Source organism: Nicotiana sylvestris, chromosome 12 (assembly GCF_000393655.2).
Source record: "Nicotiana sylvestris chromosome 12, ASM39365v2, whole genome shotgun sequence".
NCBI lineage: Eukaryota > Viridiplantae > Streptophyta > Magnoliopsida > Solanales > Solanaceae > Nicotiana > Nicotiana sylvestris.
In genome coordinates this window covers 41,629,815-41,701,903 of record NC_091068.1, presented here as the reverse complement: position 1 = coordinate 41,701,903, position 72,089 = coordinate 41,629,815, and the positions used below count along the sequence as shown (strand labels likewise).

General features: G+C 40.6%; 3 protein-coding genes across 3 annotated transcripts in view; 1 reads left to right on the top strand and 2 right to left on the bottom strand.

Annotated features, from left to right (window-relative positions):
* The window catches only part of LOC138868171 (uncharacterized), a 1,557-nt gene extending 75 nt beyond the window's left edge, over positions 1-1,482 (top strand). The window contains exons 1-2 of the mRNA XM_070163597.1: positions 1-1,137; positions 1,180-1,482. The exon at positions 1-1,137 is cut by the window's left edge and continues 75 nt beyond it. Coding sequence (XP_070019698.1) covers positions 1-1,137; positions 1,180-1,482 — 1,440 coding nt within the window. The remainder of the gene's footprint in view (positions 1,138-1,179) is intronic.
* A 20,042-nt stretch (positions 1,483-21,524) lies between these two features.
* Positions 21,525-22,034, bottom strand: LOC138882949 (uncharacterized). The gene has a single exon (XM_070163596.1). It carries the CDS (start codon positions 22,032-22,034, stop codon positions 21,525-21,527), a length of 510 nt encoding a protein of 169 aa, XP_070019697.1.
* Positions 22,035-43,060: 21,026 nt separating this feature from the next.
* LOC138882948 (uncharacterized) lies at positions 43,061-45,234 on the bottom strand. Its single transcript, XM_070163595.1, has 3 exons — positions 44,520-45,234; positions 43,574-44,163; positions 43,061-43,480 (listed from the first exon to the last, which is right to left on the bottom strand). Exons 1-3 carry the CDS (start codon positions 45,232-45,234, stop codon positions 43,061-43,063), a joined length of 1,725 nt encoding a protein of 574 aa, XP_070019696.1.
* Positions 45,235-72,089: the final 26,855 nt, after the last annotated feature.

The following is a 72,089-nucleotide window of genomic DNA, read 5'->3' as shown; positions in this document are numbered from 1 at the left end:
GTCCCACAGAATACTTACCCAGCTCCACAAAATGCCTATCCACCTCCACAACCTTACCAAAACCCCAATGGTTCAAATTTTCGATCAAGGCCAGAGTATAGAAGAGAGAGGCAGCAGCGAAAACAAACTTTTACTCCGCTTGGAGAGTCCTATGCTAGTCTATTTCAAAGGTTAAGGCAGTTGGATGTATTGAGGCCGATTGAGTCAAAGATACCAAATCCTCCTCCAAAGAACCTCGATTATTCCCTGAGATGTGCCTATTGTTCTGATGCTCCAGGGCATGACATAGAGAAGTGCTGGAATTTGAAAAGGGCAATCTATGAGCTCATTGATACAAACCAAATTGTAGTCCAAAGCCCAGACGCATCAAGCATCAACCAAAACCCTTTGCTAGCCCATGAAGAGACACATATGATTGAAATAGTTCACAAGGATGGGGAGACCAGGAAGTCTTCTAAGTCCATCATGATGATTCAGGCTAGTGAAAGTAATTTGGTTAAAGCTCCAGACTCTACCAAAGCAAAGCCCTTGACAGTTGAAGGGGCTATAGAAAAGCCGAGCTCACTCAATCTAAAGCCACCGGTGTTGGTCGTGAAAGGGCCTTCAAAAGATATTGGGGCAAATCCGGAAAGTTCAAAGGTGGTAGTGCCAGGGATTCCAAGTAAGCCTATCATAGTTGTGAAAGGGGCTCCTATCACCCCTATCATCACTAAACCAGTGACCCAGCTACCAGTGGTTGATTCCAAGGCTGTTTCGTGGAATTACAAACAAGTGATAGTGATATACAAAGGAAAAGAAATAGAGGAAGAAGTTAATGAAACTGGAGGATTGACTTGTTCTAGGAGATGTTTCACCCCAGAAGAATTAAGGAAAGCCAAGCCATTCAATGATAGCCAAATGCCAGTAAAGAAATCGGTCACCGATAAAGAGGTTGAGGAGTTCCTGAAAAAGATGAAAGTGCAGGATTTTTCCATTGTGGAGCAGTTAAGGAAAACACCAGCTCAGATTTCCCTTTTGTCTTTGATGATACATTCAGACGAACATCGTACGGTCCTGATGAAGATTTTGAATGAGGCACATGTTCCTGGTAAGATCATAGTGAATCACTTAAAAAAGATAGCTAGTAAGATCTTCGAAGTAAACAGGATCACTTTCTCTAATGATGAACTTCCTGTGTAGGGTACAGAACAAAATCGAGCTCTTTATCTCACGGTGAAGTGCGAAGATTCTGTTGTCTCGAGGGTTTTGGTTGACAATGGCTCTAGTGCGAATATTTGTCCCTTGTCTACTCTGCAAAAATTGAAGATTGGCACCGAACGAATCCACTTTAACATCGTGTGTGTTCGAGGCTTTGATGGGGGAGGTAAAGATTCTGTTGGAGATATAATGCTTGAATTGTCGATAGGGCCAGTTGAGTTCACCATGGAATTCCAAGTGTTAGATGTGGATGTTTCCTACAATCAGTTATTGGGCAGGGCCTAGATACATGTTGCTAAGGCAGTCCCATCTTCTCTACACCAAGTGGTGAAGTTCGAATGGGACATGCAGGAAATAGTTGTGCACGGTGATAATGACCTGTCAGCTTGTAATGACACAATTGTTCCTTTTATCGAAGCTGAAGATGATAAGGGACCTTGGGTCTATCAGACTTTTGAAACAGTGTCTATTGAGAAAATTCCTGAAGGAAAATGCATTCAGGGTCCTAAGCTATCCTCCGCGTCCGTCATTGTTGCGAATGAAATGTTGAAGAATGGTTTTATGCCGGGCAAGGGTCTGGGCTCATCTCTGTAGGGTATTGTGCATCAAGTGCGCCCCAGTGGGAATCCTGGTACATTTGGTTTGGGATTTATGCCCATAGAGAAGGACATGAAAAGGGTTAAAAATCTGAAACAGAAGGTATGGTCGCTCTCCAAGCCCGTCCCACACATCTCTAAGTCTTTTGTCGAACCAGGGGCCGAAAAACCTCCAACCTCCTCAATCCCAAAACCTGTGGTCGATGTTGATGAAGAGATAATCAAGAGGTTCCAAAGTCTGTTCAAAGAGGTCAATATGGTAGAAGTTGGTGAAGGCTCTAGTAAAGCAGATGTGCAGCTTATTGGCCCAAACATGAAGCTTAGCAATTGGGAAACTACTCCTCTCCCCACTAGGAAGGAGTTTTGGTGGTTTGCTTTGTTTTCCTTTTTGTTATTTGGGGTATTCCATGGTTGTAATCCAAATTTTTAGCTTTTGCTTGTTTTGATGTTCAAACCCTTTTATCCTTTTATTTTCAATGAAATGCAATTTACCTTTTTCTGTTATTCTTAATAGTGTTTTATTTTGTTCTTTTTTCTTTTGTATAGTTCTTTTTATGCTGGTTGCAGTGACATGACATATATGAAGAATTTTCAGCCGAGTCCTAAAAGCCTATCTAATTCTGAAATACTAATACAAGAAGTATAATATGATGATGAAATAGAATATGATGAAGAAACAGCATTTGAGGAAATCAGTAAAGAGCTAAAACAATTTGAAGAAAAACCAAAGCCTAATTTGAGTGAAACTGAAGCAATCAATTTAGAGGACCACGATAATGTTAGGGAAAACAAGATAAGTGTGCATTTAGAGCCGCAACTTAAGGAGGAAATAATAAAGACATTGTTTGAGTACAAATATGTCTTTACATGGTCGTATGACGATATGCCGGGCCTGAGCACTGATCTAGTAGTTCATAAATTGCCAACTGATCCAGCATTCCTTCCTATCAAGCAAAAGTTGTGAAAGTTCAAGACCGATATGAGCGTTAAGATCAAAGAAGAAATCACAAAGCAACTTACTGCAAAGGTCATTCGGGTCACTCGATATCCCACTTGGTTAGCCAATGTTGTGCCAGTACCAAAGAAGGATGGTAAGACCAAGGTCTGTGTTGATTACCGTGATCTTAATAAAGCAAGCCTAAAGGATGATTTTCTATTGTCAAACATTCACATTCTGATCGATAATTGTGCCAAGCATGAGATTGGGTCTTTTGTGGACTGTTACGTGGGACATCACCAGATCTTGATGGATGAGGAAGATGCAGAAAAGATAGCATTCATCATGTCATAGGGAACATACTGTTATCAGGTAATGCCATTTGGTTTGAAAAATGCTGGGGCAACTTACATGAGGGAGATGACCACCATATTTCATGACATGATACATAGGGAGATCGAGGTTTATGTAGATGATGTGATCATAAAGTCAAAGAAGCAGTCTGACCATGTCAAGGATCTGAGGAAGTTTTTCCAAAGGCTCCGCAGGTACAACCTCAAGCTAAATCCAGCGAAATGTGCATTTGGTGTCCCGTTTGGGAAACTGTTGGGATTCGTGGTCAGTCGACGCGGTATTGAGTTGGAACCGTCGAAGATGAAAGCCATTCAAGAGTTACCTCATCCAAAGAACAAAATAGCGGTGATGAGCCTACTTGGAAGGTTAATTTACATCAGCAGGTTTATTGCCCAACTCACGACAACATGTGAACCCATCTTTAAGCTACTGAATGCTGCAGTCAATTGGACTGACAAGTGTCAAGAAACATTTAATAAGATTAAGAGGTACCTGTCGAATCCACCTATGCTGGTCTCACCAGAGCCTGGAAGACTTTAATTCTCTATTTGATAGTCTTGGATAATTCTTTTGGCTGTGTATTGGGTCAACATGACATCACGAGAAAGAAGGAGAAATATCTATTATCTTAGTAAGAAGTTCACTCCTTTTGAAGTTAAGTACACTCTGCTTGAGAGGACATGTTGCGCCCTGACTTGGGTGGCACAAAAGTTGAAGCATTATTTGTCGTCTTACACTACTTACCTCATTTCGCACATGGATCCTCTAAAGTATATCTTTCAGAAGCCTATGCCTACGGGAAGACTGGCAAAGTGGCAGATTTTACATACAGAGTTTGACATCATCTATGTGACTCGAACCGCGATGAAAGCCCAAGCCTTGGCTGACCACTTGGCCGAGAATTCGGTGGATGATGAATATGAGCCACTGAAGACTTATTTTCCTGATGAAGAGGTCATGTGTGTTGACGAGGTTGACCACGATGAAAAGCCAGATTGAAAACTCTTCTTTGATGGAGCTGCTAACATGAAAGGTGTCGGAATAGGGGCTGTACTTATCTTTGAAATTGGGAAACACTACCCTGTAACAACCCAACTTCGATTTTATTGCATCAATAATATGGCTGAGTACGAAGCATGCATTCTAGGTTTGAGGTTAGCTATAGACATGGGAGTCCAGGAAATACTTGTTCTGGGAGATTCAGATTTGTTGGTTCACCAGATTCAAAGAGAATGGGAGACTCGAGAATTGAAGCTCATACCATACCGATAGTGCCTGCATGATCTTTGTCAACCATTCAAGTCAATTAAATTTAGACATATTCCCAGGATTCATAATGAGATTGCTGATGCCTTGGCTACTCTGGCGTCAATGTTACATCATTCGGACAAGGCTTATATCGACCCCGTACATATCCAAGTTCGTGATCAACATGCTTATTGTAATGTGGTGGAAGAGGAAATCGATAGCGAACCTTGGTTCCATGATATCAAGGAATACATTAGGTCAGGGGTATATCCAGTACATGCCACAGGTGACCAAAAGAGAACCATTCGACGTCTGGCTAGTGGATGTTTCTTAAGTGGGGGAATCTTGTTCAAGAGGACTCCAGATTTGGGACTGTTGAGGTGCATAGATGCTAAAGACGCTTCAACTATCATGGCCGAAGTACATTCTGGAGTTTGCAGGCCGCATATGAATGGGTATGTGTTGGCAAAGAAGATACTTCGAGCAGGTTATTATTGGATCACCATGGAATGGGATTGTATCAGTTTTGTTCGCAAGTGTCATCAATGCCAGGTACATGGTGATTTGATTCATTCTCCCTCATCTGAGTTACACACAATGTCTGCACCTTGGCCTTTTGTTGCTTGGGGCATGGATGTCATTGGACCAATTGAGTCGGCAGCGTCAAACGAGCATAGGTTTATTCTGGTGGCCATTGATTACTTTACCAAGTGGGTCGAATTTGTAACTTTCAAGTCCGTGACCAAGAAGGTAGTGGTGGATTTTGTTCATTCAAATATCATTAGCCGGTTTGGAATTCCCAAGGTGATCATCACAAACAATGCTGCTAATCTCAACAGTCAATTGATGAAAGAGGTATGCCAATAGTTCAATATCATGCATCAGAACTCCACTCCGTATTGCCCCAAGTCAAATGGAGCTATTGAGGCTGCTAACAAGAACATAAATAAGATACTTTGTAAGATGGTGCGAGGTTCTAGGCAATGGCATGAAAAGTTGCCTTTTGCCTTACTGGGTTATCACACTATTGTTCGCACTTCAGTAGGTGCAACTCCTTATTTGCTGGTATATGGAACTGAGGCAGTTATACCTGCAAAAGTTGAGATTCCACCCCTTCGGATCGTTGCAGAACAGTTGAGTTTTATTGATGAGAAAAGATTGGTTGCAGTATATCATGGTCAATTGTATCAGAAGAGAATGGCAAGAGCATACAACAAAAAAGTGCGTCCTCAGAAATTTGAAGTGGGCCAGATGGTATTGAAACGCATCCTCCCTCATCAGGTTGAAGCTAAAGGCAAGTTCGCCCCAAACTGGCAGGGGCCGTTCATAGTGACCAGAGTGTTGCCCAATGGTGCTTTGTATTTAACAGACATAGAAGGCAAATGTGTAGATATGACTATCAATTCTGATGCAGTTAAGAGGTACTATGTATGATTTCTTTGCTTACCTTTAGTTGTATTTTGTACTTGGTATGGTCAAAGTTGAAATGACGAAGGCATTTTATTCTACTACCCAAACACTTTCATCCTTTGCTACCCCTTTTGAGCCTTGTTTATTTTCTTTTATACCCCTCTTTTGGAATCAGTAGCAGAAGTAGAGAATGAAAAATGATGATGAATGAGTGAAAATAAGAAAAATGGAAAAAGAAGGAAAAATAAAAGGAAAAAAAGAAGAAAAAGAAAAAGAAAAAAAAAGAAAAGAAAAGAGACAAAAACAAACAACTTTCTTTTGAACTACGTTCGATCTGATTCCTTTTAAGGATACGTAGGCAGCCTTACGGTCAGGTCCCATCAAAATAAAAATAAAAAATTCCCCAGACCTAAAGAAACTGGGGCAGAAGTTTTGGTTTCGAAAAGATCTGATTCCAAAAGTTGTAATTTTAGCCCTTTTTCATCTTAAATTATTTCGAGCCTTCATGCCACCCTTTTCTTTCTAACCCTGTCCAAAAGCCTACATTGCGGTCCAAAGAAAGACCTTCCGATCAATCTTTGAGGATGCCACGTCAAGCGTGATAGAGGTATGATTTACATCATGGGTAAAACTTTGTTCATGGGCACAAGGGAAAAATGAATAAAATGAGAGAGTCTTATTGGTGAAAACCCTCATGGGCACTGTAAGCGACGGTGAGTTGAGAGAAAATTTAAAATGAGAGAGTCTTATTGGTGAAAACACTCGCGGGCATTGCAAGGCGATGGTGAGTTGAGAGATAAACAAATGAGAGAGGCTTGTCGGTGAAAACCCTTCGGTGCACTACAAGTCGAATGAGGTTCATGTCTTTACAGAGGAATTGGATCAGTGAAAGCCCGGTTTGAAGTATGAAGACATGACATGAACTGAAAATATGATTGGTTGGACGGATTAGGCTGATCAGTCCAAAATGCATGTCATGATCATTGGAGCTGGCTGCTTCCCTCAGATAAGTCTTCTTTTTCTCATTCTTCTTCACATAGTCATATGTGTTCAAAATTTTCATTTGTTCCTTTTGTCAAAAATTATTTCACTTTGCTCCTTGAGTCTATCTTTATGAGTCTCTTTCGAATCAACCCTTGTTGAACAAGCAAGAAAGGATTTCAAAGCCTACTACCAGCTTCTAAATTGCACAAAGCGGAGTTCGGCCAGATACAACACAATTGACTTGATTTAGAATAAGCAGTATGGTGATAATTGAGGTTCAGGCAATCAAGTGAATCTTGAATTTTGAGAAAATACAAGGATTCAACAACTTTCAAAATGAAAATACAATGCAACAATTGAGTGTGAGAGATTCAGGTCATGCAAAGGTTTTGTGGTCTAGTTCCAATCAAAAGGTCAAAAAAATCCTTGCTAGCCCGAACCAGCTCATAAGAATGAAGCACGGCAGTGGCGGAAGCAGACACTCAGCAATGATGCCACAAATTAACCACCACATTTTCAAACTAACAAAATTTCATTTGAATGAAACAGGGGCAAGAAAATTTGTCAATCCACAGGGACCCTCCCACGAAGAAGACATGGCTTAGGGGCAAGAAATTCTGTTCAGAATCCTCTAAGACGAGAGCATGGCTCGGGTAAGTTCATTCTAAGTTTTCAGGACCCTCATGGATAATGGGATTTAGTTTTAAATTTTCAAGACCCACCTGGATAATGAGATTTAATTTTAAATGTTTCAGGACCCTTCTGGATAATGGAATTTAATTTTAAAAGTTTGTAGGATCCTCCTGGATAATGGGATTTAATTTTAAAAGTTCTCAGGACCCTCCTGGATAATGAGACTTAATTTAAAATTTTCAGGACCCTCCTGGATAATGGGATTTAATTTTAAAAGTTTTCAGGACCCTCTTGGATAATGGGATTTAATTTTAAAAGATCTCAGGACCCTCCTGGATAATGTGACTTAATTTAAAATTTTCAGGACCCTCCTAGATAATGTGATTTAATTTTAGAAGTTCTGAAGACCCTCCAAGATAATGGGACTTAATTTAAAATTCTCAAGACCCTCCTGGATAAAGAAATTTAATTTTAAAAGTTCTCAGGACCCTCCTGGATAATGGGAGTTAATTTAAAATTTTCAGGACCCTCCTGGATAATGAGATTTAATTTTAAAAGTTCTCAAGACCCTCCTGGATAATGGGACATAATTTAAAATTTTTAGGACCCTCCTGGATAATGGGATTTAATTTTAAAAGTTCTCATGACCCTCCTGGATAATGGAATTTAATTTTATAAGTTTTCAGGACCCTCCTGAATAATGTGATTCAATTTTAAAAGTTCTCAGGACCCTCCTGGATAATGAGACTTAATTTAAAATTTTTATGACCCTCCTGGATAATGAGACATAATTTAAAATTTCCAGGACCCTCCTAGATAATGGGATTTAATTTTAAAAGTTTTCAGAACCCTCTTGGATAATGGAATTTAATTTTAAATGTTTTCAAGACCCTCCTGGATAATGGGTTTTAATTTTAAAAGTTCTCAGGACCCTCCTGGATAATGGGATTTAATTTTAAAGTTCTCAGGACCCTCCTGGATAATGAGATTTAATTTAAAAGTTCTCAGGACCCGCCTGGATAGTGGGATTTAATTTTAAAATTGTCAGAGCCCTCTTGTATAATGGGATTTGGTTTAAAATTTTCAGGATCCTCCTGGATAATGGGATTTAATTTTAATTTTTCTGGACCCTCCTGGATAATGGAATTTAATTTTAAAAGTTCCCAGGACCCTCTTGGATAATGAGATTTAATTTTAAAAGAGTTTTCAGGACCCTCCCGGATAATGGGATTTGATTAAAATTCTCAGGACCCTCCTAGATAATGGGACCTAGTTAAATTTCAAGACCTTCCTAGATAACAAGATTTAGCATAAGTTTTACCTTTAGGAAATATTATTTAGCTTTAAAGTTGTCACTCTTAAGATGAGATTTAATTTGAAGTTTTCAGGGCCCTCCTGGATAATGGGATTTAACTTTTAAATCCTTAGAGCTCTTTAGGTAACATGATTCGACTAACACTCACAGATGTGCCTAGATTCCAAATTGGGGCAAAAAAATTTTTTTGTTTTGTTTGTTTTATTGTAATGTAAGGCGCCCACCTGGATAACGAGGGAATACAGTTCAAGTTTTAGCAATCAGGCACCCACATATATAACGAGGGAATACAGTTCAAGTTTTTAGCAATCAGGCGACCACCTGGATAACAAGGGAATACAGTTCAAGTTGTTGGCAATCAGGCGCCCACCTGGATAACGAGGAGGCGCCCGCCTGGATAACAAGGGAATACAATTTAAGTTTAGCAATCAGGCACCCACCTGGATAATGATGGAATACAGTTCAAGTTTTAGCAATCAGGTGCCCACCTGGATAACGAGGGAATACAATTCAAGTTTTAGCAATCAGGCACCCACCTGGATAACGAGGGAATACAATTCAAGTTTTTAGCAATCAGGCGCCCACGTGGATAACAAGGGAATATAGTTCAAGTTTAGCTATCAGGTGCTCACCTCGATAACGAGGTAATACAATTCAAGTTTAGCAATCAGGCGCCCACCTGGATAACGAGGGAATATAGTTCAAGTTTTAGCAATCAGACGCCCACCTGGATAACGAAGGAATACAGTTCAAGTTTTTGGTAATCAGGCGCCTACCTGGATAACGAGGGAATGCAATTCAAGTTGTTGGCAATCAGGCAGCCACCTGGATAACGAGGGAATACAATTCAAGTGTTGGCGATCAGGCACCCACCTGGATAACGAGGTAATACAATTCAAGTTTTGGTAATCAAGTGCCCACCTGGATAACGAGGGAATACAATTAAAATTGTTGGTAATCAGGCGCCCACTTGGATAACGAGGGAATACAATTCAAGTTTTGGAAATCAGGCACCCACCTAGAGAACGAGGGAACTCATTTTATACCAAAGTCAAGCTATTGGCAGGTGCCCACCTGGAGAATGAGGGAAGTCATTTCAAGTTAAGTCATTGGCAGGCGCCCACCTGGAGAATGAGGGAATGCATTTCAAGTTTCAAGTTGGTCGCAGGCGCCCACCTAGAGAACGAGGGAATTCATTTCAGAGTTACTTCAATTCGCAAATTTAAGAAGCATCAGGAGCCCGCCTGAAGAACAAGGTCCTTTTTTTTCAGTTTCATATTGAAGATCAAGTAGAGATTCAAGGAAGATTCAAGACAAGAAGTAGATAGGATCTTGTATTTTTCTTTTACTTCTGCTGTAATTTTTCCTTTTATTTTTGATGTAATAGCCGGAACCTCGACGACACTTCAATCGGCTCTCCACTTCGGTATCCTCCATCGCTCTTCTCACTCCGAACTACACGTGGCCTGATTCCTTTATAGCCAAGGATATGTAGGAAACTCAGATATCAAGGCTCGGTCACATTCCCTTTTCTTTAGTTTTGTCTCTCTAAATAAGGGTCGGGTCAAAAAACATGTCTTGTTGTTCTTTGTCTGAAAATACTTCGTGTTTCCCGTCAAAGAGAGGCAGCTGTAGACATGTAATTTTGACCCGCACATTAGAATTACCCTTAAAAGTCCTAGTATTTTTTAGGATATTTATCTGAGTTATTTCTATAGGATTTTACTTTATTACTAATTTTAATTCCATTTTTAAGGCACAAAAATAGTTTCATGTTCTATCTTATCCTATTTAGTTTAGGTTATTAATATTTTTATGGAAATATATTTTGTTTTTACCATGATTTTCACTTTTATTTTAAAATTAATAATTTATATAAAAAATGATATATAAAAATATAGTTTCATAGTATGATATATCATACTGTAATTAATCATAATTAATTTTAAATCATTTTTGTAAAGAAAAGGTTTATGTTTTCTTAATTGGTAAATTTAAAAGGGTTAAATCCCAAATTACAGGCCCAATATCGGGACAAGAAGAAGCCCAAATCGGACAACCCAAACAAACCCTAATATCCCTGACCCGTTTTCAACCCACGACCCGCCCCGATTCTATCTTAATCTTGGCCGTCCATCACCTCAGATCCTAGGGCCAGGATTATTCCCCCACACCCAAATATAAGCCTAATGAACCAAACCCTAAACCTATCTAACAAACAGCCGCACGCAGCCCCATCTCCGCTTTTGCCCGCGAATCAACTCGCCAAGCTCGCCGGAAAACTCAAAAAACCAGCAAGTTCACTCAGCCGAGTGCCATGGCCCCCCTTTTCATCTTCGTCTCTCTCCATGTCATCAACACCATAACGACTTCTGACACACAATATTCTCATCTTCACTCTCCTCACACGCTTTTGATTTCTTGAACGGATCTCGGATAAATGGGAGTGGTTGGATGTGAGTGAAATCATATCCGCGTCTTCCATTTTTCCGATTTTTGTCTTATGGAAATTTTAGGAGGATTTTCGAATTTTTGGGAATATTTTTGGATTTTTCTTGGATAAGAAGAATAGAAGTTTCTAGGGTTCCTATAAATAGGGGGTTCTGGAGATGGAAAAGGGAGGAGAAAAATTTCAGAGACAGGGGAAAGCTATGGTTTTAGTTTTAATTTTCCAACTTTTCTTCTAATTTTTCATTTTACATAATCAAAGAAAATTGGGAAAAAGAAGAGGGCTAGGGTTTTCTGATTTTCATGTTCTTCTTTCCGATTTTCAGTTTATTGGCATACAAAAATCTTACAGTTCTCTATTAGTTTTTCTTTTGATTTTCGAAACAGAAAATACCAAAAAAATATATATAGCTTCTAATTTGTTTAACAAAAAATGGACTTTAGCTGAGGTCCATCGATTGCTCGAGTGGTTTTGCTCGTGGTTCCTGCCGCTGTTGTGTCACTTGTTCGTTTCAAAACTTCACTGGAAAGTCAGCTTATAATTGTTTACCAACAGAACCCATCAAAAGCTTTCGTTATTCAGATTCATCTTCTTACACTCTCTTTCATTTTGGTGTCGATTCAAAGTATGATAAGAGTTGGGGTAGGGTTAGATTAGAAAGGTGATTAAAAGTTGGTTCAGATTGGGCTAATTTGGAGTTGAATTGGTTTGAACATTTGTTAGTCGAATTTAGATTTCTATATTGTGTTGAATGTCGCTTTTGCTTTGTTCTATCTTGTTCTAACATGAGCGATCGTGATTTTGTGATTCTGTTTGCCGAGTAGTGTTTGTTACCAGGATTATGAATTAGTGATGCCTTCATTTTGCAGTTTCGTCTAGTATCTCGTAAGTTGGATTGAAATAGAGATTGGAATGAAAGGTATATGTGAGTCTTCTTTGTTGAAATCTGTTATAATTCTATGTTTAAACTTAACTACTCTTCTTCAATACAGTTTGATCTTTATCACATCCTATGTGATTTTGTTGACCATGAAACTGATTTCTTATGATGCTACTTTCATGTCTGTGTGATGCATTGGGAGTTGAATATGATTTATATTAAGACACGACTGATTGATCAAATATTAGTTAAAATCACTCTTGTTTAGAGGCTGCATCAATTTCGACCCTTCAACTAAAGCAGATTCACATAGGTTCATACCATTCTGTTTGGTCATTTAGATTGGCATTGCATCTTGTTTCATTTTCAATTTGGTCTCCAACCTTGAGAGCTGCGCACTTAGCATACATTCAGTCCTTCTTATCGGTCTATTTGCGTTTGGGGTGTTAAGTGATTCTTGGGGTTGTCTTCCGATGATTTCTATTTGTCGTTGCTTCTGTTGGTCTCTTCTAATGTGAAGAAACATACTGTGAATTCCTGCTAATCTTAGTCGAGTTTCCTGGTGAGTTATTTATTACTATCCTATGTCGAGATATGCGCTAATTTGGTCTCTCTTTGGTCATATGTTGGGTGCGACAAATGAAAGTTTAATTAGTTGTAATTCCAATTGTCTTCTCGTGATCATTAGTCGTTTATCTGGTTGAAGCATCTCATGGTTTGTGGTTAAAATTGGCATGATCAATATCCGTTTCAACATAAAAATTAGTAAGAGCATTGAGTGATTTGAAAATGATTTGTAAATGCTGAAATTTCCCATGTCTTTGTGTTCAATTAAACTATCATTCCCTGAGGCAAATTTGACTAGTTTCGTGTTCAAATAAGTGTGGATCATGGTGCCTTGCTTCGGAATTTTAGGAAATGTGACTGTTGGTCTGTTAGCTACGTAGATTATAGTTTCATACGCACCGCTTTTTGAGCTATAAATGGAAGTTCTCTTATGTTAGTTTCCTGTTAAGTGAATTTGCACCCATGTTGTTGAAGTGATGGTAATGTCAAATTGCATTTGTTTTGATTTGGGACATTATCACATTAATTGTTGGCTTTGATTGGCTCACTGGTTCTTAGAATTTGGTAGTGTCATTAGAGATGAAACATATTTGCGTATGAGCCATAGTTTAAGGTTCTGTTAGTTATTTGTTCTTGGATATTGCCAGGGTTGAAGGGAGTTTTAGGAGGCTCTTATCATATTCGAATCCATCATTTATTTCTTTTATTTGTTATTCGTGTTTTTTCTAGATTCTATGTTCTGGATGCTTATTTATTTTGATTGGTTCATATCTGTTCGAATGATTGGTCTGCCATGGGAGGGGAAAGGCCGAATCCCATTAGTAATTAACTTGTTCCATGCTTTAGGTATCGGGCTCGGCCTAGTAAAAATGAAAAGTTAAAAAATAAAACATGAACATGAATTGAATTGTTCTTCTACTTAGTTCTTTTATTTAATTCCTTTTATTTTCTTTATTGATGATATTGTTCGTTAGGAGCATGTTTAGGCTGACCACACCTGAGTAGGCATTCTTTAGGATTTGTTCGTTCAAGGTGAGAGATCGTCCCTTCTAGTTAGTCAATTCATCAGGGGAATGCCCCGTAGAGTTTGTATATATATTTTGTCTTCTTTTATCAAGGGTATGCCCCTAAGTGAATGTAATTGAAGGCCGTGACAGACATGGTAGAGTGAGCGTAGTATAGGTTTTTATTATTTTCTTATTTTATTTATTTATTTATTTATTTTCCTTTTATTAGGAGGGCGACGACCTCGAGCCCTTTTGTGTGTTTATTTTTCTGTGTTTGTTTTTACCTCAATTTGAATATTCTAAGAGCCAGCTAGATCAAGTACGCAACCGTGACATTCACGGGACTTGGGGAATGCCTAGCACCTTCTCCCCGAGTCAAATGAACCACCTTACTCGAATCTCTGGTGTAGACTTAGTTTTAGAGTTCAAAGTGTTTTGAAAGGAAAATTATTATTTTTGGAAAAAACAGTGACCTGACACACCGAAATCAAATGTCAGGTGGCGACTCTGAGTAATTTCCTTTTGAACACAATTCTTTATTACTTTTTAATTAAAAACCCTTTTCAAGCTTTACTAAATCTTTTTTATTTATTTAAGAGGGCTTAGTGAAGTTTGATAAAAAAAAAAGGGGTGTGACACACGTCATATTACATGTGGCACCAAACTGGGCCTCTAGAAAGATGACATCTTGGGCTTAATGAAGTGGGCTCATCACTTTAGCCCAATTAAATGGGCTAACCCAATGAATTAAGACTTATTTATTTAGTTTATATATATTTATATAATTAATTCAATTATATTAGCCCATAATATTTATTAGGACCAATATGTCTTGAATTTTAAAATATAATCTAAATTATTTTATTTTTAATAAAATTTATATGCCTGCAAATGCTCCCTACTTCAAAACTTGTCGGGATGTCTAAACTTTTGAAGACTAGGCTTGAAGTATTCATATTAGTGTACTTGAACTGGCTTGAATTAATCATTTGAAATGTTAAAGTATTTGAACTTTATATTTTAAATATCACTGTTACATGCCTCAAACACATGGAATGTAAAAGCTATTAAATTTAAATTCCAAGATCATTGTTGCACTCGGTCACTTGGCTTTGTAATCCTTATTGAACTTGGTTTGCCATCTTTTCTTGGCAAAGCACTCCATTTTTGTCTCTAATAAGAGCACTGCCATGACTATTAGAATTTTAAAAGGCAACTACAAACAATTTATTCCCTTTTCATGTTGGGAACGAAATCTCGTCCCACATCGCCCAAATAGAATTTTAATGTCAAATTTTGACAGTTATATAAACCTTACACCCATACGCTTATTGAGCATCAAATTGCAATGCTAGCAAGTCACCCCCGCTTCGTGTTTTGAAAATCAGGAAGCACTAGTGCGAAGGTAATTTTCTCCTTCTATTATTTTGCACTTTTTTTTTTTTTTTAGATCAAGCAAAAATGATATGTTCTTGTTTAATAAGATAGTTCATGCATGAAGAAGACAATCTTAGGGTACTCTCAGTCCCGAATATTGGAGAGATTACTCTCATGGCCCAATTGTCGGAGAGGTTACTCTCAATGTGGCTCAACTATCGGAGAGATTACTCTCAATGTGGCTCGACTATCAGAGAGATTAATCTCAAAATGACCCGACTATCGGAGAGATTACTCTCAATATATCTAGACTATCAGAGACACTACTCTCAAAATGACCCGACTATTGGAGAGATTACTCTCAAGGTGGCCCGACTATCAGAGAGATCATTCTCAATGTGTCCTGACTATCAGAGAGATTACTCTCAATTTGGCTCGACTATCGGAGAGATTACTCTCAAAATGATCCGACTATCGAGAGATTACTCTCAATGTGGTCCGATTATCGGAGGCCATTTCATCCAGTTAGACCTTTGTGCCCATTCTAATATTCTTGATTTGGACTTTGATGACTTTTTTTTTCCTTTTTCATTTGCAGCCCGAAGAGATGGTAAATTTTAGATACTATACCTCACCTTCCTCCAAACATAGATATCTCGCGAGACTGAAGATGGCATAGAACAAACCAAGCTTTTGGTTCACACCTCACAAGCTGGCCGGTATGCAGCATCATGGCCTTCTTTGAAGGAACTCCCTTAATGTAGAAAACTGGACCTTGGAGCACAAGGATACTTCTAATCCATTGTCCAAGATGTGGTCTCTCCAAGTGCCAATCCATCGCCACATAAACATTGCTAGCACCCTTCCAAATTTAGGGCATCACATAATTCAAGGCGATTTACGTTGGGGAAACACAACAACAATCGAGGGAGAGTCTCGTCATATTCCAGGATATTGGGAATGGGATGAAGATGTACTTGGCGGAAGCCAATAAACACTGGGTATAACAAAGATTTATGATGCTGTTTATGCCTCACTTTTCACTTATGATCGAAAATCAAACATTTTGCAAGCATTTTGTGAGGCTTGGTGCCCCAAGACGAACATGCTTCTCACATGAGCTAGGGAACTATCTATCTCTCTTTGGTGACATACATATCCTTGGAGGTCTGCCCATTGCGGGTTCTCCGTACAAAGAAATGGTACCATAGACAAGAGAACTCATCGGTTTGGACGAAAAACAGGTGAGATTTATTCCTCGATCTTGCGAGTATTTATTTGCTGCCTTCCATCACCTTAAGGAAGGTACATGTGTTAACCAAAAGGTCTCCTTGAACATGTGGACAAATTTTTGGTATAAAAAAGCTTTAATATATAAACCTGCCCCACTGCGAAAGGAAAAGAACTCTGCGCGCCTAAAGTCGACACATAATCCTAACGGAGTTATTCCTGAGACAACTAGGTGGTCGAGTGATCAAAAAGCTATATTCTCCAAGCTTAGGGTAAGGTCTGACAAGAAAGATGAAACATATATATCACCCTTCTTATCAATTTGGTTATGTGCTTTTGTGTTTTCCTATAAGGCATAGAACTTCATTCGTCCCAAGACTATTAAGATGGCAAGCGGGCAAAAGATTAGCATTGCATTCCCAGTTTTGGCAAGTATTTATCATGGTTTGAATAAGATTTCGTGTTCTTTTCAATTGATCAGGTCAAAGTTTGTTTTCCCATCCATTATGTTTACGACTGGCTTGCACATTACCTTAAAACTCATTATGCACTTGCTAAGGGTCCATCTGTACCTTTGATGGTGGCATACTTAGGAGAGGGAGCTGCGAGGTACTTTGACGAGAAGGATGCAAGAAAACGCATCTACAATGGAGAGGATATAGTTTGGACACCAACAATGTTAACCAATTCTCGTCCTTATTATTATGTGGATAACGATGCCCCTCAAGAGTTAGAGTCAAATTATTTCACGAGCTTATGTTTTAATTACTTCCCTTTTAGGTATGATAACTCATTCATCATCAAGACATATAGCCCGCATCAATTTAGTCGTCAATTTTGGTTTTACTAGAACATCCCCGATTTTTAGGAGAATGATATCTGTAGAGCCTCTCTAGATGAAGGACTTAGAGTTTGGAGGATTTTCACACTGTATCGGTCTATGTCACGTGCGGCTTCCCCCCCTCCCCAAACGGGAGATCTAGTGGAGAAGATTTTCTACACCAATTATAGGTCTTGGTGGGAGAAAACGCGTTGGAAGTTTCTCGAGAATAATTTACAAGCTCTGGTAGACAATGTTGGGGTAAAATCTACTACTCCTTTATGAGATGAAGATCAAAGTGTTGGAAATGTGCTCTCACAAGTCAAAGAACCATCTACTCCAATCCCAAAAGTAGTTACACAACATAAGAAAAGGAAGCTTAAATCCTCAAAGGCAGCTTTGAAATAGGCGGTGTGCACTTCAACAGATATACAGAAACACCCTCCAGTTCTTCCATTTAGCACCCAAGTTCCTTGAGATACAAGCCAGAGTACCAATGAAGATCAAAATTGGAAAATAAAATGGCCTAACCCAGTAGAGATCGTAGAGGTTCCACGCGTTTATAGTTACTCAAGGATGCATACGACTTGTAACAAAGAGGTAAAAATACAATCACCTTGCCTTTTTTTAATCGAACGAATAGCTTCACTAAAAATTACCTACTTTCTTTACCTTTTCCTTATGCAGTTAAATGCCATTGGGCATCCGATGGCATCTCCACGTGACAAGCTGCAAGTGAGTGATGAATCTATTAGAGGGCCTATGTTTAAAGTGAAGTCGTCTTCAAAGGCATCGTCTCTTCCTCACGACAAAACCCTTAAAAGACGAACTCCAAATGGGATAACTCGCGTTCCACCAATGACAAATGCATCAATGTCTATTTTTGAAGGAAAAAACATTGTCTTTAATCGCAAAAAGGAATTCATCTTGGTACTTTGGGAGGATATTTGCAATAGACTCTCCAAAACTCATGCACAACTACTCTTATCTTATAGGGAGCAAATTACTGAGATTTTCGAGGATATGAAAAAGGCAAATATTTTAGATCTTTCTCCATTATAGTGTACTGGATTCTCTTTCCAAGCTTGCTGCTTCATATGACCAAGAGCTATCCAATTTGGCTTATAAAACGAGTCAAGATGAGAAGCTGGAGCTGATTTCCAGAGCTAAGGAGCGTCTTGAATCGTTCAAACTTGAAACAAGTGAGAATGTCAAGAAAGTTTACTCTAGTGAAAAGAAACTGAAAAGAGTTGTGAAGAAGTTGCAGATATTACAACAAGAGAGGGAGAACCTCGAAGGTATTATAGAAGCAACTCAAAAGGAGTTTGAAGAGATTCAGGCAAAAGTTTCAGCTGCCGAGACTGAGGTCTCTCCCTATGACAACGTAAATTTACTGACTGTTGATGATTCGGCCAATTTGGAGGAGAAGAAGAAGAACTTGTAGACTAGCTGTCAAGAATTGATCAACTATAAGTTTTATTTAGATTAGGCTATTAGCATTATCTCCCCTTTTATCTTTATGTTATATTAACCTAGTGGATATTTATTTCATCTTAAATAAGATTGCTTCTCTTTTTCTTTACATTGTTCGATTTTTATCTTAGTCGCATAATTTTTAGCTTTACGCGCTTGTAACGAAAGATTCATATCTTGTCGTGGGAGAGTCCAAATAACGAACCGTTTGATTTCTCGAAAATTAGAATTCAATATCTAAAACAAATCCAAAACTTAGAATCAAACACCTTCAGAATCGCCCCAGATAATATTTTGAAACCAACTTTAGATTCCACCACATTGGAAATTTCAGATTTGTGCAGTCTCACAAAAACAAAATCTTGGTGTAGGAAAGTCAAAATCACAAACCGTTTAATTTTTTGGAAAATTAACTTACAAATCTGTAATATATCTAAAATGCAAGATTTAATGCCTTAACGATAGTTTCAGATCATAGCTCAAAATCACTATTAAATTCTGACATACTGACGATTTCAGTTGTGCGCGACTTCACCAAAAGTTTGTATTTTGATGTAGGGACGTTAAAATCATGAACCGCTTGATTTCTTGGAAACTAAACTTCAAAATTTAAAACATATCCAAAATTTAAAATTTAATGCCTTAAGGATAGTTTCAAATGATAGTTCAAAGTCGACATTGGTTTCTGATATATCGACAATCCCAAATTAGCGTGACTTCACCAAATTTTTTGTATCTTGATGTGGAAGCCTCGAGATCGCAAGACCTTTTTAATTGCCAAAAACTGAAATTCAAGAGCTTCATTCTCATCAAATATCTTGGGTTCAAGTCTCACTGAATTTGAAAGATCATGAAGGCTCACCAAAAAAAACTTGAAGGTTTGGTGAACATGAAGGAATAGCGAATCCCCAGACTTCAATGTAAATGCTTGGCAGCCTCCTAAAAGAGATTAATCATTTTTATTGAAGACACCAATTTACCATAGCGGCTTGCCTCTTTTAAATTAAATGTGATCCAAAGTCTAACAGAAAAATGGTATCTCAACTCAATTTTTAAGTGCCGATTGAATGGATTACATTCCATTGTACTTCATTCATACAACGATTGGGAGATTATGTATCTTTTGAACTTATGAGACTGAACTCAGAATGAAACTCTAAGCTGCCTACGTACCTTGGTGAAGAGGATCAAGTCATACTGTAGTTCATAATGGGTGATTTTTTGTTTTATTTTTTTTTTAATTTTTTATGTCCTAACTTTATCTTAGGCCGCATTTTTCGAGGTTTTCAACCTAGCAGATTTTTTTTAAAATTGTTTTTATGTTCTAACTTTTGCTAAGCCACCTCTTTCGAGGTTTTCAACCTAGCAGACTCTTTTTTTTGGTGGGTCGTACATAGTTTAGACTCATGTGGGCCAGAAGTGTAGGAACATGCAGTTTAGGCTCATGCATCAAGGAGCGTTGAAACTTCAAGGATAATACTTCTTCGAAAACTTGCCATTGATAGGGTCGATTCTCATGCCATCTGCATCAACTAACTTGTAAGCCCTACTTGAGTAAGCTTCTTGTATGACATATGGCCCATTCCATTTTAATGTGAACTTCCCTACAGGTTTATGGGAAGTAATAATAGGTCTTCGTATGGCAAGGACTTGATCTCCTACTTGAAAGGATCTCGGACGAACTCTTTTATTGAAGGCGCGAGACAATCGAGCTTGATAACATTCAAGACTTTGTTGAGCTTCCAACCTCTTCTCATCAAGATCCTCCAACTCTGCTAATCGAAGTCGAGCATTTTCTTCATCGGTGATCCCTTCTTGAATGGCAAGTCATAATGAAGGTATTTGACGCTCGAGTGGCAAGACGACTTCAACTCCATAAACGAGTGAATAAGGGGTCGCTTGTGTTGGAGTGCAGTGAGTCGTCCTATATGTCCATAGACCTTCTTCCATACGGTCATTCCAATCTCTTTTTGATTTGGAGACACTTTCTTTAACAAGTTGCATAGGGTCTTGTTGAATGCTTCAGCTAGACCATTAGTAATAATATTGTACATCGAAGAGTTATGTTGCTTGAAGCCAAAGAGATCACAAATCTTGTTCATAAACCTATTATCAAATGACTTTCCATTACCCGTTATTGTGTAAGGAGGAATGCCAAAGCTATAGATTATGTTTACCCAGATAAAACTTGCAACATTTTCCTTCTTTACCTTCTTATGAGCAACAGCTTCAGCCCATTTTGAGAAGTAGTCAGTTGCAGCCAAGATGTATAGGTGCCCACTAGAGGACTTTGGTAGTGGTCCAACAACATCCAATCCCCAAGCGTCAAATGGCCAGGATGCCACAGTCGGGTGCAACACTTCAAGAGGTTGATGAATAAAATTCGCATGGAATTGACAAGCCTTGCATCTTCGAGCGTAGTCCAAGAATTCTTTTACCATCATTGGCCAATAATATCCCATCCTTTTTATATGGAAGTGGAGCTTTGATCCAGACTGGTGTGACCCACATACCCCAGAATGTGCCTCTTGCAAAGCTTGGAGTGCTTCTTCTTCCCCTAAGCATTGCAAGAGTATTCCCTCGAATGACTTTCTATATGGAGTATCTTTGTAGTAAAGGAAGCGAGGTGTACGAAGACGAATTTCTGTCCTTCTCCTCGGATTTTCTGGAAGTATCGCATAGCTTAAGTAGTCGATAATGGGTTGTCGCCATTCTTTTTTCTCAGCTTCAGAAATAGTGACAAGATGCTTGAGTTCATTTTCTTCACCTTCAGCCTCATTTGGTGGCGGTACTACCCATTTTTGGCTGACAGAAACTTGCACTTGATCAGACAAGGTTAAAGATGAAGCTAGGGTAGCTAAAGCATCAACCTAGTTGTTTTTCTTTCCTTGGCACATGTTGAATAGTCACATCACCGATCCATCCTATTAATTTTGTAGCATAATCATGATATGGGCGTAGTTTAGGTTTCTTGACCTTGTAACGACCTAAAAGCTGTTGATCACCAACTGAGAGTCACCAAAGACTTGCAATCGAAACCGCTTCATTTAGACAGCCATTTCAAGCCCAAATATTAGTGCTTGATACTCAGCAACGTTGTTAGAACAAAGTTGCATCAACGTAAAAGAGTAGGGAAGAACTTCACCTTGAGAACTGACAAATACTACACTAGCACTAGCTCTTCCGCGATGTGCAGCACCATCAAAATACATCTTCCATGGAGGTTGAACTTCAATGACCATTGCGTCCTCATCAGGTAGTTCGTCAGTTAGCTCCCAATCATCAAGTATAGGGTGATCTGCCAAGAAGTCCGCTAACACTTGTCCTTTTATAGCCTTTTCAGGGATGTACACAATTTCAAATTGTTGAAACTGGAGGTACCACCTTGCTAGTCGATCACTAAGGACAAATTTTGACATCACAAACTTGATGGGATTTTCTCTAGAAACCAAAAGAACGACATGAGCTTGAAAGTAGTGCTTCAACTTTTGGATTGAGAAGACTAGTGCCAAACATAACGTTTCGATTGGGGAATAATTCAGCTCATTTGATGTCATCATCCTGCTCAAGTAGTAAAGGGAGTTTTCTTTTCCTTCACTATTTTCTTGGGCCAACAACGCTCCAATAGACCTTTCTTGTGCTGAAATATACAGTATCAGCGACTTTCCAAGTATAGGGTGTTACATCTCGCATTTTCGTACGTTAAAATCTTCGCCTTCAGTTAATTGACGTAGACTCAGGGATAAGATTATCTTGAGATTAATTTATTTACGCTTTATAACAAGCGATAAGTAAGTGTCATGAAAGATAAAGGGTATACAAATTAAAGAAATTAAGTTTCGTTGAATGTTGCCGATTTGGGATAAAATACGGGACGAACGTTAATACCCGATAATTACGGACTAGTACCATATAAGGTACCATATGACCACGATAGTATAATGTATAAAGTATATTAAAAATAAGTAAGTAGTATTTTAAGTAGTTGTGATAATTCTAAATTATGCGGGTAATTGGTTAATTATCGGGTAGCGGAATATTACCTAATTAATAAATGAATTATAAGATAATATTAAGAACTCCCACGTGGCAGCACCACCATAATCTTAGAAATGACTCTTAACGTCATTTGTCTATGTGGCAACTTGTCTTATGACTTAAATGATATACCTTTTTGCAAAGGAAATCACATGTCTTATGGACAAAAAAGGATCACATATCCATTCCATTCATCTGATAACGTGAGAATTCAAGAACTGGGAGAAATTCAAATGTCTGACATTCTACAGCGTCTTCAACGCTTCAAGACCCGGGATTTAAGAGAAACTTACTTAACGTGACATTTTGCAATATTAAAGGAGTACGGTATAATCTCTCTGAAAAGAATCAACTCAGGTATGTAATGGCTATCCCTTCTTTCAATTGGCATGACAATAAAATGCGTACTTGACTAAAGAGGTTAAAAAAAAGCATAATTCTTATAGATATTCCACTCTTATAGTTGATGGTTGTTATATTGTTGATTATGTTGTGAATAGTTTGATTGTAAATGGGTACAAATTTGTTCTTAAGTTTCATAGTCCTACTCAGAACTAATGGCAGCAAAAGGGGTCTAGGAATTCATCTCTTTTTATTTTTTTATGTTGGATAAATGGAACAAAGATCCATTTGCTGTTCTAGAATATGTTGGAGACAAAAGTTGTGTATACCGTGCACTTGCTTCTTTATCAAAGATATGAATGTGTTACTGATTCAAAAAAATAAAGTTATAGTGGCAGCAAGAAGAAGATAAAATTTGAAACTGAAGAAGGTTTTGTTAAATTTATTTTTTTCTTCTGCAGATGGACAACGTTTATTGAAGTACTTGGGGGTAGTTTTTAGTTCTAATTGTGGGAAAATTCTTCTGGACATCATACTCTGTATGCTTATGTTTTCTTCACTATTGTAATAAGCAGCTGACTACATTGTTCTTTGTAAGAGGAATCTGCAGATTCTATAAAGATATAGAAAAGTATGCGTAAGTGTATATGTATAGTAAAGAGTAGGTGAGTTATAATTGTGTTCCATAAGTTGAATCCATTCCAAACTATTAGATCTATATTAGACATAATAGCATACGAGGTAGCCCTAAGGTAACCGGGGTTGTTAGTTGTCCTTTCGGAGATAGGTACTCCAAGAGGGTAATTGAAAATAAGGATTAGAATACATATTTGTTACTTCCATTAGTGGCATGTTTTCACTAGTCGGGCAGTTACCACCGGTTGGGCAGTTATGTATCATTATTTACCACCGGTTGGGCAGTCATGCATATTTATTTACCACTGAGTCACGACCGATTGGGCAGTTGCACGTTTACCACCGAGCTACGGCCGGTCGGACAGTCATGCATTTACCACCGTATTTACGTTCGTTAAAATTTCATTTTCAGTTAACCGGCGTGGACTCGGGGATGAGATTATTTTGAGGTTGGCGTATTTAAGCTATTTGTAACAAGCAATAAATAAGTGTCATAAAGGATAAAGGTTATAGGAATTAAAGAAAACGAGTTTCGTTGAAAGTGGCCAATTTGGAGTAAAATACAGGTTGAACGATAATACCCGATAATTATAAACTAGTACCATGCAAGGTACCATATGAAAACGATAGTATAATATATAGAGTATATTAAAAATAAATAGAATTTTAAGTAATTTGGGGCAATTTTTAAATTATACAGGAATTAGTTCTTTACCGGGTAACGAGACTTTACCCAATTAACTAATAAATAGGTAAAGATTATTAATATTTACCCACTCTTCAGCGTGGCATAAGGCCACCAATTTAAAAAATGACTCATACCTATTGTAAATAGGTGTCTTACACCTAAGGAATAAGAAAAGTTTAAAGTTTATCAAGATAATTCCTTGAAGAAATCTGACAATCCACAAAACGTGATACTATCACAAATTAGTATCAAAGTCCATCCAAAGGCTAGTATCCAGAAACATTATCTTTCCAAAACTTCAAAGGAGAAACGTTATTCCTTCCAAACAAAGAACCAGAAAAGTTTTCTTTAAAATTGAAAACGTTATTTCGTTCCAAGATTTTTAGGAACCAGAAACAAATTTCGTCCGTGAATTTCTAAGGTGCAGAGGCAAATTTCGTTCAATCAACAAAAGTTTTCCAACGAAATATTATACGGAGTTTTCCCTACTCTAGATATGTTAAGGCTAAGCTTTTCCTTCATTCTAGCATGATATCGTAATTACACAATATTGATAACGAGGCATCAAGAAAATTTCGTATCCCGAAATTTACATATATTTTTCTAGTCTCGCGAATTACATATATTTTCCTAGTTTTTTAAGTTACCATATTCTTCTTATCGGGATTTGCATATTCAGTTGAGTATTTCCTTCTTCCGGTCAAAGAGCAGAGAGTTTACATATATAGAGTATTAAAAGTATTTTCACTACCATCGAGCTATAATCGATGGGCAGGCCTCTATTGGGAAACCTTTGATCAGATGGTAAGTTATATAACGAGCCTGCTGTGGCCGAGCACGTATGAGCGAGCCCAGGTGGTCGAGATACAGAGCCTAGTATGGCCGAGCGCCTATGAGCGAGCCTATACGATAGAGTATTTATATATATATATATATACCGAGCCTTATAGGGCCGAACATCTATTTTACTCACTATATCGAGAGAGTTCAGTCAGTATCAGGAGGTGAGCATATCTTCAGATTTTCTTTAACTCCCAATTATTTTCAGTTATTATATTATCAGATCAGTTTCAGCTTCGGTATATTGCCTTACATACTCAGGATATTATTTCGTACTGACATCCCTTTCTGGGGGCACTGTATTTCGTGCCTGCAGGTTCAGATAGATAGACGGGTAGACCTCCTCAGAAGGTGTTGTCCGAGTGCAGCTTTATCAGTAAGCTCCCCTTCTTTCGGAGTTGCCGAGTCTAGCAGTGTGATGTATATCTTGTGTATATATGTAGATAGGTTATGGGTAAGTCGGGGACCTATTCCGATCACAGTACGTCTATCAGTAGAGGCTTGTAGACATATCATATCGGTTAAGTGCAGTATGTTGGGCTTGTAGGCCCTGTGCGAATATTTTGTTAGCTTGTCAGTTGTAGTAATTATGACGGCCTTGCCGGCCCAGCTTATGTTGATATCAGTCAGCGTTAGTCTCCATTTAGTTTTATATTTTATATCACACATTATCTTGTAATGTGGCCCATACCCAAAGTATGACATTATAGGTCCAGAGTCTCTTAGTCGCAAGTGGTACGCAAGGATAGATGATGCACTAGGTGTCGGTCTCGCCCCAGGTTCGGTGCTTGACACTGTATGGTTATGATTTCTTCACTATTGTAATAAGCAGCTGACTACATTGTTCTTTGTATGAGGAATCTGCAAATTCAATTAAGATGTAGAAAAGTATGCGTAAGTGTATATGTATAGTAAAGAGTAGGTGAGTTATAATTGTATTCCATAAGTTGAATCCATTCCAAACTATTAGATCTATATTAGACATAATAGCATACGAGGTAGCCTTAAGATAACTGGGATTGTTAGTTGTCCTTTCTGAGATAGGTACTCTAAGAGGGTAATTGAAAATAAGGATTAGAATACATATTTGTTACTTCCATTAGTGGCATGTTTTCACTAGTTTGACAGTTACCACCGGTTAGACAGTTATGTATCATTATTTACCACCGGTTGGCAGTCATGCATATTTATTTACCACAGAGCCACGGTCGATTAGGCAGTTACACGTTTACCATCGAGCTACGGCCGATCGGACAGTCATGCATTTACCACCGTATTTACGTAAGTTAAAATTTCATTTTTTTCAGTTAACCAACGTGGACTCGGGGATGAGATTATCTTGAGGTTGGCGTATTTACGCTATTTGTAACAAGCGATAAATAAGTGTCATAACGGATAAAGGATATACGAATTAAAAAAAAACGAGTTTCGTTGAAAGTGGCCAATTTGGAGTAAAATACAGGTCGAACAATAATACCCGATAATTATAAACTAGTACCATGCAAGGTATCATATGACCACGGTAGTATAATATATAGATTATATTAAAAATAAATAGAATTTTAAGTAATTTGGGACAATTTTTAAATTATACAAGTAATTGATTCTTTACTGGGTAACGGAACATTATCCAATTAACTAATAAGTAGGTAAAGATTACTAATATTCATCCACTCTCCACGTGGCACAAGGCCACCAATTTAAAAAGTGACTCATAGCTATTGTAAATAGGTTTCTTACGCCTAAGGAATAAGAAAAGTTTAAAGTTTATCAAGATAATTCCTTGAAGAAATCTGACAATCCACAAAATGTGATACTATCACAAATTAGTATCAAATCCATCCAAAGGCTAGTATCCAGAAACATTATCTTTCCAAAACTTTAAAGGAGAAACGTTATTCCTTCCAAACAAAGAACCAGAAAAAGTTTTCTTTAAAATTGAAAACGTTATTTCGTTCCAAGATTTTTAGGAACCAGAAACAAATTTCGTCCGTGAATTTCTAAGGAGTAGAGCCAAATTTCGTTCAATCAACAAAAGTTTTCCAACGAAATATTATACGGAGTTTTCCCTACTTCAGGTATGTTAAGGCTAAGCTTTTCCTTCATTCTAGCATGATACCGTAATTACACAAGTTTGATAATGAGGCATCAAGAAAAATTCGTATCCCGGAATTTACATATATTTTGCTAGTCTCGCAAATTACATATATTTTCCTAATTTTTAAGTTACCATATTCTTCTTATTGGGACTGCATATTTAGTTGAGTATTTTCTTCTTCCGGTCAAAAGAGCAGAGAATTTATATATATACAGTATTAAAAGTATTTTCATTACCATCGAGCTATAATCGATGGGCAGGCCTCTATTGGGGAACCTTTGATCAGTTGGTAAGTTATATACCGAGCCTGCTGTGGCCGAGCACCTATGAGCGAGCCCAGTTGGTCGTGATACAAAGCCTAGTATGGCCGAGCACCTATGAGCGAGCCTACTACGATAGAGCATTTATATATATATATTATATATATATATATATATATATATATATATATATATATATATATACCGAGCCTTATAGGGCCGGACATCTATTTTACTCACTATATTGAGAGAGTTCAGGTAGTATCAGAAGATGAGTATATCTTCAGATTTTCTTTGACTCCCAGTTGTTTCCAGTTATTATATTATCAGTTCAGTTTCAGCTTCGGTATATTGCCTTACATACTCGGTACATTATTTCATACTGACGTCCTTTTTTGGGGGCACTATATTTCATGCCTACAAGTTCAGATAGATAGACGGGTAGACCTCCTTAGAAGGTGTTGTCCGAGTGCAGCTTTATCGATAAGCTCCCCTTCTTTCGTAGTTGCCGAGTCTAGCAGTGTGATGTATATCTTGTGTATATATGTAGATAGGTTATGGGTAGGTCGGGGCCCTGTTCCGATCACAGTACATCTATCAATAGAGGCTTGTAGACATATCATGTCGGTTAAGTGCAGTATGTTGGGCTTGTAGGTCCTGTACGAATATTTTGTTGGCTTGTTAGTTGTAGTAATTATGACGGCCTTGCCGACCAAGCTTATGTTGACATCAGTCAGCGTTAGTCTCCATTTTGTTTTATATTTTGTATTGCAGATTATCTTGTAATGTGGCCCATAGTCAAAGTATGACATTACAGGTCCAGAGTCTCTTAATCGCAAGTGATATGTAAGGATAAATGAGGCACTAGGTGTCGGTCTAGCTCCCGGGCTTGGGGCTTGACATTGTATGCTTATGTTTTCTTCACTATTGTAATAAGCAGCTGACTACATTTTTCTTTGTAAGATGAATCTGCAGATTCTATTAAGATGTAGAAAAGTATGCGCAAGTGTATGTATATAGTAAAGAGTAGGTGAGTTATAATTGTATTCCATAAGTTGAATCTATTCCAAACTATTAGATCTATATTAGACCTAATAGCAAACGAGGTAGCCCTAAGGTAACTGGGATTGTTAGTTGTCCTTTCTGAGATAGGTACTCCAAGAGGGTAATTGAAAATAATGATTAAAATATATATTTGTTACTTCCATTAGTGGCATGTTTTTACTAGTCGGGCAGTTATCATCGGTTGGGCAATTATGTATCATTATTTACCACCGGTTGGGCAGTCATGCATATTTATTTACCACCGAGCCACGACCGGTTAGGCAGTTACACGTTTACCACCGAGCTACGGCCGGTCGGGTAGTCATGAATTTACCACCGTACTACGTCCAGTCGGGTAGTTGCCACTGATCAGTTGGGTAGTTAATGCTACGAGAATGATGTAATCAGAACTACTAGATCGTAGTTTTATTTATATATACGAATAGGTTTTATTCTACATGTTATGCCCCTCAGCGGCAAGTCAGAAGTTATAAGTTGACTCTTATCTCTCCTCGAGATAGTATCTTGTTATTATTATATTTTATTTTTGCCTTACATACTCGGTATATTCTTCGTACTGACGTCCCTTTTCCTGGAGCACTGTGTTTCATGCCACGCAGGAGTAGATAGGCGAGGTGAGGACCATCCACTGTAGGCTGCCTCCATATATCAACTTTTGGTTGGTGAGCTCCACATCTTCCTGGAGTATTACCGAGTCACGTTCTATATATGTTACTTTGTTTATGATGATGTCGGGGACCCTGTCCCAACTTATATATTGTGATCATGTTTTCTTAGAAGTTTTGCAAACAGTGTCCTGCGTATAGCTTTAGGCATGATATGTCAACAGCCTTGTCGGCTCCTATGTATCTATATAAATCTTTTTGAATTAGATATGTGAGTTAAGTTCTAACATTATTAATTATATATATAACTATGGCCTACCATGGCCGTGATGAATCTTATAAAAAAAAAGTATGTGGCGCTCGGTTGAGTAGGCACCGGGTACCCGTCGGGCCCTCTGATTTGGGACGTGACAAAGTGGTATCAGAGCAGTTCTATCCTAGGGTTGTCTGCAAGCCGTGTCTAGTAGAGTCTTGTTTATAAATGTGTTGTGCACCACGTTATATAAACAAGAAACTATAAGGTATTTAAGGATCAGTTACCCTTCTTTCTTGATATTAGACCGTGCAATATAGTAGAGTCATAGGGAATAAAGCCCTTGACCTTTGACTTGTTTTATATATGCAGCAATGCCTATGACCAGGAACGCTATGGCTAGTCAGAAGGGTAAAGTAGTGGCAAATGATGGCATAAGTAGAGTACCAATGTCTAGTGAGGGCCAGAGTGAGGCCCCGAGGGGAAATACAACACCCTCGCATAGTTCTCCGATTTTGCCAGCACCCGAGGAGATGAGGAGGAACCCAGTACCTCCACCTATTGTTCAGGATGAGGATATGGATATGCGGAGTGCAGTACAATTGTTGACTATATTGGTAGCCGCTCAGGCTCAGCGCCAGGTAGGTATAGGTGTTGGTTACGTTGATAGGGCTATTAGCACGAGAGTTCGCGACTTCATCAACTTGGACCCTCCAGTGTTTATCGGATCCAACAAGGATGAGGACCCGCAAAACTTTATTGATAGTATACAGAGGATATTGAGGGTGATGCATGCATCAGACACTGAGTTAGTAGAATTGGCTTCGTACCAATTCCAGGATGTTGCGGTTTAGTGGTATGAAACTTGGAAATTGTCTAGAGGGACAAATGCATCTCCAGCGGTGTGGGAAGAGTTCTCAGGGGCTTTTTCTGCGTCATTACTTGTTGGCAGAGATTCGCCAGGCAAGGGTAGACAGGTTCTTGGCTCTTAAATAAGGGAATATGAGTGTGCGGGAGTATAGCCTCCAGTTTGATTCCTTGGTGAGGTATGCCCCCTCGATTATGGCTAAAATGAGTGATCGAGTGCATCGGTTTGTGGTAGGACTTGGGCCACACCTGATTAATGAATGCTCCACAGCCGCTCTACTTGATGGTATGGATATTTCCCGTATCCAGGCTTATGCTCAGAATTTAGAGGATCGGAAACGACAACAATATGAGAATCATGATCGGGGTCAATGTAAGAAGGGTAGGTCTGCTAGGCGACCTGAGGATTTTTCGGGCGATCCTATGTCACCATACCGTGTTGAAAGTGTCCGACAGTTATAGAAGTCGTATTATGATGGATCTGTCTATTCTGAGTCAGTTTAGGGCTCGAGAATTTTGGGTTTTCAGAATCATAGGGATTCAGTGCAAATGAGGGTGCCTCCTCCGCAGTGCAGTCAATACGATCGATCTCATTCTAGACAATGTCTTCAGGGGTCTAATATATGCTATACCTGCGGAGACCCTAGTCATTACATGAAGGATTTTCCTATAAATGGCAGAAGCGGGATGGTTCAACCCACCATACCTATAACAGTCTCCTCCTCTTCAGTACGCCCTTAAGAGCGAGGCCCTCATGCATCAACTGGAAAAGGTAGAGGTAGGGGTGGTGCATCTAGCTCAGGTGGTAGTCAGAACTGCATATATGCTTTGGCTGGTCGTCAGGACCTAGAGGCTACACCGAATGATATGTCAAGTACTGTGACTATGAGTAATGTTTGATCTTATTAACACAAATTGTCCAGTTAATATGATTAAAATATGATTGCGTTGGCATTAAGTCTGAAGGGTTAAGGAAAACCAAGGCTAGCTTGAAAGCAAAGTACGAACCCGGTATTAAGATTACAACTAGTAGGTATCAGCGCCTAGAAGATAGATTAATAAAATCATAGGCGACAAATGGATTAGGAAGTAGTTTTAGGGAGGGACGACGTCCTGACCTCGTGTGAGCATGATAATTGTTTCATTGGAACATACCCAGCAAGATATATACATTTATAATTAATGAGTATGTATGTACATCTTGCAAGTTTAAACATTCGAGGACGAATGTTTCTAATGGAGGAAGGATGTTACATCTCGCGTTTTCTTACGTTAAAAGTTTCGTCTTCAGTTAATTGACATAGACTCAGGGAGGAGAATACTTGAGATTAACGTATTTACGCTTTATAACAAGCGATAAGTAAGTGTCATGAAAGATAAAGGGTACACGAATTAAAAAAAAATAAGTTCCGTTGAAGGTTGCCGATTTGAGATAAAATACGGGTCGAGCGTTAACCCGATAATTACGGACTAGGACCATACAAGGTATCATATGACCCCGATAGTATGATGTATAAAGTATATTAAAAATAAGTAAGTAGTATTTTAAGTAGTTGTGATAATTCTAAATTATTCGGGTAATTGGTTAATTATCGAGTAGGAGGATATTACCTAATTAATAAATGAATTATAAGATAATATTAAGAACCCCACGTGGCAGCACCACCATAATCTTAAGAATGACTCTTAAAGTCATTTGTCTATGTGGCAACTTGTCTTATGACTTAAATGATACACCTTTTTACAAAGGAAATCACATATGTCTTAAGGACAAAAAAGGATCACATATCCATTCCATTCATCTGATAACGTGAGAATTCAAGAATTGGGAGGAATTCAAATGCCTGACATTCTACAGCGTCTTCAACGCTTCAAGACCCGGGATTTCAAAGCAACTTAATTAACGTAAGATTTTGCAATATTAAGGGACTACGGTATAATCTCTCTAGAGAATTGACTCAGGTATGTAATGGCCATCCATTCTTTCAATTGGTATGACTCAATAGAATGAGTACTTGACTAAAGAGGTTAAAAAAAAGCATAATTCTTATAGATATTCCACTCTTATAATTGACGGTTGTTATATTGTTGATTATGTTGTGAATAGTTTGATTGTAAATGGGTACAAATTTGTTCTTAAGTTTCATAGTCCTACTCAGAACTAATGGCAGCAAAAGGGGTCTAGGAATTCATCTCTTTTTATTTTTTTATGTTGGATAAATGGAACAAAGATCCATTTGCTGTTCTAGAAAAGGGGTCTACACAGGTGTAGATAGGCGAGGTGAGGACCATCCTATGTAGGCTGCCTCCAGATATCAGCTTTTGGTTAGTGAGCTCCACATCTTCCTGGAGTATTACCGAGTCACTTTCTATATATGTTACTTTGTTTTATGAAGATGTCGAGGACTCTGTCCCGGCTTATATATTATGATCATGTTTTCTTAGAAGTTTTGCAGACAGTGTCCTATGTATAGCTTTAGGCATGATATGTCAATGGCCTTGTCGGCCCCTATGTATCTATATAAATCCTTTTGGATTAGATATGTGAGTTAAGTTCTAATATTATTAATTATATATATAATTGTGGCCTATCATGGCCGTGACGAGTCTTATAGAAAAAAAGGTACGTGGCGCTCGGTTGAGTAGGCACCGGGTGCCCGTCGTGGCCCTCTAATTTGGGTCGTGACATAGGGGTTGCCAAAACTGGAGGCTTCACCAAGTAAGTTTTGATACTTTCAAAGTCATCGCGACATGTTTGGTCCCATTTAAAAGAAACACTTTTCTTCATGAGGCGACTGAATGGTTGGCTCATCCCAGCTAGGTTTGAGATGAATTTCCTAATGTATACTAGCTTTCCTTGCAGACTTTTTAATTCATGAATATCCCGAGGTTCATGCATTTTCAAGATTGCATTTACTTTGGCTTGATCAATTTCAATCCCTCGATGCTGGACAATGAAACGAATTAACTTTTCAGAAGTAACTTTAAAGGCACATTTCAATGGATTCATCCTAATTTGGTTCCTCCGGAGCAACTCAAACACCAATCTCAAGTCCTTCAAGTGGTTGCTCTTCTTTCCTGATTTTACAACCAAGTTTTCAACATAGAATTTGACATTCTTATGGAGAAGCTCATCAAAGATATTCAGCATAGCTCTTTGGTAAGTAGCACCAGCATTCTTCAAGCCAAAAGGCATTACCTTTTAGCAATAAATACCCTTCGTGGTACGAAATACAGTAATCTCTTCATCTTTTGGTACCGTGCAAATTTGGTTATAGCCCGATGAACCGTCCATGAAAGACATTGCCTCATAACCAATAGTAGCGTCGATCATTATCTCTGGAATAGGAAGTGGGAATTCATCTTTCGGACACGCATTGTTGAGATCCCTGAAGTCAACGCACACTCGAATCTAGCCATTTTCTTTCCTTACAGGGACAATAGTTAAAGCCCATGTTAGGTATTTAACTTCACAAATAAAACCAACTTCGATGAGTTTGTTAACCTCACTTTCAATCAAGGGAACCAAGTCCAGCCTAAAGCGCCTTTAAGATTGCTTAACAGGACGAGCTCCCTTCTTGACTACGAGGTGATGGACTGCTGGGTCCAAGCCAGACATCTCTTTGTAACTCCAAGAAAAAACATCTTTAACCTCCTTGAGTAACTCCATATAAGTTCTTTCTTCATCGGCTGCTAGTAAAGCACTTAGATAAGTAGGCCTCGGTTCTTCATCAGTGCCAAGGTTTACTTCTTTCAAAGTGTCCAATGTTGTTTTTACCCCTTCTTCAAGTTCAGACGGAGTATCCTTTGCATATTCATCTTCTTGAGGGTCCCCATCATTGAAGGATATGTGATAACACGGTGAAACATCTTCCATTGAAGATGGAACACCATTCTCGCCTTGTATAGTAACATGATACGAAGAACCCACACTTTCTTCGTCTTCATCACATCCTTTAGTGTAGAACATAATGTATGGCTTCATCTTTAGTACCTCATCATACAAAATCATGACTTTTGTTTGTCTCCTCATCCTAGAAGGATCCAAACTTTGGAAATCCTTAGAGATCTTCTGAATTTCAGGCGAACCGGGTGTCCTCGTATTTCGATAATTTCTCTGGAACTTATTCCCTTACTTTAATGGAGCCAATCTCTCAAATACGGAAGTCCTCACAGTTGATTTTTCAAGTCGATCAAAGATAGAAGGCTTGCTAGAAACGACAGATTCATCTTCTACAATGATATAATTGCTACTCGCCCTTCTTATAGAGATGCGCACCGGTGACAGTTGTTTGTATCCCAAACCTTCACATGGTTTCCTCATCACAACTTTTGATGGGAGCTTCCCTAACATTTATGGCTCATTAGGATTGTATCCAGCTTTTGCAAATAGCCTGTAAGCGTTAGGATCAAAACTTTAATCTATTTGCTTTGTAGGGAGTGCCACATTCTGCAAATGATTTTAGGCCACAAACCCTGTAAGTGGCTTTTAGGACAAATTTATTGCCTCAATTCATTTTACCAGAAGAGTTAACTGCTTTAGCATGTTAGTTTGGAGATTAGATGATTCACCTTCATCTTTCTTCTTTTTAGGGACATATTGGAGTGCAGGAGTTACTTTCTTTCCATAAGACGCAATATCCCCTCTATAAGAGTTATTCGCGTTGGGTTGTACCTCATCAGTAACAGCTTTGGCTCTACCAGCAGTCACCTGATCTCTTTTAGTTGTGGGCTCATCATTCTTGCTTTTCATTCCATAATCAGCTTTTAGTTCCTTCACTATGTGGTTCTTCAAGTAGAACTTTGCATCGACGAAGTGTGACTCAGCCTCGGTGAATGGCTCATCATCAGCAACTATCTTCTTCTCGACTTCACCCTCATAATATTTTAAACATTGATGGTAGGTAGATGGAACTACTTTATTCTCACGTATCCAAGGACTTCCAAGCAAGATGTTGTATGAAGTCTTTGCATCGATCACATCCAGCCATGCACTTGATTGTATATCTTCAATGGTGACTCCTAATCTAATCGCGCCTATGGATCTTTTCCCCCCTTGGTTGAATCCTTGGATCATCATACGACTTTCTAAGAGTTAGTTTATGGAAATACCAAGTTTTTCACAGTGCGAATTGGCAAGATGTTCATTGAGGATCCTCCATCAACCAAAATTCGATTTACCTTTTCATAGCGCATATAGCCAACCAGGTACGACATGCCGTTATGAAGAGTGTCACCTAGCATAATATCGTCATTTCTAAAAAATATTCCTCGCACGCGTTAACTTCTTGAGGAATAGACTTGATGAGATTTTCTGAAGATGTTGCCAAGGGTTGATCATCACTCTTTTCTTCCCCTTTATCAGCATTGCAACAAGAGGCCTCAATACCATCAGGAAATATCTTCATGCGGAACTGACATGGCAATAACTCCTCCAACCTCACTGGATGTCGTGGCTTTTGAGGGTGGTGCACCTCCACTTTTGCTTTCTTCAAATGCCTAACTGGATTCCGTTTCCTTAGTCCTTTTACCATCATTTTCCTTGTCGGACGTTCTATTGATTCTTTTCGTGGGCTCCTTTTGTGGTACCTTCGACGAGTCACCAACTTACAACCTTTATCATAACCAGGCTAATAAACTTCAACCTTGTTGGTCTCCAGTAATTCTTCATCTTTACTTTCTTTGAAACTACATAATTCATTTGGAATGAATGAGCCAAAAGTGATAGAGACTTAGTTTGCGCTTGCTTTCTCATCTTCAAGCACGATCTTCTTTTCACTAGCCAAGTCCATAACTTTGTCCTTGAAGACAAAACAATTCTCCAGAGGGTGGCTCACAAGTCAATGGTATTTGCAGTAATTTGGGTCTTGTTTTACCAACTTCATTTGGCCGCTTCATCTCCGGAAGCTCAACAGGATTTAACTCGAGGAGTTCTTCAAAAATTGCTGGCACATCAGAATCCAAGAATGGGTACTCCTTCTCTTGCATTTCTTTTAGTTTCAACTTCCCACTTGGTTTATCTTGAAAAGAAGTGGACTTCGTACTCTGCTTCTTGCTAATATTCGTTGTGAATTTCACATGTGATGTGTTGACATTCATAGCTTCTTTGTGTTCAGAACTTGGTATAAACTTGATCCATTTCCTGACTCCTTGCTTGTCATTCTCTTTGCGAGGCTCATAGATAGGCATCCTTTGATTTCTAGCGGGGGCCATGCTTAACTCCATATCGTGGGCACGAGTCACAAGTTCTTCAAATGTGCTAGGTTTGATACCTTGCAAGATGTAGCGGAGTCCTCAATGCATGCCTTGGATGCACATCTCTACGTCGGAAGCTTCACTAAGCTTCTCTTTGCAGTTGAGGCTTGCGTTCCTCCAACGATTGATAAAATCGATAACTGGTTCAACATTTTGTTGATGAGTATTTGTAAGTTCTATCACACTCACAGTACATCTCGTGTTATAAAAGCTATTGAGGAACTCTTGCTCTAGTTGATCCCAACTATCAATAGATCTAGCCTCGAGTTCTATGTACCAGTCAAAAGAATTTCTTTTTAGCAAGCGGACAAATTGCTTGATAAGGTAATCTCCATAAGTCTCAGCATTGTTGTACGTCTCAACGAAGTGCGCCACATATTGCTTTGGATTAACTTTACCATCAAACTATTGAAACTTTGGAGGTTGATAGCCAGCAGACATATTCAACATATCGACCCTTGAAGTGTACGACTTTGCATATGTAAGGGAGGACTTGGCAGCAACTTCATACTTGTTCTTAATAGTTCCTTCAATGAATTCCTTCAGTTGATCGATTGGAATCATCCCTTCAGATGAGACATGGATAGCCTTAGCGGAATGCTACTTTTCTTGGGGGAGAATCATTCTCTGGAACTTCTGGGAACTTGCCAGGTGCGTGTGTGGATTCTTCTTCCATCAAGATTCCCAGCCCATCTGTTAGCTTGTAGATTCTAGCATCTTGATTTTGCATGCACTTGGTCAAGCCAGCGATTACTTCCGTCAAGTTTGCCAACTGCTCCTCCACAGATGAAGTGTTTGTCACCATGACTTGCATGATTGTCGTGGATAATGGAGAGTAGCATGGATTGTCACACAAATTTATCCTCGATTGTCTCACACTATATGGTGTAAGTAGGGAAGATCCATCACTTGAAGCATCATCATCTTCCTTCACAACAGAGTACTTGGATCCGGAGAGGTCAAGTAGAGCAAGAGTTTTCTTGATCTTTTCAGCAACATCGCTTCCTCATTCGGTGTGTTTGTGGAAGATCTTGCTCCTTTTGAGGATGAACATCTGAAAATAGAGGTTGATGCGGACGACACTTGCAGTTCTTGTTGTCCTAACAAGCTTTCTTTACTCCTCGTAACTGGTCTAAAACTTTCAAAGGTAACATCGTGGATGCTTTCCACATCAGCATAAAACATGGAATTAACAGCCTTGGTGAACTGGAGTTTATTTTCTTTGAAGCCATTTCAATGTTCTTGAACTTTGATGAATGAAAAGTTGAGATGAGAGGTCGAGATTGTCCCACTGAGAGTGCCAGAATTTGTAGACAATAAATTGCGCCGAGAAAATAAAATCAAGACTGAAAATGTTGCAACAATTGTAGTATTTGATTTCAAATAATATGAATGTACAATATCTATGAATCCTCTGATTCTTCTATCAAATAGTAAATAAATTCAAGGGTCTTTGAGCTTGATCTTGAATATATAGTTATTGCTACGAACGATGATCTTGTTCTTGAGCTTGAGCTTGATTGCCTGAACTTGACCTTAATTTGTTCTTCGTTCTTGAGCTTGAACTTGATTGCTTGAAGCTTGAAACCTATGGAGGAATTTGCAACGTTTTATCCACGAGCTCTTTCTTACTTCTTGTTTTAACTTTTGGTGTCTTTATTGAGTTATGAAGACACCTATTTATAGTTGTGGGAGGGAAGAGTTATGATAAGAACAAACTCTTTCTGACCAATCAGATTGAAGAGTGACAAGGCCACATTTGATTGGTCAGAACATGTCACTTGCACACGTGACGCGATTTCATTGGCCTTTTAATTTGATTTGGCATGCCTTGTCATTTTGACACGTGTCATTATCCTATTGGCTCTTCCGCTTGACTTAACGTGCCACGTCATCTGACACGTGGCACCAAACTGGGCCTCTAGGAAGATGACATCTTGGGCTTATAACTTTAGTCCAATTAAATGGGCTAGCCAATGAATTAAGACTTATTTATTTAATTTGTATACTTATATAATTAATTCAACTATAGTAGCCCATAATATTTATTTTAACCAATATATCTTGAATTTTTAAATATAATCCACATTATTTTATGGATTTAATTTTAATAAAACTTATATGCCTACAATTAGTTTATTATTTTATATTTTACTTTGTTATTTTATATGTTTGTTTACTATTTTATATGTTTGTTTATTATTTTATATGTTAGTTTCTTATTTTATATGTTAGTTTATTATTTTATATGTTTGTTTCTTACTCACCTATTTTTGACTATAATAGAATTAAATTATTAATTTTCATAACTATACATGATCTAATTATTAAATATTCATATAAAATACTTAGTTTGACAAATATTGTTGTATTTAATGTTATTTTTTACGTTTGTTGACTAAAATTCGAGGGAGTTTGTGTTTGAACTATCATATTTTTTCAGATATTTTTGGATTTAACAGATAATTAAATAATTAATTTCAATAACTATAAAGATACTACGCTAAAGGGCACTACATTCTACTACGCTAAAGGGCACTGCATTGCAAATAGGGGCACTAAATTAAAATTACGGGAATAACATAACACTACAGGGAACTAAACAACATTAAAGTCACATATTAATATATGTACAACAATAACATCTAAATAAGATTAATTATTCCTAAAATAACAATTTATCTATTTTACTAATCTTTTAGCAGATAAATAATCTAATCCGGATAAAAGATAAAAATTTGATTAATCACAAAACAATCACAAAATTACATATACCACAGTAATGTCACGCCCCAACCTCGGAAGGCGCGACCGGCGCTCAATTGAGTGAACCCAACTAAGAAGCCTTATCGAACACTTTCTACCCAACTCAATATGCTTAAGGAAACCATGCTTTCGTTTATTTAGACAATAGGAAAAAGTTGTACATTCAACATTGATAGTATATTTTATATCACAACCTTAAACCGTAGTTAAGTTTCCAAGGATCCATCCAGTTACAATCTAGAGAAACAAGAGTTTAGATTTATAACATAGTTCATAGACCCTTCCAACACCCGTACATAACCCACACAAACGTCTACGGAGCCTCTAAGGATACAAAAGATAATTATGACAACGCCGACAACAAGGCCCCGACTATACCTCAAAAGTGGATATCTACAACAAAATATGTACAACATAACCCCTTGAAGGAGAAAGGAGCTCACCAAGGCTTTGAGAGGAGGATACTCTGCTACACGCAATCGGCACTATCCGCTATGGAGCCACCTATATTCATTTAAAAATGTAGTGCCCCCGGCAAAAGGGGCATTAGTACCATGGAATAGTACTAGGATGTATAACTAAACACCATTTTATTAGAAAGAACTACCATACAAGAACAAGGAAATCACAAGATACAATCGAAAGCTTTTAATCGAACACCACATCATCAAATACAAGAATCATATAATATTTCGCATAATTTCCATAGCTTTAGTTTGGGGCACTTTATATTGTCCATCATCACTCATAATACCACCGCTTTCTAGAGCGGAGTCTGATCACGACCCGATCAGCTAGGTTACATCAATTGCGACATGTATTTCAGTCACATTCTTATTCTCCCTTTCCGGAATTCAATATCAGCACAATACCACCATATGTGTGGCATGGCGTCCGATCACGACTTGATCGGCTAGGCCACCTTACTGAGGCGTTGTTCCTTTCTCATTAATCATCTCGTTTCAAACTTTTATTTCACATATTTCAATTCATAGGCACTTAGGGCCACAATTATCACATCATTTCTATTTTCAATGTTAACCATGCAATTTGGGACCACAAGCACATACAAAAGAAATTCAAGTTGTAAGCACAGGTAAGATTTCACATAGTTGGCATAACAATCTCAGTTTTAATCTTGATGTGAAGTCTAGGCATTTCAATACATAGTTCATATTCTTCGCACATCTTTAAATATCTAGAATAGTACATTACACACACTGAGGCACACCTTTCATGTATATATACATATAATTTAAAACCAATTCATGTGAAGTAACAATCAATACATCAATCAAGTTTTCAGCCTTACCACATTTGCACATACACCAACGGAGCTCAATTTCTAATAAGAGGGGGTTTTAGCCATACGTACCTAAACTGAGATTTCTTTAAATTCTTACAAAATTCCGGTACTCTTATCAACTTCAATCTATTTTATGAAAATTACAAATTGAACCAAGAATTAGAGACATGATTAAGATTCTAGTTCATTTGAGCACATTATCAAGCACCAGGTGTGCATTGTGATTATAGGACCCTTTTGTGAGAGATTTTCATTATCTTACACCCCAATTGCTATCATTTTAGTTCACAACCTCCCCATACCCTATTATATTTTATCCATGCAAGAAAATCTATTTTTATACCCATGAACCCCCAAGCTAATTACTCATTCTTTTGTGAATTTCGAAACCAAAAGTTAGGGCTCAAGTTCTTACCTCTTGGGGTGAAGGTCTAGCAGCTTCACTTGATAATCTTCAAGGGGTTAGGCAAGGATTGAGTGTGGACTTGATGAAGATCACCCTCTCTCTCTAGAACTCCCTCTCTCACTATATTTGCAACAAAATAACATAAAAGGGGTCTAATGGGGTGTTTTTAATGGGATGTGGTCGGGTTTTTAAAAGTTCGAAAATAGGAGCCCCTGCGAAATCCGTGACCGCGTATGCGATCGCATAATGGACATGCAGTCCGCAAAAATCACCGCAGAACTGTGGTCCGCATACCTGTTCAGCGATCACATAATACACTGCAGAACTGCCCCTTACAAAAATTCCAAGGGGATTATGCAATGACTATGCGGCCTGCATATTGATTATACGATCGCATAATTGGCCGCATAATTGACCTTAAATTAACCATCACACTGTCTGGTTCTACGGTGACTATGCGGTCCGCATAGCTATTATGCGATCGCATAATGGACCGTAGAAATGCACTTTTCTGGAAAACATTATTCCTTAACTTTTTAATGCACAGATCGATCAAAAGGGATCTGAACCGCATATTCCTAATTTGGTACTACGAGCTTTCGAGTTTTTGAGTAGAAATTTCACGGGGCCTTACATCCTCCCCCACTTAAGATCATTCGTCCTCGAATGAGGATTAAGGTTCACTCATTAGCAATCTTTATGCAACCTCAGCTTTTCACAACATGAAACATATCAACAACCCCAAATTTGGCTAACTCCCTAAATTTCCAAAAACAATTGCCAGATTTTCCTTTGTATCTAGGCCTATCCACCCGTCAGAGAGCCCCAAAAACATATCCTAACATCATATACACATTCCATAGACATAACATAACTTGTACAATACTAACCATGGCCGCATATGCAACATATAACCAAAACAGGATAGTCTTACATATATCCTAATCAAAAGATAAAAGTTCATAGGAACCAAATGCATATAAGCTATTACATGACTATTCAAACAAATGTGGGTACTTCCTTCTCATTTCTTCCTCGGCTTCCCAAGTGTCTTCCTCAACCTGCTGGTTCCGCCACAACACTTTTACGGAGGCAATTTCCTTATTTCTCAATTTCCGGACTTGCCTGTCAAGAATGGCAACTGGAACTTCTTCATATGACAGTTTCTCATTAACCTCAATAGTGGATGGATCTCCCACTACCTTCCTCAACATAGACATATGAAAGACTGGGTGTACCAATGACATCTTGGGTGGCAGCTCGAGCTTGCATGCTACCTGACCAATCCTGTGAATGATTCTGTATGGTCCGACATATCTCGGACTCAATTTTCCTTTCTTTACAAACCCCATGAAACCCTTCAAAAATACCCAATCATCTTCTTTGAACTCCAAATCTCTGCGACTAACGTCCGAATAAGACTTTTGGCGACTTTGAGCAGTTTTCAACTTCTCCTTAATCATTTTGACTTTCTCTATGGCCTGATGCACAAGGTCCAGCCCTATCAATTCCGCTTCTCCAACCACGAACCACCCAATGGGAGACCTACATCTCCTACCATATAACGCCTCAAATGGTGCCATCTGGATTCTAGCATGGAAGCTGTTGTTGTAAGCAAAATCTATGAGCGGCAAATGATCATCCCATCTACCTTTGAAATCAAGAACACAAGCATGCAACATGTCCTAAAGCGTTTGAATAGTCCGCTCTGCTTGCCTGTCGCTCTAAGGGTGAAAAGCCGTGCTAAGATTTACCTGTGTAGCCAAACCCTGCTGAATTTCTTCCAAAATTTAGCTGTGAACTGAGCCCCTCGATCTGAAATGATTGGGACTGGGGTGCCATGAAACCTGACTATTTCTTTGATATACAACTGAGCATACTGTTCCGTTGTGTCGGTAGATTTAACTGACAAGAAGTGCGCTGATTTCGTGAGTCGATTCACGATAAACCAAATTGAGTCGAACTTGCGTTGAGTGTGCGGTAACCCTACCACAAAATCCATGTTGATCATCTCCCATTTCCACATTGGAATTTCTATGCTTTGAGCCAATCCACGGGCCTTTGATGTTCGGCCTTCACTTGCTGACAGTTCAGACATTTTGTCCCAAAGTCTGCCACATCCCTTTTCATGTTGTTCTACCAATAAACTTCCTTGAGATCATGATAAATTTTCATAGAACCTGGGTGCACGGAATACCTGGAAGCATGAGCTTCTGCCATGATCCATGCAGAAGGAAAAAGTTGCGGTCTTGTGTTTATGAATCCCCTCTTTTAGCTGTGCTAACAATGGATTATTGAATTGCTTATCTTTCACTTCCGTCACAAGCGATGATTCAACCCTATTCTGCACAATCACTCCTCCTTCATTAGAGTCCGCAAGGCGAACTCCCAAACTAGCTAACTGGTGAACCTCCCGGGCCAAGGGCCTTTGATATGCCTCTAAATGAGCCAAACTACCCATAAATTTTCGACTAAGAGCATCCTCCCCAACATTAGCCTTTCCCGGGTGATAGAGAATATCAATGTCATAGTCCTTGAGTAACTGCAGACATCTTCTCTGTCTCAGATTCAACTCCTTCTGCTTGAAAATATATTGAAGGCTCTTGTGGTATATAAATACATCCACATGGACCCCATACAAATAATGTTGCCAAATCTTTAGCGCAAACACCACTGCCGCAAGCTCTAAGTCATGGGTTGGATAGTTCTTTTCATGGTTCTTGAGTTGACTAGAGGCGTAGGCTATTAGCTTGCCGTTCTGCATTAACACACGCTCAAGCCTGATCCTCGAAGCATCATAATACACCACAAATCCCTCTGTACCCTCTGGTAGGGTTAATACCGATGTTGTAGTCAATCTTGATTTCAATTCTTGGAAGCTCCTTTCACAAGCATCGAACCACTGGAACTTAACTGCTTTCTGCATCAATTTAGTCAATGGAGAGGCAAGAGTAGAAAACCCCTCCAAAAATCTCCTGTAGTACCTAGCCAAACCCAAGAAACTGCGAATCTCTGTTGGAGTGGTAGATCTAGGCCAATTTTTCACTACTGCAATCTTTTGAGGATCAACCATAATTCCCTCCCTGGAGACGACATGACCCAAGAACGTGACAGATTCAAGCCAAAATTCACATTTTGAAAATGTTGCATACAGTTGATGTTGCTGAAGAGTTTGCAGAACTACCCTGAGATGGTCAACATGGTCCTCCTGACTTCGGGAATACACAAGAGTATCATCAATGAACACTATCATAAAGGAGTCTAGAAAAGGTTTGAAGACTCGATTCATAAGATTCATGAAAGTTGTCGGGGCATTTGTGAGCCCAAAAGACATCACCAGAAATTCAAAGTGCCCATTCCGAGTCTTGAAAGCTGTATTTGGAATATCCTGCTCCCTATCTTCAATTGATGATATCCGGATCGCAAGTCAATTTTTGAGAAACACGTAGCACCTTGCAATTGATCAAACAAGTCATCTATCCTTAGTAGAGGGTATTTATTTTTTATTGTGACTTTTTTGAGTTGCCGGTAGTCAATACACATCCGTAGCGACCCATCTTTCTTCCTTACAAACAAGACCGGTGCGCCCCATGGTCACACACTCGGCTGGATGAAACCTTTTTCTAGAAAATCCTTCAATTGTTCCTTTAGCTCTTTCAATTCTGCCAGTTCCATTCTATAAGGTGGAATTGATATAGGTTGCATGCCTCGCATCACGTTAATCCCAAAATCAATCTCCCTGTTCGGTGGGATCCCAGGGAGCTCATCTGGAAAGATATCCAGAAATTCATTCACAACTTGTATAGACTCAAGGCTAGGTGCCTCAGTATCGGTGTCCGTAACATGGACGAAATGATAGATACACCCCTTCTTGATCATCTTAGCAGCCTTAAGGTAAGAAATAAACTGACCTTTTGGCACTACATTATCTACCTTCCATTCAACAACGGGCTTATTAGGAAATTCAAGCCTCACAGTTCTAGTCCGACAATCAAGTTTGGCAAAACATGAATAAAGCCAATCCATTCCCATTATTACATCAAAATCGACCATCCCCAATTCAATAAGATCGGCCATGGTATCCCTACCACACACCATGATAGCACAACCTCTATAGACTCGATCAACCGTAATTGACTCACCAACCGGAGTAGACACCGAAAATGGCTCATGAAGCTGATCCAGTTTTATCCCAAATTCCATAGCAACAAAAAGGGTAACATAGGACAAGGTGGAACCAAGGTCAATAAGTGCATACACATCATGAGATTGGACAGCCAGAATACATGTAACAATATATGGAGAAGCCTCTGTAGTCTGGCGGCCACTCATCGCATAAAACCGGCTAGGTCCTCCTGAACTCTACGCTCCACCCCTAGCTGCACCACGCCCTACAGGTGCTGGGGTACCTCGATCTGGAGAGGGGGCTGAAGATGTAGCAGCTGCTGGGCTGGCTAACTGAGTTGTGCCCCTACCCGCTCCCTGGCGGGATACACGACAATGCCTCTGAATATGATCCCTCATCCCACATCCATAACATATAGGTAACTCCAAATAGCAAATCCCTCAGTGCATATTCCCGCACCTGGGGCACGGGGACCTCTGCCGCTATTGGGACTTTTCTCCTGATCGACCCCACTGGTAGGATCCCCTATTGCCCTGACTGGGCCCGAAATAACTCCACTGTTGCTGCTGGCCGGGCCTTGTTGGTGGTGCACTGGCTGTAGACTATGCAACAGACTGGGATGACCCTAATGATCCTCCCCTGAAAGCTTATCTTTCCCCACCTAGTGACTCTCCCATGTTGCCCGTAGACCGAGCCTTGCTGTTACCCTCTCTCTTCATTCTGTTTTTCAGTTTACGGTTCTCTGTTTCCTAAGCAAATGCTACCATTTTCCTATAATTCATGTCAGAATTTAAGGCAGATGTAGAAGCCTCATTAATAGTCAAAGGATTAAGGCCTTGTACAAACCGGCACATCCTGGCCTCCATTGTGGTCAACATGTGAATGGCATACTTGGATAGGCGAGCAAACTCCATGTGGTACTCCCCCACACTTCTGCTACCTTGCTTCAGATTTTCAGTCTCTGCTGCACGGGCTGCCCTTGTCTCAACAAGTAGGAAATGATCTATATAGGCATCAGCAAACTCGCTCCACCTCGCCGGAGGGCTCCCCTCCTCATGGGAATCTTACAACAATTCAAACCATGAATAGGCCACGCCTTTCAGACAGTAGGAAGCCAACTCTATTCCCTATGTCTCAGTTGCACGCATAACCCTGAGGGTCTTGTGCATCTGATCAATAATTCTAAGGGTCTTTTTATGGATTGGCACCCGTAAACACCGGGGGGTTTAATTGAGGAAACCTATTCACCCTAGAACTGGTGGAATTCCCTTACTGGCTGGATGAACTAGGCGCAACATTGGACCTCTGGGCCTGAGAGGCCACTAGCTAGGTCAATATCTGAATAGCTCCCCTAAAATCCCCATCAAAAATACCAGAACCTGAAGCTGGGGCTGGAGGCAGAACATGAGTATCAATGAGAGGGATAGTGGTACCCTCCGCAGGTGTAGGAACTGGGGTAGTCTACTTTGGAATAGAAGAACCAGGCAGGGTGATAGCAGGACGACTACCCTCACCCGCATTATCAAGCAGTGATTCATCAGCCACTCCTGAGGTGGCATTGGCTTCTTGGCCAATTATCGCTTTCTTCTTAGGTGCCATTTACTGAAAGATAGAACAATGCACTAGTTAGAGGGGGAATAGTTTCATAACAAGTCTTGCCGCACGATCTAGAATTTTAAAGAAGGATGTTATTTCTTAATGCGCAAGTAGCCTCCAACTTATAGATGTGGTTGACTACACACCGATAAGGATGACTCTACTAGACACAGCTCCAAGACATCCTAGGACACTTCAAAACCTTAGGCTCTGATACCAAGTTTGTCATGCCCCAACCCCGGGAGGCGCGACCGACGCTCAATCGAGTGAACCCAACTGAGCAAGACTCATCAAATACTTTCTACCCAACTCAATATGATTAAGAAAACCCTGCTTTCGTTTATTTAGACAATAGGAAAGATTGTACATTCAACATTGATTGTTCATTTTATATCACAACCTTAAACCGTAGTTATGTTTCCAAGATTCAATCCAGTTACAATCTAGATAAATAAGAATTTAGATTTATAACATAGTTCGTAGACCCATCCAACACCCATACATAACCCACACAAACATCTACGGAGCCTCTACGGATACAAAAGACAATTATGACAACGTTGACAACAAGGCTCCGGCTATACTTCAAAAGTGGATATCTACAACAAAAGATGTACAACATAACCCTTGAAGGAGAAAGGGGCTCACCAAAGCTTTGAGAGGAGGATACTCTGCTACGCGCGATCAACACTATCCGTTATGGAGCCACCTACATTCATTTAAAAATATAGCGCCCCCAGCAAAAGGGGCGTTAGTACCATGGAATAGTACTAGTATGTATAACTAAATACCATTTTATTAGAAAGAACTATCATACAAGAACAAGGAAATCACAAGAGACAATCGAAAGCTTTTAATCGAACACCACATCATCAAATACAAGAATCATTTAATCTTTCGCATAATTTTCATATCTTTAGTTTGGGGAACTTCATATTGTCCATCATCACTCACAACACCACCACTTTCTAGAGCGGAGTCCGATCACGACCTGATCGGCTAGGTTGCATCATTTGAGACATGTACTTCAATCACAATCTTATTCTCCCTTTCCAGAATTCAATATCAGCACAATACCACCATGTGTGCGGCATGACATCCGATCATGGCCCGATCGGCTAGGCCGCCTTACCGAGGCATTGTTCCTTTCTCATTAATCATCTCGTTTTAATATTTTATTTCTCATATATCAATTCATAGGAACTTAGGGCCACAATTATCACATAATTTCTATTTTCAATGTTAACCTTGCAATTTGGGACCACAAGCACATAAAAAATCAATTCATGTTGTAAGCATAGGTAAGATTTCACATAGTTGGCATAACAATCTCAGTTTTAATCTTGACGTGAAATCTAGGCATTTCAATACATGGTTCATATTCTTCGCACACTTTTAAATATCTAGAATAGTACATTACACACATTGAGGCACACATTTCATGTATATATATATATATATATATATATATATATATATATATTCAAAACCAATTCATGTGAAGTAATAATCAATACATCAATCAAGTTTTCAGTCTTACCATATTTGCACATACACCAACGGAGCTCAATTTCTAATAAGAGGGGTTTTTATCCATACATACCTCAACAGAGCTTTTTTAAAATTCTTACAAAATTTTGGGACTCTAAGCAACTTCAATCTATTTTATGAAAATTACAAATTAAATCAAGAATTAGAGATACGATTAAGATTCTAGCTCATTTGAGCACATTATCAAGCACCAGGTGTGCATTGTGATTATAAGACCCTTTTGTGAGAGATTTTCATTATCTTATACCCCAATTGCTATCTATTTAGTTCACAACCTCCCCATACCCTATTATCTTTTATGCATGCAAGAAAATCCATTTTTATACCCATGAACCCCAAGCTAATTACTCATTCTAGTGTGAATTTCGAAACCAAAAGCTAGGGCTCAAGTTCTTACCTCTTGGAGTGAAGGTCTAGCAGCTTCACTTGATAATCTTCAAGGATTTAGGCAAGGATTGACTTTGGACTTGATGAAGATCACCCTCTCTCTCTAGAACTCCCACTCTCACTCTATTTGCAGCAAAATAACATAAAAGGGGTCTAATGGGGTGTTTTTAATGGGATAGGGCCGGGTTTTTAATAGTTAGAAAATAGGAGCCCCGACGACATCGGCGATCGCATATGCGATCGCGTAATAGGCATGCAACCCGCAAAAGGGACCATAAAAATGATCCTAAAAACCTAAACAAACTGTCCGGGTATGCAACAGAAATGCGGTACGCATACCTGTTCTGCGGTCGCATAATGCACCGCAGAACTGCCGCTTACAAAAATTCCAAGGGGATTATGTGATGACTATGCGGCCCGCATATTGGTTATGCGATCGCATAGTTGACCTCAAATTAACCATCACATTGTCTGACTCTGCGGTGACTATGCGGTCCGCATTGCTATTATGCGATCGCATAATGGACCGCAAAAATGCACTTTTCTGAAAAATATTATTTCTTAACTTTTTAATGCACAGATCGATCAAAAGGGGTCCGAACCGCATATTCCTAATTTGGTACTACGAGTTTTTGAGTTTTTGAGTAATTTCACGAGGCCTTACAAGTAAAATGTAACTAAGTAACATTTTTTAATAACATTAATTATTCATAAAATAACAATTTCTCTATTTTACTAATTTTTAGCACACTAATAATATAATCCCGATAAAAAATAAAAAATTAATTAAATTGTAAAACAATCATGAAATAACATAGAACACAGTAAAAAACAACTAATATGCATTTTTTATACGTGAGTTTTAACAAAAAATAAGTTGGAATACCTTGATTTTAATTTTTTGGAAAGTTGAAGATCTGATGATTTGGAGCTGAAACGAGCAACCCACTACGGGATAACGTCTTAGATACGATGTTAGCTTGCTACAATATCGAGAATCTACACTTTTTGTGGGACCAGTGGGCTCCCACCGAGCTTTTTTCGTTATAAGAGGGGGGGGGGACGCTGTGCTAGGGAATACAAAATTGAAGGGGAGTTACTTGTTCGCGTCTGATGGGGAAGGAGAACTGCACGCTTTTTTATATAGGTATAACGCCAATATATACACGTGCTATAGTATAGCGCGGTATATATGGGTGTTATACCTTCTCGTCCATTTTAAGTTCAAATAAAGCACGGTTATTCACCGCGCTATACCTTAATGGACAAACGTACCGTTAAGGTATAGCACGGTGAATAACCGCGCATATATATATATATATATATATATATATATATATATATATATATATATATATATATATTGGTGCTCAGTCCTTTTTTTATCCTATTATGGTCGCTTGAGCCCTAATAAACCACACTTTGATTCCAGACTCGAAGGAGCCTCTAGTGGAAGTCTGAGTACAAAGTCTAGGGACGCAATCTATAATTGAAATAAAATATTTCCTCCGTTTCAATTTATGTGAATCTGTTTGACTGGACACAAAGTTTAAGAAAAAATAAGACTTTTGGAATTTTTGATCATAAAGAAGTCAAAAAGAGGTTAAGAGTATTTGTATGGTTATAAAAGTTTCTCATTAATGGTGGAATTGTAAGTTTAAGCTAAATTATTTTCAAATTTAAAAATGGGCCATTCTTTTTAGAATGGACCAAAAAAAAAATATGTTCAGATAAAATGGAACAGAGGGAGTAATAAAGTAGAGATGTCTACCGTATCAGTAGTAGTAGGATCTGCACAAGGCAGGAAAGTAACTTTAATGAGACACCAGGTCCAGTAAGATAATCGACTTGCTCCTCCGGCTTACCCCGTGGATCAAAACTTTACAACATAGTGAATAAAATCACATATGCACGCTATGTCTTCGTGTGTGCAACCATTAGACCAAGGCACATGTCCTATGTAGATAAGACTACAGGGCCGCACTCATAGGTCTTTCACAGATAGGACTACTAGGCTGCTCACATAGGTCCTCATCAACTAGAATGACTAGACCAAGCCCATAGGCCCTCGGCGAATAGAATAGCTAGACCAAATATCATGATATCAATCAACTCAACAAGGCAAGTACAATACATAGTACAAGCAAAATAACATCAATTGATGAACTACACCGGATACAAGTCTTTTTGAACATATAGCAACCTCATATAATCCCTAGCAAGCTTCATGTTAATGAATATTAGGATGTCATGCTCAGTTTATTAAAAAACCGGTTTAAATCATGCTTCTAAACCTCAATAGTATTGTATACGGCGAAATCAGAGGAACCAATTTCTCGTTGTTAAGGCATTTCGAAAGCTCACCCCGGAGGCTCGAGACCACGGACCGAGTACTCTCACTCGATGGTCGTCGATACTCGACCTTAGGATAACGACGACCTCGGTAATGGTAGAAATGGGAAGCTCCCTAGGCGCACGACTAGGACTGACAGAGCCTAGTGGACTACTCTAAGATCCAAATCAGGGTTTATCTAGTTGTCACATCTCTGTATCTTTGTAACAAATACTTGTTGTACTATGATGTGATTCCCCTCCTATATAAAGGAGATCCTTGCCACTTTGTAAGGGGTTGTTGCTTTAGTCACTCCACACAAAATATATAAGAACATTCTATTTGTTCTCTAACCTATTCTCTTGATATTATTGCTTTCATTTGTTATCTCCATATTTGTTCATCATTTATTTCTTATCATTGGCCATAAAGAGCATCCGTTAATTTTATTATAGTTGTTAGTCACATTTCGACTGCCTTCGATAGCTCGTAGTCGAACTCCGAAATCGACCTCGAGGCCCTGAATCCACAAGCCCCGAGGCCCCGATAATTGGCCCAACAGTTTGATTATCGCCCTATCCTTAACCCTTATTTCGTTTCTAAGTCTCACATACATAGCATCAACTGCTTAACAAACTAGCATAAAAATAGATCATGTATTTTTAGAGTCCCATCAACAAATTTAACAGTTATTACCATTTCTGCGATAAACAGTTTGGCGCCCACTGTGGGGCTAAAAATAATAGTGATTATTTTTTTGCTGGTTTAGCTACATGACGCAAGTTATCTTTCACGCTTTTTCTTGTCTATGATCTTCGATTTCAGGTCAAAATGTCCAACTTGGTGAATGGAGGTGAAAACAACAATCTTGAGGACCACAGAGAAAACGGTGTGGATATTCTAGGTATTGGTGTGCCACCACAAAACCTTGGGAACGCGCCAGAATCAACCCCCATGGACGCGGTCTCACGCGACGCCCAACGGGACAATGTGAGCTCGCATACCGATAGGAGCGTGAGTCAGGAAGATCCACAAGAAGCTCAGAAAACCCCGACCAGGGAAGAGCGTGAGGTTAGCCTTCATGTTATTTTTGAAATGTTGTAGGAACAACAGATAGCTATTGCTCAGCTGCAAAGTCACCAGAAAACTCCCAGCGCGATAGTACCGGGGACAGCTCCCCCAACCGAACAGGTACCGAAGAGATCGAGCAATAACGGGTCGATGGTCGATCCCGTCATTGTGAAAATGCTCGAGGACCTCACCAGAAGAATTGAATCGTGTGAGAAAATGATAGAAGGCAACGACAAAAAGGTCGAAACATACAACTTCAGGGTCGACCAAATTCCGGGCGCACCCCCAGTCCTGAAAGGTGTGGATTTGAAGAAGTTCATACAAAGGCCGTTCCCCGAGGAAGCGGCCCTTAAACCTATTCTAAAGAAATTCAGAATGCCAAAACTCCCAAAATACAACGGGACCTCAGACCCAAATGAGCACGTTACTGCTTACACCTGTGCAGTAAAGGGCAACGACATTAGAGATGATGAGATCGAGTCCGTCTTGTTAAAGAAGTTCGGGGAAACACTCTTGAAGAGGGCCATAATATGGTATCACAAACTAGCTCCTAACTCCATAGACTCATTTGCCATGCTAGCATACTCCTTCGTAAAAGCACATGCCGGTGCCATCAAAGTAGCTACGAGGAAATACGACGTCTTCAAGATCAAGCAAAGCGAGAACGAGATGCTGCGAGAATTCGTATCTCGCTTTCAAACGGAACGAATGGAACTACCACCGGTCTCTAGTGACTGGGCACTGCAGGCCTTCACTCAAGGTCTGAATGAACGAAGCTTAGTGGCTTCAAAGCAGTTGAAACGGAATTTGGTCGAGTATCCCGTCGGGACCTGGTCGGACGACAACACCCAATACCAGTCAAAGATCAGGGTCGAGGATGACCAGCTGGGAAGCCCCCGGGCTCAGTATACCCGAGCAGGCTCTTGGCGAAGGAGCCAAAGCCAAATAAAGAAAGGTATCAACCATACACCGAAGACAGGAGGAACGCCCCGAGGTGCAACCCACCTCGCAATGATCGAAGGATAGACTGAGGACAGGATCCTCGGGGGCTCAACAACAGAGCCAGGTTTGATAGGAACGTAGGGCAAATGAGGGAACCTTACTTATCATAATACAACTTCAACGCCAATGTATCAAACATCGTATTCACCATCAGTAAAATCAGAGATGCCAGGTGGCCCAGGCCTGTACAATCAGATCCTTCACAAAGGAATCATAACTTAGTGTGCAAGTTTCACAACACGCACGGCCACAGGACCGAGGATTGCTACCAACTCCGATAAGAGGTAGCTCCACTACTTAACAAAGGTCACCTCTAGGAATTCCTGATCGACCGAGCCAAAAATCAGTTCCAAGAAAGAGAGGCGGTCAAGAAGAACGAAACAAATGAGCCACAACATGTTATCCACATGATCTTAGGAGGTGTCTATGCCCTGCAGGAACCCGTGATGAGAAGGACAAAAATATCCATCACCAGTGAAAAGCGAACTCGGGGGTATATACCCGAGGATTCCCTCACATTCAGTGAAGAGGACACCGATACCTTGTCTCAACCTCATAATGACGCACTGGTAATCTCTTTTCTTGTAAATTCCTTTCAAATAAAATGTGTACTCGTGGATCCAGGTAGCTCGACCAATATTATTAGGTCGAGGGTGATAGAGCAGCTTGGACTGCTTGACCAAATCATGCCCGCCACTCGAGTCCTCAACGGATTCAATCTGGAAAGTGAAACAATGAAAGGAGAAATCACCCTCCCAGTCAACGTGACAGACACAACCCAAAATGCCAAATTCTATGTCATCGAAGGAGACATGAGGTACAACGCCTTGTTCGGACGGCCGTAGATACATTGTATGAGAGAAGTACCATCCACTCTACACCAAATGATGAAATTACCGACAAAGGATGGGATTAAAATCATCTAAGGGGAACAACATGCAGCAAGGGAAATGTTCGCGGTGCACGATGTAGCACCGGCACCAATACCTCCGCTTGTAAAAGAACCGAAGGGTAATCAAATCACATCTTCAATTAATCTCGATTAAACAAAGTAAAGGACCATACCACATTCTCATCTCGAGTAACTAGGACATATTGGTCCTCGAAACATCACCGACATATCCCACACTAAGGTATAACCATCCCCCTTTTCATTTCATATTTCTTACTAACCCTTATGCATGCGCCTAACCGAAGTAGTCAGAGCACTAACCCAGCTCGAAGACCTTAAGGTTTTAAAGCATCCGTTTCACTCTTTTCCTTCGATAGAGTTTTTATCCCGAAAAGGGTTTTACCGGCAAGGTTTTTAACGGGGCAACATCTGCATGCTACCTAAGGGAGACTCAACAAGTATTGGAGGCTTCTTTTGCAATCAACCTCGAACACTGGGGGGCATCCCCCTCGGAAAGACATCCGCTCAAAAAAGCCAAGAAATGCCAAATGGGGTCCCATTAGGAAAATGATATGCCGGGCCAAATGGTCGAACAAACCGTGTCCGTATAGCTAGACCCCTAACGACGAAAACATGTACACTCATACCAAATAATTGAAGAATATCTTTTATCAAAGCATCTCACACTCTAAAAGAAGCTCAGCACCTTCGCAAAAATGACTCCTCCGCTGAGAACGTCCCGAACACTCGGGGACTAGCGTCAATAATTCAACACCTGAATGACCTCCGGGTCGGGACTCCAATCTCATAAGCCCTCAATGAGGAAACATGGATCATGAAATGTCTCCAAGACTGAAAGTGCCCCCAAATACTCGGGGACTAGCGTCAAAATCTCAAAAATGCACGACCTCAAGGTCGAGATCTCCAAAATTATAAGTCCTCAATGAGGCAATACAAAATTTACAAGTAACGGTTTTTGAGCCAAGGTACCCTTGATAACTTGGGGACTGTCGCCAATCGCCATTCATTAAAAAACCTGAGGCTGTAAGACCCTGAGCGGGAAGACTCTCTCTCGTAAGACCTATGCAAGGCAACGATAATATCTGTAAGACCTCAAGCAAGGCATGAACCACACTTATACCAAGTGACAATATCTGTAAGACCTCAAGCAAGGCATGAACAATACTTGTACCAAGTATCCAAAATTGTAAGACCTCAAAGGCATGTAAAACTTGTAAGACCTTACTAAAGGTATAAACCTGATCTAAAAGTTTCGGCTATATATTGAACTTGTAAGACCCCCAAAAACGCATACCCTCGATATAGATGCCAAAACTATCTCATTTGGGACTCAAAGGCTCCGTCGAACACAAGTGACTCCGGTCACACAGCTATACCAACTGAACTAACACAACTCGGGGACGCCCGACCGTCGCTACAAAATCACAGCCCTTCAATTACTTCGAATCTACTTCGGAAAGAACCGGTTAAATAGGCTACCCTTGATATAGACAAAAGAGCTTCGACCATGTCAGCTCCTAAACATCAGCTTCGAGATACTCAGCCTCCGAGCCAAAACCTCCCGAGGTGCTCGATCATCGCCATATAACGACTTATAATCGAGGTTTTTTATTAAGTTGTCAAAGAGGCAGGCAAACACTATTTATCCTTATCAAGGGAAAAATAAAGCCAATAAAAGGTCACATCGACCAAGAGTGTAAGATCCATTGTCACCAGCCTAATGAGCCCTAGGTCCATACACATAAAAGGCCACATTGGCCCATGGCGAAAGAGCCATGGTCGCCAGCCAACAAAACACAAAACTTGATGGTCAAATGAGCTCGAGTCGTAACCCGATTCGGAGACTGAAACAAAAATAGTTAACTAAATATGCCTAAGAGCAAGGCGTAAGAGCCATTATCGCTAGCCCACATACACTAAAAGGTCGCATCGACCAAAGACGTAAGAGCCACTATCGCCAGCCCACACTAATAGGTCGCATCGATCAAAAGCGTAAGAGCCATTGTCTCCAGCCCACATATACTAAAAGATCGCATTGATCAAAAGTGTAAGAGCCACTGTCGCCAACCTAAATTTTTGCCACTCAAAGGTCAAATAAGCTCGAGTCGATGCCTGACTCGGGGACTGAACCTAAAATGGGTGGCCTAAATATACCTAATAGAAAAAGTATGTAAGAGCCTACGAGAGAATCTAATGAGCCCCGAGGCCACATCACGATTCTAAGGATTCCTACCAATGCAAAAGCCAGTTTGCCTGGCCAAATTCAATGCAGAAAAAGATACGAAAGAAATAAAGCTGCAAGGTTTTCTTTCATACACATATGCAAAAAAAAATGCAATCTCCATCTACAAACATGCTACGAAATGCTACATACAGATGACAAAATCTATGCCCCCCGGGGGCTATGGACTTCCGGCCTCATCTTTGCTTTCTTTGGCATCGGGCAAAAGCAACCGAGCATCACGCTCATCTGCCCTTTCTAGCGCCAATTTTTCCGAGAGGGTGAAGCCCCTAGCACGAATCTCCTTGAGGGTCTCTCTTCGAGACTTGCACCGAGCATATTCTTCAATCCTCCCTTCGAGATCGAGCATCCTTTTCAGCTTAGCTTGAGCATCAACAACATCCTTTGAATAGATTACAATCTCCTAGTCAGCCTTAGTACGGCTTATTACAGCTTGTTCCCGGGTATCGATGATCCCAACCCTGACTTTTGAAAGCTCGGACTCGAGCTTCGCAACCATATCTGCTTGAATCGAAGCGTTATCGAGCACTAAGTGAAGTTGAGCCTCAAAGGCAGGAACTTTAATCAGAGTATCCTTCCCCTCTAAAGCCTGAGCCTCCGCCCGAGTTTTTAGCTCATCATGCTCACACCTTGCCCAGCCAACGTCATCTCGAAGGAGCTCCAAGGTCTCAATTTTTCTGCAACTGAAATAAACGAAGCATTAGCCTCGGAAACTAGAAGGCGGAATGCACACTCACTCGGAACAGAAAATTACCTGCTCCTTCAAGTAGCTCTCATAATTCAAGCTCCGGCCTACATCATACTGCAAGTACACCGACTCAACCTACTTTTCATCGCAAAGGAGACTAAGAGATCTCTCCTCATCAAGAGCTTTCTGCAGCCTGACTTCATGACGAAGTATCCTGGACTTAAGCTTGTCAAAGGCCTGCAAAAGAAAACCCAATAAGGAAGGGAAGGCACAAAGCTCGAAAGGCCTGTGATAAAACTCACCACAAAGTGAAGCCGTCGGGCTTCCTCGAAGGCCGAGCGCACACATGCCAATCCAGTTCCTTAAGCCCTAAAATAATCGACTTCGGTTGAAGCACGGTCACTCGGTGTGTGCGACCCTGAGTTTTTAGTATCTCCAGAAGTACTGTCGATGGAAAGAGAAGGAGACAACAACGGAGAAACCCTCTTTCCAGAAACAGGAACCGCGGACATGGCAAGCTCGGATGATGCTTCCCCTATGAAGCTCCGATACCGTTTTGCCTTGCTTTGAGCGCCATCACACTAAAAAAACATCTCTCGCTTATTATTGTCGTTCTTTAGACCAGGGGCTGGCAACCCTTTTCCCTCTTCAGAGGAGCGCGACATAGACTCAAAAGGCTCTCCGATGCCTACAACAACAAGCTTAATACGCATAAAGGGAAAATCCCTCTCCAAATGAAGGAAGGGAGGGGAAAGTATGACGCAACACTCACCGTGATGTTTCGCTTCCCATCTGCCCCGGGACATAGCTTGACACTTGCGCTCATTACAGGTCGAGTGGGTCGCCAATTTTCAGAGCCAATCCGGCAAATATGGAACTTCGCTCGACGCCCATGAAACAGCTATAGAAAAAGAAAGGAGGGCACGGTTATGAAACCAGTTCTCGCCAAAGGCAAAACTGAGAAGGCACAAAATGCACCACTTACATGTATAATTCTATTCCTCAAGGAATGACATAAGCTCCACAGGGATAATGTCAGCAGTCCACACTCGGGCGAAGCGACTCATCCACCCCGGTCTCCATCTTTCTCATTATCAACAACGAAGGGCGTGGTCGATCAGCATCATAAGGTTAGCAAACCTTGATGGTGAAAGGGCCGGTATAGCCTAATAAGATGACTGAACGTAAATTCAAGCCCTGTCCTCTTCGCAAAAAACCTCACCATCAATACTGTTTGCCAAAACGACGAATGAATCTACGCTAAGCTAACCCGATACTCTAATCAGAAGTCGAGCACAACCCTATCAAGGGGGCCCATTGTGAAAGGATACGTGTACACATTCAAGAATCCATCTGCACGATCCGTGACGCCCTCACCCGGGCGAAATGCCTGTAACACCACTTTCTCCTCCACCCGCAGTCTTTTCTCACTAACTCAAGATGATCTTCTCCTATCAAAGAAGTAATCTTCAAAGTAAACCCTCGCTGATGCTGAGTGTCGGGGGTGGAACTCTCCCCTCTCTGCCGAACAGAACCCGATGTAGTAGTTATGGCTATGGCAAGATTAGAGAACTAAAGCAGGAATCTGTGCAAATACGTTGGTACAGAAGTAATGGAAGACCTGACGCAAAAAAAGAAGGGTAACTACTTAAAATGGAGGAATCTCCGAAAGAGCAGAAACAACCCTAATTATACATGGAAGAAACGGCGACGATCCGCCTACCTCAAAGCCGATTAGAAACATTGACCGATGTCATCATCGCCAGTCCCGAGGTGGTACCCGACCTCGAGGACCTCCATAAAAAAGAAGTTAGGCTCTGCAAGCCCAACAATATCATCGCCAATCCCGAGGTAGTACCCAACCTTAAGGACCTCCATCAGAACAAGGTTAAGCTCCAGGAAGCCAATAACGCCTTCGCCAGTCCGAGGTGGTACCCGACCTCGAGGATCTTCATCAAACAAAAATTAGGCTTTAAAAGGCCAACATCATCATCACCAATCATGAGGTCGTACCCGACCTCGAGGATCTCCATCAATCAGAAGTTAGGCTTTAAGAAGCCAATGACATCATCGCCAACCCCGAGGTGGTATCCGACCTCGAGGATCTCCATCTAAAAGAAGTTAGACCCCAGGGAGCCATTGGCGTCATTACAAATCCCGAGATGGTACCCGATCTTGAGGACCTCCTTTAAAAAATAAGTTAGGCTCCAGGAAGCCTTTAACAACATTGCAAATATCATCTAAAACCAGGCAGTCCATCATCCTAGACCTATCTACAACGCCTTAAGGTTACATACATTAAGTTCAAGACAAGTCTCCAAATGCCCCGAGTCAACCCTCACTCGGGGATTTCTCTCGAAGGTGTAAAGTCTAAGTCTCAGTTTAGGGGTTTAAAGCCCTACTTCCATTCGACTCAAAGTAAGGATCCCGACGACCTGAGTTTATTGGATCAATCCAGGATTGGCCCGAGGAACGACAAAGGATTCTGTGGGAAGCCATTTTTATCAAGCAAAAGTCAGAAAGAATACTATCTTCTAGGTTCGATATGGGCACTAACCGACAGAGTCGTGCATTCAGAATCTCTGTAAACATAAATGAAAGGGAGTATAGCAAGCATCAAAGACAAAATTGTAGAAATATCTTTTTATTCATAAACATTCAATTACAAAAGCCCACGAGAGGTCTTTACACGTGATTACAAAAGCCCACGATGGGTCCTTACACAAAAACAAAGAGCGAAAGGGTACACATGCAGTAAAAGCCTAGAACCTAGTCTACTCTCGAAGCTTCATCTCCCGTAGCAGCATCTCCGAGCACTACCTCCTCGAACATGCATCCTTGATGGTGATACCTTCGATCGCCACCTCCTCTAGGTTCCCATCTCAATCCTATAGAGCAATATTTCCGAGGGAGAATATGAATAAAAGGAAAGTGGGAAGGAAAAGAAGAGGAAAGTGACGCAGAAGAGGCAAAAAAAGAGACGTAGCCCGCCGAAGCCAAAGGTTGAAGATTCGGTAGGCCTCAACCCTACTCGCACGGCCGCTCTGTGTCCACCTTCCGAGACATCGTGCCATGCGAGCTTAATGGAAGGTTGTGCCATTTTACCCCTTGGGAAAAAACCCAAGGGATAAAGTGCCATACCAGGCTTGGGTAGGAGAGTGAGCAGCGGTATATAGTCCGATCACTCTCCCGAGCAGCGGTGTAGAGTTCGAATGTTTTCTTAAGTTGAAATAGGCCAACCTCCTTATCTCATCACGTCGATCCAACGACAACAACAGTGATAGCCATAACAATAACAACAACAAAGAGACAGAAGAATCTCGCTCGGTACAGGAAAGTCCAAGTAAAAGTTCATATCATGGATGATAAGAATGCCGCCATAAGACCTTAAGTCCAGAGACCCCAAACATGCGGGTAGTAGTGGAGACGGATAATGAGAATGAGAAGAAGGGGATGGAAAGATGTTGAAAAGCACTTGGATAAAAATATAGTATGGAAAGTCCCCCATTTATAGGGGATGATAATATGGCCAACAATGCTATCAATGCCTTTGAAAGATGGATCGATAGGGAGCAATCAATGCATTACTGAAAACCGAGTTGACGACAGTACTGTTGCTCTGAAGAACGGGAATCGGCAGCGCATTGAATGACGCTGAAAAGACAAGTCCATGAGATGCCACGGTTATCGCAAAGGTTTAGGTCACAAGTTGATACCAACAGTATGATGCCAATATTGGGAGCTTGAAGAGTCGGATGTCAAAATCATTTCTTGTTGCTCCTCTATAAGAAACCTGGGGACTATCTGCATACGGCAAAATCGTAGGAACCAATTTCTCGTTATTAAGGCATTTCGGAAGCTCACCTCGGAGGCTCGAGACCACGGACCGAGTACTCTCCCTCAAGGGTCGTTGATACTCGACCTTAGGATAACGACAACTTCGGTAATGGTAGAAATGAGAAACTCCCTAGGCGCATGGCTAGAACTGACAGAGCCTAGTGGACTACTCTAAGACCCGAATCAGGGTGTCATCTAGTTGACACATCTCCATATCTTTGTAATTAATGCTTGTTGTACTATGATGGGATTTTCCTCCTGTATAAAGGGGATCCTTGCCACTTTGTAAGGGGTTGTTGCTTCAGTAACTCCACACAAAATATACAAGAATATTCTATTTGCTCTCTAACATATTCTTTTGATATTATTGCTTTCATTTATTATCTTTATATTTGTTCATCATTTATTACTTATCATTGGCCATAAAGAGCCTCTGTTAATTTTATTATAGCTGTTAGTCACATTTCTACTGCCTTCGATAGCTCGTAGTCGATCTCCGAAATCGACCTCAAGGCCTGGAATCCACAATCCCGAGGCCCCAATAATTGGCCCAATAGTTTGATTATCGCCCTATCCTTAACCCTTATTTCGTTTCTAAGTCTCACATACATAGCATCAATTGCTTAACAAACTAGCATAAAAATAGATCACGTATTTTTAGAGTCCCATCAATAAATTTAATTATTATTACCATTTTTGCGGTAAACAAGTATTATGTCATAGTCATAAGAGAGATTAACATAGAGTAGTAGCTGAAAATAGCGTAAATGCGCTAGTACGCTCTCGCCCTCAACATACTATGTAGTTTAAAAAATACTTATGCAAGTTTTAGATCATATTTTTGGAAAATCAAGCAATCTGAAATTAAAGTCTCACAATTGCCTTTTGAAATCAGTAGGTCCCCAAGAATGAAATAGCCAAAATACCCCTCAAATAATCTAACTCTATGCAAAATATTGGATAACACATTCAATTAGGCTAAGATGGATCAATTCCATAATTTTCCAAAAAGTCAAGGTCAAAGATAACCGCCGGTCAACCCGGTCATCCCCCAAAATATATTTTAGATTCGGGTGACGCATTAGCTCATGAGTCTAAATCTATATTTAGATTCTCATTTGAAGTCCATTTACCTAGTTAAACCTTAATTTATTCAATTAGAAAACTAGGTCTCAAAAACCCAATTTAGGCTCTTAAATCTCATGACTCTATGGTTCAAGTTCGACCAAAATTGAATAAATTCGTCTAAAGGTATGAAGGATTATTTGCCTCAATAATGAAATCAATCCAAGAAGAAGCCACCCACGAGCTTCTCTTTGCCAAAAATGGTAAAAACCTAGATCCAATTTTGCCATTGGTACATACCTAGATCGATCCTTTATCGGTATTGTTTACCGTGAAAATGATAATAATAAATAAATTTGATTATGGAATTCTAAAAATACGTGATCTATTTTTATACTAGTTGTTAAGCAGTTGATGTTATGTATGAGACTTAGAAACGAGGTAAGAGTTACAAATAAGATGATAACCAAACCGATAGGTTAACAATCGGGGCCTCGAGCTTGTCGATTTGGGGGCCTCGAGGTCGGTTCTGGGGCTTGACTGGGAGCTATCGTAGGCAGTCGAAGTATGGCTAACAGTTATAATAAAATCAACGAAAGCTCTTTATGGCCAATGATAAACATTAAATGAAGAACAATAATGAAGATAATAAATGGAAGCAATAATATCAAAAAATGTATTAGAGAACAGAGAGAATGTTCTTGTATATTTCGTGTGGAGCAACTGAAGCAACAACTAACTTCACAAAATAATAAGGATCCCCTTTATATAGGAGAGGAATCCCAACATAGTACAAAATGCATTAATTACAAAGATAAGGGGATGGGACAGCCAGATGATACCCTGATTCAGGGTAGGGTAGTCCACTATGCTTTATCAGTCCTAGCCATGTGCCTTGAGAACTCCCCATTTCTACAGTAACCGCGGTCAACATTGTCCTAAGGTCGGGTGTTGACAAACCTCTAGGGAGGCAACTTCGACCACAACCTTGTAGCCTCGAGACTTCGATATGGTCTTCTGAAGTGCCTCAATGATTTGAAATTGGACCCTCTGATTTCACCATATATAGATAGTCCTGGCGCTTCCTTGAATGAAGCGATAGAAAACGATTTGGAGCTTCCATTTCAAAAGCACATCGCTGTGACGTCAGCCTATTAAAGCATTAAATTCTATGCCCAAAAAACCGCGCAAGGGTCGCTGTCAAATGCGACTATCGAGAAGCCCACGAACCGCTATTAGTTCGTCCCTTCCGCTGCCCATTCGAATCCTATAAATACACCAATCGTTTGATAATTCTTACTTTTTCAACATCTTCAAATTTGCAAAGCCAGATACATCCCCTTTCGCATGCATTCCTCGAAAAAAAACGAGACTGCCTCTTCATCTTGAACATCTAGAGGGAAACCCAAAGTGATACCCACCTTGGGACAATGTACTCCCACCGAGCTTGACATGTCAAATGACTTTACAAACGATAAAACTTCATCTGCACTGGGTCGATGCAAACACGTGTCCCGATACATTAGTGTTGTGACCAACATAAGGACGGTGAAGAAAGACTGCTGATGGAGGGAGGCAGTGAAGGTGGAGTTCCCTGCCCTGATGAGAATATAACAGATTACAAGGATGGCTTTTTCATGTATATACTTACCCTTTCCCTTTGGGTCCTGCCTATCCTTCTAAATCCCCTTCCCTGGAGATAGATCTGGATATCCTCGATTTTTGTGACAAATATCAAGTGATGCTTGATAAAATCTATCCTTCTTTCTGGAGGATAGTCTTGATGCTCTACCATTTCTCTGAAGGGGTTGAGGGTGAGATCTTTACCCTCTACCATTTGATCAGGCCGTACAGCCCTCGATTTTATCGAGGTTTGATTAGGCTTCACCACCGATACAAAAAATTATTTTTCTCGAGCACCGACGAGGATAAGGATCGAGGGTGCATGAGTAGGTTCATCCGGGTGAAGACCTCAAACATTATTCCGGTAGGGAGGATGCCTTTCCTGGAAGGTGGAACACACAGTGTAAGCATTTTTTCCCTCGAACATGTTTTGTGATTTTATTTCCTTTCTTTCGAATAAATGACCTCGTTTTGGTTTCTGCGACTACCGCTTGGTACCCCGAAGCGGTCTCGGATCTGTCGGGAAGGATCGAGCGGTTGGACACTATGTTCCCATATCTTATCCGGTCTGGGCATGACCTGGCTAAGAAGCTGTGGGTGGCCAAGAATCATGTTAAAGCTTCCTTGCCACATGTGTCTTAGATTTATGTTTCTCCCCGTATCCTTTGTGCTGATAAGATACGGTCACTACGCTCGTGCAGACCTTGGTGACAATATGCGGATGAGGCCGCCCCCTAATGGTGAGATGGAAACTTCGCAGCCCGCCAAGGGCAAGAAAAGGAAAGGTAAGGTGGCTGCCGATCCTCCCGTGGCAAAGAAACCTAAGTCACGCGAGCCTCGAGCCATTACTAGGACCTCGACTTCAACTTTCAAAGCAAGCCCCAGTGCTGAGGATGAGGATGATGATGAGGATTAGGGCGAGTGCTGGTTGGCACGGAAGACGAGGTTGGGTGCGGGAGCCTCGCAGATGCCTCGACCGGAGGTTGCTGAATCGAGAATGGCCGACTCAGATTGGTCTCGTGAATCAAAGATTGTCGAAGAGGGTGTCAATGTGATCCTGGATCCCATCACCGGATTTGGTGCAGTTTCCGCTGGGGGGACCGTTGCCGCTAGTCTTGAAGGGTCGGGACCCGGAGATTTCATGGACTGGAGTTGCCCATCGAAGACATCGATGATATATGCGATTTCAGTTTGGGCTCTCAGTTCACGTCGAGGGAGCTGAGGGATGCTCAGGATGCGAATACCCTCAAAATTGGGGGCCCTCTTGAGGGGGGGAGGCGCGCTTGGCAACATTCTTTATGACGTTAGAGAGAACATCGATCTCGATGCTCCCGGTGCCGTCAAGGCAGCGGAGAGGTTCTAGCAGTAGGTGATAGCTGTTTTATGCGTATTTCCTTTAGGCTTCGAGCATTTTTCCTCATTCTTCTAACTATTTTGTTTTGCTGTAGTGTAAGAAGATGTATGATCATGCTCTCTTCGGCTTCATGAGGAGTTTTCATGTTGTGAAAAGGATCTTAAGAGGCTGACCTCGGGACTGTGAGAGTTGGAGGCTTACTCTGCTCGAAAAGAGAAAGAGTCAGGCGAGCTCAGGGCTTCTTTGGAGGGAGCAGGTATTTGCCATGCGTGAATCTGCCCTTTGTTCCCATAATCTGATACTAACTGGCTGACCTTTCCCCTCGTAGGTCAGGCAAAGGGATTCACTGATCGGGCAAAAGAATGAGAAGATCCTCGAGTTGAGGGAGCGGAACAGGGTGGCGGCCTCGGAGTTGGCATCAACCCATGATCTTTTTCAAAATGCTCGAAAGGAGGTTGTTACGCTGATTGTGGCCAAGTCTGAGATCGAAGGAACGACTGCTACTTATCTGTAGGACGTAGCCACGACGAATCAAATAGCCCATAATATATCGATAGGGGCCGAGCTAAAACTAGCTCAGGATATCGAGCATGCCAGTGCGAAGGCGAGGAGGGAAGCCTTGTAGGGGGTTGGAACTAGAGGTGTCGATCTTTTAGTCGAGATCAAGGAGGCCCGAGAGTTGGAGAGAATGTCGGAGCTCTTGATCGCTCCAGATGAGGATTCTGGAGATGGTTCGGAGGACAGTGGCAACGAAGAGTAGACCTTGTGTCGCTTTGCCCCCCCCCCTTTTTTTTTTCTTTCGGTGCATGTACCCCCGGGGGACTAAGTCTTGTAAAGACATCCCTTGTAAATATATTTTTTTGCAATGCAAGAGAATTTTTCTGCTCCAAGTCTTTCCATTCTTTGTATCTCTTTGCTCTCGCGGAGTTATTCTTCATATTTTAATATTAACTCCTTAGATCCCATTCTTGGAGTAATCAGGACCCCTGAAATCGGGTCCTATATTGAAGTTAGGCCGATAGCTTCTTTGGGGATGATGCTTTTGACATCAAGAAGCCCCCAAGGTCTCGATACCTCTCGACTTTCGTGGGGTAGCATTATTCATGCGATTTGATAAAGGGAGCTCCGGGGTGATCCCAGATGGTCCCGCCAGTGCATTTCCCAAGGAAAAAATGCTATTACCATGGCCAAAATTAATTGGCCCTCTAGTAGGTGATCAGCCGCTGCTTTGCCCCAATATATTGATTCACTTGTTTCTCAAGTGGAGATTCTGCTACTCTGAGTAACTATTAATTCCATAGGACTTGGCGCTTTGTGCTAGTTCTCCCGTCGTTTCAACTAAAAATCTTTGCCCAAATCTATATAACTCTCCTCTTATTTTACCGTAGCCATGACTGCTACGTCGACATCCGCCCATCAAAGAGAGGGGAGTTCTGCCTCTATTCCACGTCCGGTCGGTGGTACACCACTTGTGCCCAATGAGAGGGCCTCGAGGTGATTTGTCTCGAGGAGAGACTTTATGTTGAAGAGACCTCCCAATGTTTAAGGACATCGGGATCATGCTTTGAGGTTCATCTCATCAGTAGGGGAGGAACACCTCGAAATGATCAAAAAAGACTGTGGATGGGGAGAAGGAGTGGTGCTACAAGTACCTTCCTCTGAGGAGAGCATCATGACCTACATCGAGGGGTTTTTGAGCGTAAATACGCACACTTTTTCATTGGGTCCCCCCGACCGGGTCGTGCTTGAGTTCTGTCGGAGATATCAAGTTACCTTGGCGCAGGCTCACCCATCCCTTTAGAAGATAGTGCAGACGATAAGATACTTTGCAGATAAGGAAGGGCTCAAATTTACTCTCAGTCATCTCGTGAGGTTATATCGGCTGCTGCGTTAACGGGGTTTGATTACTATGCGACATCTATCCATACGGTCTCTTGCCGTTGATGGTGAAGAGGATGAGGACCAAGGATAGATGAGTCTATTCGTTCAAGTATGGACGATCAATATAGTTCCTGGAGAGTTTCTTCCCTTTCCTTATAAATGGAATTTTACTCGTACGTGTCATACCTATATTTTTATCACTTTGTCTGGGGGCGAGCTCCATAACGACATTTTTCTATTCCATTTTTTGTAGCAACTCCTTGGTTGCCGACCGAGGTCTTTTATTTGGCCGAGTGGTCTCGTAAGCTGGTAGCATGTTCGACCCATGATAAGCGCAGGTGGCAAGACCTGTCCAACGGGAGATGGGAGGCAAAGCATCATGGTGGGCTCTTGGCGGCTTATTTCCTAGAATGGTACTTTTCTTTTTAGCATACTAACTTAACCACTGCAGGTATTGGAGATTTTTCTGATAAGAGGCTGTGCCCACTCGGTGAGAAGGAGAGACTGTCGACCTCGGGGTCGAGGGTCGATTATAAATGAAAAGGATCTTCGGGGCGTGAGGAGGCTCACAACGAGGCGAGTCTTTCTCAGCTGCTCAAAAGAGGCGATTTGACTGATTGTCCAGTTTCGGAGGCCTCCGTTCTCGAACGAGCATTCCCCGTTTCTGCTGAGGGTACTTTAAATTGTGAGGAGCACATGGTGCCTTCTTCTTTTCCTTCCAAAGGCATTTCGGGGGACACTAAGCCATTGGATATTGGCTCGGCCTTTGGTGAGGCTTAGCGGCTCGGCTTTATGGTAAGCTTTGGTAGCTGGCATAGGATATTCCAGTTTCACACTCTTCCTTTCTCATTGAATTTACTTTCATAGGCCTTTGACAGGCTTAAATCTGAGCTACTTCACTATGAGGCTAGGTTGCGGAAAGCTTTGGATAGGGAGAAATCCCTTAAGCTTCTTTGTGTGAGAAAGGAAAGCGACCTGGTATCCTTGCAGTGTGAGGCGGATCGAAGCCGGAGCCATGAGAGTTGCCTCATGAGACAGGTATCTTGTATTTCATGTTGACATATGCTCCTCCTTTCATTTTTGGAGATTAATGTTTCGATATTTCAGTTGGAGAGCAAAATGGAGAAGCTGGAATGAGTTTGGGGTGAAGTTGGCCGGGCCAAACATGAGTTCAATGATCTGTAGGCCCATGTATATGCCCAAGTTGTGGCCAAGGAGTGTGATTTGGCTAAGGCTTCCACCCTGGAGATGCAAATCCGAACCGTTCGTGTGAATGATTCTGCGCGAGCGAACATGATCACAAGGATAGAGTCTGAGCTTTCGAAGGCGAAGGTCGAGGTGGTAAATGACTGGCCCGAGGCTGTGATGAGCAACACTAGGGCGGATAAGAAAGCGGAGGCCTATTTTAAGAACGTTTACACTACTAGAGCTGAGCTAAGGAGAACTCTTGGTCGTGTGAGTAGTAGTAAAGAGCACGCGGAGTGCAAATCTCGGAGGGATACTCTCGCTGAAATTCATGCCAAGGGTTTTGATATTTCGGAAGAGATCGAGCAGGCCAAGGTGGAGGAATATGAAGCCAAGTTCTTTCTGTCCGATGCTGAAGATGGCAAGGACAGGGCCGTCGGGCCATAGCCCCTAAGGGGGACATTTATTTTCTCTCTCTTTGTATATAGTGTTTTCACAATATGCCGTGAATAGAGCTTGTATTTTATTACATGTATATATAAGGGGGGAACCTCGCGATTTTGTATCTTCCGGGTTTCTGTTTTGCCGAGATTTTAGCCAGATCAATTGGCCTTTGAGTTGTCAGAATCCTTAGACTCGTGATATGGCCCTAGGGCTTATTAGGCTGTTTCGTAGGTTCTTACATGTTTGGTCGATGCGACCTTTTTAGTTAACTATTTTAGGTTCAGTCTCTGAATCAGGTTTTGACTTGAGCTCATCCGAACCTCAAGTTTTGTATTTGTGCGGGCTAGAAAAAGTGGCTATTATGCCTTGGGTCGAAGCGACCTTTTATGCGTGTGGCCTTGAGTCTCATCAAGCTGGTCATGATGGCTCTTACTCTTTGCTCTTAGGCATATTTTAGTTAACTATTTTGGGTTCAGTCTCCGAATCCGGTTACGACTAGAGCTCATTTGACCCTCAAGTTTTCGGATTTGTGCGGGCTGGTGACAGTGGCTCTTATGCCTTAGGCCAGTGCGGTCTTTTAGTGTGGGCTGGCGATAATGGTTCTTATGCCTTGGGTCAAAGTGACCTTTTATTGGCTTTATTTTTCTCTCGTTAAGGACTTTTTGAAATAACGTTTTCCTGACTCTTTGACGACTTAATAAAAATCCTTGATTGTGAGTCGCTATATGGCGATGATCGAGCACCTAGGGAGGTTTGGCTCATAGGCAGAGTATCTCGAAGCCAATGTTTAGGAGCTGACATGGTCGAAGCCATTTTGCCTATATCGAGGGTAACCTGTTTAAACGGTTCTTTTCGAAGTAGATTTGAAGTAATTTATTAAAGGCATGTGATATTGTAGCGACGGTCGGGCGTCCCCGAGTCGCATTAGTTCAGTTAGTACAGCCTTGTAACCAGAGTCATTTATGTTTGGCCGGAGCCTTTAAGTCCCGAATAAAGTAGTTTTAGCATTACATCGAGGGTATGACTTTTTAGGGGTCTTATAAGTTCGATATATAACCAAAAATTTGAGATCAGGTTTATGCCTTTAGTAAGGTCTTACAAGTTTTACATGCCTTTGAGGTCTTACAGTTTTGGATACTTGGTACAAGTATAGTTCATGCCTTACTTGAGGTCATACAGATATTGTTGTTGCCTTATGTAGGTCTTACGAGACTGAGTCTGCCCGCTCGGGGTCTTATGGCCTCAGGATTTCTAACGAATGACGATCGACGGTAGTCCCTGAGTCATCGATGGATTAGTGACTCGGAAGCCATTACTTGTAAACTTTGCATTCCCTCATTAAGGGCTTACGATTTTGGAGATCCCGACCTTGAGATTGTGTGTTCTTTAAGATTTTGACGCCAGTCCCCGAGTATTCAGGGCACTTTCAGTCTTGGTGATGTTTCGTGATTTTCATGTTGCCTCGTTGAGAGTTTATGAGCTTGGAGTCCCGACCCGAAGATCGTTTAGGTGTTGAATTGTTTACGCCAGTTCCTGAGTGTTCGGGATGTTTACGGCGGAGGAGTCATTTTTGCAAAGGTGCGGAGCTTCTTTTAGAGTGTGAGATGCTTTGATAAAAGATATTCTTCAATTATTTGGTACAAGTATACATGATTTTGCCATCAGGGGCCCATCTATACGGACACTATTCATTCGACCGTTTGGCCCGGTACAACATTTTCCTATTGGTACCCCATTTATTATTTCTTGGCTTTTTCGTGCGGATGGCCTTCCTGGGGTGGGGGGGATGCCCCCAGTGTTTGAGGTTGATTGCAAAAGAAGCCTTGAATGCTTGTCGAGTCGTCCTTAGGTAGCATGTGAAGGTTGCCTCATTAAAAACCTTGCCGATAAAACCCTTTTCGGGATAAAAACTCGGTCGAAGGAAAAGAGTGCAACAAATGCTTTAAAACCTTAATGGGCTAGCATTTTGACTGCTTTGGTTGGGCGCCTGCACAAAGGTTAGAATTAAATATAAAATAAAAGGGAGATGGTTATACCTTAGTGTGGGATGTGTCGACGATGTCTCGAGGTCCGATAGGTCCCAGTCACTTGTGACGAGGATGCAATACGGTCCTCTTCTTTGTTTAATCGGGCTTAACCGAAGATGTAATTTGATTACCCTTTGGCTTTTTTTTGGGTGGAGGTATTGTTGTCAGTGCCACATTGTGTACCGCGGATATTTCTCTCGCTACATGTTGCTCCCCGTAGATGGTTTTAATCCCATCGTTTGTCTGGAACTTAATCATTTGGTGGAGGGTGGATGGTACTACTCTCATGCAGTGTATCTACGGCCGTCCGAATAAGGTGTTGTACCTCATGTCTCCTTCGATGACATGGAATTTGACGTTTTGGGTTGTGCCAGCCACGTTGATTGGGGGGGTGATTTATTATTTCGTTGTTTCGCTCGCCATATTGAATCCGTTGAGGACTCGAGTGGTGGGCACGATTTGGTCAAGCAGTCCGAGCTGCTCTATTACCCTCGACCTGATAATGTTGGCCAAGCTACCTGGATCCACGAGTACACATTTTATTTGAAATGTATTTACTATGAAAGAGATTACCAGTGCGTTGTTGTGAGGTTGAGACAAGGTCTCGGTGTCCTCTTCGCTGAATGTGAGGGCATCTTTAGGTATATATCCCCGGGTTCGCTTTTCACTGGTGATGGATATCTTTGTCCTTCTCATCACGGGTTGCTGTGGGGCATCGATGCCTCCCAACATCATGTGAATGAAATATTGTGGATTATTTATTTCGTTCTTCTTGGCCGCCTCTCTTTCATGGAACTGATTTTTGGTTCGGTCGCTGAAGAATTCCCGGAGGTGCCCTTTGTTAATTAGTCGGGCTTCCTCTTCTTGGAGTTGGTGGCAATCCTCGGTCTTGTGGCCGTACGTGTTGTGAATTTCACACACTAAGTTATGATTCCTTTGTGAAGGATCTGATTGTACAGGCCTGGGCCACCTGGCTTCTCTGATTTTGCTGATGGCGAACACGATGTCTGACACATCGACGTTAAAGTTGTACTCTGACAAGTAAGGTGCCTTTGTTGGCCCCCCGTTTCTTTCGAATCTGACTCTGATGATGAGTCCCCGGGGATTCTGTCCTTGATTTATCCTTCAACATTGCGAGGCGGGTTACGCCTCAGGGCGTTCTTTATCTTTGGTGTATGGATGATATCTTTCTTTGTTTGACCTTGGCTCCTTCGCCAGAAGCCTTCTTGGGTATATTGATCTCCATGGGGCTCCTAGCTGGTCATCTTTGACCCTGAACTTTGACTGGTATCGGTTGTAGACGTCCGACCAAGTAACGGCAGAATATTCGACTAGATTCTGCTTCAGTTGCTTCGAAGCCACTGTATGAACTTGTCGTCCTTTATGTCATTGCCCTTTACTGCACAGGTGTAGGCAGTGACATGCTCATTGGGATCTGAGGTCCCATTGTATTTTGGGAGGTCTGGCATTCTGAACTTCTTTTGAATGGGTTACGGGGCCGCTTCTTCTGGGAATGGCCTTTGTATGAACTTCTTCGAAACCACACCTTTCAGGATCGGGGGCACTCTTGGAATTTGGTCGACCCTGGAGGTGTAAGTCTCGACCTTCTTATTATTAGCTTCTATCATTTTCTCTCCCGATTCAATCCTTCTGGTGAGGTATTCGAGAATCTTTACGATGGCGGGATCGATCATCGACCCGTTATTGTTCGATCTCTCCGGTACCTGTTCGGCTGGGGGAGCTATCCCCGGTGCTACCGTGTTATGAGTTTTCTGGTGACTTTGTAGCTGAGCAATAGCTAGCTGTTGTGCCTGCAACATTTCAAAAATACCATGAAGGCTAACCTCCCGTTCTTCCTTAGTT

What these genes read in the sequence shown, in the direction of transcription:
- LOC138882949 (XM_070163596.1), bottom strand. Translation starts at nt 22,034, where the DNA reads ATGACATCAAATGAGCTGAATTATTCCCCAATCGAAACGTTATGTTTG.
- LOC138882948 (XM_070163595.1), bottom strand. Translation starts at nt 45,234, where the DNA reads ATGAGTGGCCGCCAGACTACAGAGGCTTCTCCATATATTGTTACATGT. An exon ending in GAAGGATTTTCTAGAAAAAG is followed by an intron (nt 44,164 to 44,519) that starts GTTTCATCCAGC and finishes AACCTTTTCTAG; the next exon opens with ACTCCTTTATGATAGTGTTC. An exon ending in ACTTAGAGCTTGCGGCAGTG is followed by an intron (nt 43,481 to 43,573) that starts GTGTTTGCGCTA and finishes ATTTTCAAGCAG; the next exon opens with AAGGAGTTGAATCTGAGACA.